General features: G+C 46.3%; 1 long non-coding RNA gene and 1 other non-coding gene across 2 annotated transcripts; one reads left to right on the forward strand and one right to left on the reverse strand.

Moving 5' to 3' along the window:
* Window positions 1–25,243: 25,243 nt before the first annotated feature.
* On the reverse strand, window positions 25,244–27,718 carry LOC119381269 (uncharacterized). Its single transcript, XR_005181348.2, has 3 exons — window positions 27,647–27,718; window positions 26,401–26,489; window positions 25,244–25,316 (listed from the first exon to the last, which is right to left on the reverse strand). It is a non-coding gene; the product is annotated as an uncharacterized LOC119381269 (long non-coding RNA).
* Window positions 27,719–70,973: 43,255 nt separating this feature from the next.
* Trnaa-cgc (transfer RNA alanine (anticodon CGC)) lies at window positions 70,974–71,046 on the forward strand. The gene has a single exon. It is a non-coding gene; the product is annotated as a tRNA-Ala (tRNA).
* Window positions 71,047–72,089: the final 1,043 nt, after the last annotated feature.

Here is a 72,089-nt window from a genome sequence, read left to right on the forward strand (position 1 = left end):
TCAGGTCAACCAATCCATCCTCTGACACAAACACCTCGGACAGTGTTCATTGAACGATGCGCAGATACAGTTATGGACATCACCAAAATTCTTCAGACTGGACAGTTTTGCATATTGTTTTTTGTCTCGCACTTCAATGAGGAGGTCTCCACTTGCCATTTTTGTGGCTTTGTAGCCTGGTCCAAGTGCATCTACCAAGCATTTTGAGACTAGGATGGGGACAGTTTTCTAACTGTCTTTTCAGGTTTGTCACTGTGGATAACATTGTAGCGTGGATGTTCTCTTTGTTTGGTTGAAAAAGTTCGGTGTTTGCTTCGGTGCGCACCCTTTTTGAGGGAGCGATCAGTGGGTAATGGGGGGAAGTGTTTAGCCATAAAAAATGGATTGTGTTCGGCAGCGGTGGCAGCCACCCACCACCGAGCCCACAAGGGGACGCTGCAAGACATAAAGAAAGCACTTGCACACGCCAGCTGTGCACCGCCGCTATAACCAGATGTGACGCATCCCGAGGTGGGGTGGAGCACACGAGGTTAACCCTTGCCGCCAGGAAAATTCGAAGTAAAATAGAAGAGAGGAGAAGACAGGAAAGATGAAAAGTAGGTGAAAAGACGAAGATGTGAGGAGATGGAGACAGGAAAAGGCGACTGCCGATTTCCCCTGGGTGGGTCAGCCCAGGGGTGCCGTCTACGTGAAGCCGGGGCCAAAGGGGTGTGTTGCCTCTGCCGGGGGGCCTTAAAGGTCCAAACACCCGGCGTCGGCTCAACCCCCAGGATCCCCTTTTCCCCGGACACGGCTGAGCCACGCACGACTAGGCGTGGAGGGGGTGTAACCCCCCTGTTAGCTCGGGTCCGTGGTGTCGCTACACACCAAACGCCTGCTTGCGCAAACGCCCCTGCGGGGAGGACGGCGCCGAGTCCTGCGCTGCTTGCGTCGGTGTGGATTTCCGTATCGGCGTGCTCGTCGAAATGCGCAGTATCGGAGGCGTCTGCAGGCGTCGTTTCAATTCTTGAAATGCCTGAACTTGCGACGTTTCCCACCTGAATTCGACGTCGGCCTTCGTGGGTGCGTCAGTGGCTCGGCGATCCGTGAAAATTCCTTGACGAAACGTCTGTAATAGGCGCACAAGCCAAGAAAACGGCGTACGGCCTTCTTGTCGGTGGGCGTCGGGAAGTCAGCGTGGCAGCTGTTTACCGCGGGTCCGGCGAACACCATCCTTGCTGATCGCATGACCCAAGAACAAGAGCTCCTCGTACGCGAAGCGGCACTTTTCAGGCTTCAAAGTGAGTCCGGAGGTCTTGATTGCTTGAAGTACAGCTTCAAGGCGCCGAAGGTGTTCGTCGAAGTTTGAGGAAAACACTACGACGTCGTCCAGTACACGAGGCACGTCTGCCACTTCAAGCCGGCCAGTACTGTATCCATAACCCGTTGAAAAGTCGCAGGTGCCGAGCAAAGACCAAAGGCATGACCTTGAACTCAAACAGGCCGTCTGGCGTTATAAAGGCAGTCTTTTCTCGGTCTCTCTCGTCGACTTCTATTTGCCAGTAACCGGTCTTGAGGTCCATCGACGAAAAGTACTTTGCGTTGTGTAATCGATCCAGGGTGTCGTCTATCCGGGGAAGGGATACACGTCCTTCTTTGTGACTTTGTTCAGGCGACGATAATCGACGCAAAAACGGAGTCCCATCCTTCTTCACTAGCACCACGGGGGATGCCCACGGACTCTTCGACGGCTGGATGATGTCGTCGCATAGCATTTCGTCGACCTGTTTCTTCACGGCCTCCCGTTCCCGCGTCGAAACCCGGTAGGGACTCTGACGGAGTGGTCGAGCATTTTTCTTCTGTTATAATGCGGTGCTTAGCAAAGGGGCGTTTGTCGGACCCGCGATGACGACGAGAAACAGTCCTTGTATGCAGGAGCAGGGTTTTGAGCTTATCTTGCTTGACCTTCGGAAGGCTCGGGTTGACGTCAAAATCCCGTTCGGGACCTCTATTCAGCAGGTTCGACAGCATCGAAGAGGGCGAAAGCATCGCTGGCGGCTACACATTCGTCGATGTAGGCAACCGTCGTACCCATGTTGAGGTGCCTATATTCGTGGCTGAAGTTTGTCAGCAGTACCTTTGCTTTACCGTCATGCAGCTCGGCGATACCTCTTGCGACGCAAATTTGACGATTCAGGAGTAGTTGCTGATCGCCGTCGATTACGCATTCAAGGTTCGCAGGTTTTTCGGAGCCGACGGAAATAATGACGCTGGAGCGTGGCGGAACGGTCACCTGCTCTTGTATCACATTCAGTGCATGGTTCCCTGGCGTCGCGTGGGGCGGGAGCGCTTTGTCTGAGGTTAGTGTTATCGACTCAGACCTCAGGTCGATAATGGCGCCGTGGTCACTTAGGAAGTCCATTCCGAGTATCACATCCCTGGAGCAGTTTTGTAGGATTACAAAGCTCGCAGGATAAGTGCGGTTATTGATGGTGACTCTCGCCGTGCAGACACCAATCGGCGTTATCAGGTGGCCTCCAGCTGTCGGATTTCTGGTCCACTCCAAGCGGTCTTCACTTTCTTCAGCTTGGTGGCGAATGGCCACTGACGACGGAATAGTCGGCTCCGGTGTCGACGAGAGCTGTGATGCTGTGGCCGTCGATAAGAACATCGAGGTCGCTTGTTCGTCGTCTTGCGTTGCGGTTAGGTCGTGGCGTTGGATCACGGCTTCGTCGATTTGTCCCGCTGTTTCGACGTTGCGTCGTCAGGTTTTCTTCGAGCCGCGAAGTTTCGTCGTGAGCGCCCGTCCGGTTTGCGTCGTGTTCTGAAGGTCTCGTCGCGTTGTCGTCGTCGGCGGCCACGGAGGATCTTCGGCAGTTCGTCGTACAGCAACCGCACCTCCATCGGTTGCTGCCCTTAGTTTCCCGGATACGGGCTAGGCGACCGGCCCCGGTTTGGGCCAGTGTACTGCCGGCGGTGCGGTGACATGTAGCGGCCGGGCGACGGCGAGCGGGAAGGTCGTCGTTCTTCGCACTGTGTTCCGGTGAGGTAGTCGTCGATGTCGCGAGGCCGTTCGCCTGGCTGCGGGCGCGGCGCGTTGACGGCGAATCAGCGTAGCCCCATCTGTCGATACTGGCATCGGTGGTATGTGTGGCCGGCTTCCCCGCAGTGATAGCAGAGCGGTCGGTTGTCAGGGGCACGCCAAACGTCGGTCTTTTGGGGGGCGCAGCGTTGTCCTGTCGGCGAGCGGTATGGCGTCGGTGGTGGTGGCGGCGGTGCCTGGCGGCGGAACTGCTGCGGCGGCGCGGCGTCTTGACGTGGGCGAGGAGGGGGGGCGTTGCGTCGGGCTGCAGCAGCATAGCTCATGGCTTCCGGCTGAGCCTGCGGTGCTTCGGGTATTCCAAGCGATTGCCGGACTTCCTCGCGGACAACGTCGGCGATTGAATCACTTGATGCTGCGGCGAAGGTAACAGTTTGCGCAGCTCCTCCCGCACAATCGCTCTGATGGTGTCACGCAGGTCATCAGACTGCAGCGCCTGAACCTCCACGTAGGTCGTCGTAGGAATGCGGCGGTTGTACTGCCTAGTGCGGATTTCTAGTGCCTTTTCGATTGTGGTGGCCTCCGAAAGGAATTCCGAGACCGTCTTCGGCGGGTTGCGCACAAGTCCGGCGAAGAGTTCTTCCTTCACTCCCCGCATCAGGAAGCGAACTTTCTTTTCTTCGGACATGGCTGGATCGGCATGGCGGAATAGGCGAGTCATTTCTTCGGTGTACAGTCCGACGTTCTCATTGGGGAGCTGTACACGGGTCTCGAGAAGGGTTTCAGCCCTTTCTTCCGGATGACGCTCGTGAAGGTGTGGAGAAATCCGGTGCGGAAGAGGTCCCATGATGTTAGCGTGGACTCTCGATTCTCGAACCAGGTCCTTGCGCCATCTTCAAGGGCGAAGTAGACATGGCGTAGCTTCTCGTCGCAGTCCCAGTTGTTGAACGTGGAGACCCGGTCGTATGCCTCCAGCCAGCTTCTGGATCCTCGCATGGTGATCCGCGGAATGTCGGCGGCTCCCTCGGTTGATGCATGACGACCGTTGTAGGTGGCAGGGGTCTGTCATCGTCTCGGCGGTAGATGTGACGGTCTTCGGCTGCCTGGCGTTTCGGGAAGGAGCCCGTACTCAGGTTGTAGTCCCTTCTGCCGGCGGCTGTTCGAGGATCCGGGTTGACCTTAGAGTCGTCTTCTTCGCGGCTTGGGCTTGGGTCAGCGCTCCCGGGTGGCGTCCGGATCATGAAGCAGCACCTCCACCAGATGTCACGTGGTCGTGACGTCGACGAAGACAGCAGTCGGCGTTTGCAGGATGAAACTGTTTATTTGGCCGAACTTGTGGCCGGAAAATGAGAACTAGAACTACAGCAATGCACACTGTACAATGATAGCGGCGAACAGGGGCGCGTCGTCGCGATCAACTGACAAGCGGTCAAGTGCGTCGGTTTTTATACAGGTGCCATGGAACTTTCCAGCGATATCGCTGGCGGCGGCGTTATCTCTCGATAAAGCTGGAACATTCGCGTGCGGCGCGAAATCTTAACAAAACGATCTACTACAATGAGAAGTCTCTCGAACACTGCTTCGCGGACAGCGTCGAGCGTTGATAATCGCCCTTGCTGGTCAAACCCAAAAACATCAAAATAGGACAAGAAGTGGGCGTTGCAATATGCCAAGTTGCTAAACTCAAGACAAAACGGGCGCTTGCATTGCTCTCAACATCAATGCATGCAATAACTTTTATAATAGGCATTATGTCACATAGGATATTAAGACCATGACAAGGACAGGCTTTCTTGACGAAGCACAACTAACAGCTCGTTCATGCCGGCGACTAGCAACGGTCGCGCGACCGTTTGCGACTGGCGGTCAAAAAGCGACTCAGAGCGGCCGATGCTCACACCTGCGTGCGACCTATATACATCGCCTTATAGAATTCACGTCTGCTCGTATACAGCTTGTATTGCCGTTGCCCCGTAAAATAGGCTCATGTCCTGTTCCTGCGCATCTGATTGGTTCAGTCATGAATAGTCATGAATAGAACTCATGACTGCTGCAGGAGAAAAGAAAGTGTTTTTCAAACCAAAACTTCGAAGTTAACGAATGTGAACAATTTATCCTGCGCCTCCTGCAATGCTGGCTTCGTTACTGCTTCAACAAAGAATGTCGCTCAGCAAAGGTGTGCTCTTGATTATTAGTTTGAGCGCATCACTTGTCTAAAATTATTGACATTGTTTAAAATCATCAGTCAAATCCCCTTCATACAGCCGCGGGCTAGACATCAGGACAGCCCAGATGGTCAGTTTAATCCACAAATGCAGTGGCGATGGGTATAGCTTGTAAGATTTAGTGTATCGAAGCAGCTATGAGACAAGCCGTAGTGGAAGGGTTCAGATAATTTCGACGAGCTGGGCTCCTTAACGTCCACTGACATCCCACAGTTCACGAACCTCTAGCATTTCACCTCCGCCAAATTGCGACCAGCACGACCGCAACCGAACCCGCATCTTTCAGGTCAGCAGAAAAGCGCCAAAACCAATTGGCCACCGAGCCGGCTGGTGGTGATGGGGCGTGATTCCCAGACTACGACTAAATTTCTTCAGCTGTTAAGCTGCATGCAATCCTGATAAGCAAACTTCATGTATTCACTGAACTGTAGTATGGTCACACGAGCAAGACGAACAAAATGCATTATTATGCATAACTGGCGGGGGTGACAATTTTTGCATGAGATCCCGAACCGTAATACCGAAGCACTTACAGCCCCAATTAGAACGATACCATAAAAATATCACTGCAATAATGACTGCCTTCTTTGCTTGGAGGGGTAAAAATGGAAAGAAGACGAATGACCACAAAATAAACAGCCCACACAGCTCTTGTGTGGGCATATGCATTTCCTTGTCCTGCTCTTATATGCAGTGCACTTTTCCATGTGAGAAACAGCACGTTAAAAGCAATTTTGGCACATCTTGCACAACGGAATCAGCTGGTGGCAAATCTTTTGCAACAATAACGGCCCTGTAGACCATGGGCACCTGAGCTACAACCTCTTGAAATACTTCGAGTTTCATCTAATCTAGAAGAAACACCAGTCGCAAAACAACAGCACCATAAGCTCAAACAATGACTATAATGTTAGCGGAGTAACAGGACGGAAAGGGTAGAAAAACGTTTAATTTGAGAAGGCTAGGCAGAATACAAAGAACGGTCACATTGCATGAAGCCGAATACCGCGGCTCTCCGCTTTCTCTCGGCGGGAAAACGTCCGTTGGCTCCCAGGATTCCCTGACCTCGTTTCAGGATACGGCTATATTTGGAGCTGGAGCTCACATCCTATCCCACCAAGAAGTCCAAGTCCACTTGGAAAAAAAACACTAATCTTGCATTGACAGGTCATAGTCCTGTAGATGTCGGGGTTGTGTTCGATGACGCAGGGTTCGGCGACTTGGAGGTTGGGACGAGGCTTCATCCACGCGTGATGGTAAGGTAGGTGCATCTACAAGTTCAGCGGAGTCATCAACAGGGACGTGGTCCTCGGGCGGCGACACGGCGAAGTCTGGAGTGGGGGATGCATCTCCCGCTGTCGGCTGGGCCAGGATTGGGTCGACGTATGGTGGACGGTATCTCTTCATCTGGCTTACATGAGCAACTCGAGAGTCTGGTCTAGACATTGCGGAGTTTGTTACCTGTTGAATGTCGCAGGTGACTGGAGTTCACTTGCGTGTGACTTGGTATAAGCCTTTGAACTTGGGAGCAAGCTTTTCAGATCCCTGTAGGATAGGCTCTTGTCGTCGCAACCATACAAAGTCACCAATGTCAAACGATGCCTCGCGGTGGGTCCTGTCATATCGTTTTCTGAGTTTCTTGCGCTTGTTTCGAATTACTGACGGCTTCGCTTCGCCGGTATGGCAGTGTCAAGAGTCTTTCACTGAGGTCAGAGGCTTGATGCGGGCGAACTTTTTCATGTGGCAGTTTTGGTATGAACCCAAACAAAAGTTCGAAGGGCGAAAAGCCAGTGCTTCGATGGCGGGTTGTATTGACAGCAAAAGCGGCTTCTTCCAGTTTAGTGACCCAAAGTGACTGATCACCATTGCACAATTTCCGAAGCACCGTCACAAGTGTTCCATTGGCCCGCTCAACAAGTCCATTGCTAGCGGCCACGGTATGCTACTGAAAAATGCATGTTCACACCATGCATGCGCATGAAATTCTTGAAGTGGTGAGACTCAAATGACTTGGCATGATCGGAGAGGCAGTCGTCTGGGGCTCCAAATCTGTAGAACAGCGAATGCAAGTGCTTTAGCACATCTTTGGTTGAGGTTGTGGGCACCGCTGCTGGGACGATGTATCTGGTTGTGAAGTCAATGACGTTGAGGATGTACTTCTCTTCTGTTCCTGGCATTGTAATGTGGTCAAGGGCTATGGCACTGAATGGAATCTCAGTCGTAGGCATGTAACACATTGTGCCAACTGAACGTGTGGTAGGCCGGTTGTACACCTGGCAAACTTGACAGGCTTCGACATACTCTTTCGTCGTAGCAGCCATCTGCGGCCACCAATAACGCTCTTTGATCTTTGTGAGGGTGCGTGACACATCCATGTGTCCATTGACATCTTGAGCAAGTTCAAGGACTTGCTGTTGCATCTTGGCTGGGACAACAATTGTGTGCAGGTCTGGACTCACAACCCTGCAGAGGATTTCATTGACCACAACAAAGTTCTGGTTCTCCTGTCCTGACAGAAGCTTTGCACGGATAGCCTTGCACATTTCATCTTCAGCTTGCATTGTGATGAGGCTGTGGACTTGAGACACTGTGGCGCATGAATAACGCGAAAGCATGTCAGCCACGTGGTTCCTGACGGCCTGGTCGGTGTTCAACAGAGAAGTCAAACTCTGCTAGATCGAAGTAGCATTCCTGTGAAGCGTCGAGACGGCTTGAAGTTTGTGGTCAAACAGGCGACTGACCAGTTGTCTGTCAGAAGGATGGAACCGTCGTCCAAGTAGGTAATGTCGAAACTTCACTGTAATGGCCCAATGCACAGCCAAAGCTTCCCAAACGTTGCTGTGTAGTTTACGCTCAGATTCTGTCAGCAATCGGCTGGCGTACTCAATCCACAGTCTCTTTGCCGTCTTTCTTTTGGGTGAGCACTGCCCCAAGGGCTGTAGCGGATGCGTCTGTGGCAACTGTCGTAGGTGCATCAGCGTCAAAATGGCCCAGTATTGGCGCTGACGTTAGTGCAGAGCGAATAGTGTCGAAGGCCCGCTGGCACTCAGGTGTAAGCGTGCGCAGGGTTCCTCTCCAGGGGGGGCGAAGGTTCGTCGCAGCGCCCCCTCCCTATTATGTCAATATATGCGGCTGCCTTTGCGCCCCTCTTCTCGCCCTCCTACAATGTATAGGGCTGACTTTGCGCCCCCCCTTCTCGCCCCTTGGCCCCCCCTGCGCACGCCTATGCACTCAGGTGTCCACTCGAATTCGACAGTCCGAATGGCGGCTTGGAGAGGCGCAGCAATCTTCGAAAAGTCACGTATGAAGCGTCTGTAAAAATTGGCTGTTTAGAGCCAAGAGAGCCCCTGTTTTGACGTTTTCGGCACAGGGATTCGCAGGAGTGCTTCAATCTTTGAGGGGTCTGGTTGCTTGCCTTGTTCCGAGAATCAGAAATCCGAGAAACTTCACCGAAGAAACAGCAAACTTGCATTTCTTCAAGGAAACCTTGAAGCCGGCTTCCTGCAGGAGAGTCAAAGTATCCTCCAGAAGATCTAGGAACTCCAAGAAGGTGTCGGCGAAGATGATGATGTCGTCCAGGTACGTGCGTACACCTGATTTGGACTGTCGAGGCTTTAGCTGAGAAAATATTTTATGCATCGCCTTTTGAAAGGTGGATGGTGCATTCTTCAACCCGAAAGGCATTCGCGTCCATTTGAAAGTACCCTGGTGCGTGATGAATGTGGTTTTCTCTTGGTCTTCCTCTTTCACTCTGATTTGCCAGTATGCACAGCACAAACCCAAGACCGCAAACAAGGAGCTTCCGGCAAGGTCATCAAAAATGTCGTCAGCCCGGGGAAGTGGCTGTAAGACATTCACTGTCATTTGGTTCAGGAGTATATAATTCACACACAGTCTCTTTTTGTCGTTTTGTGTCACGACCACTGCTGGGAAGCCCCAAGGGCCGTAGGATTGCCGGATGATGTCACTCTCAAGCAGAATGGCTGTCTGACGCTCGAGAAATTGTCTATCACTGGCTGTGTAGCTGGTACGGCTGTCGACCGTAGGGCTTGGCGTCAGGCACCAGCTTGATCTCGTGTTCGATGCCTTCATAGAGGCCGATGTCCTCTGGGCTGGTGCTGAAAAGACCAGCATGACGTTGTACAATACACTTCACGGCTGCTTGTTCTTCGGGATTGAGCTGAGCCCCAAGGCATATGTCAGTCAGGGGATCATCAAGGACGTTAGCAAGTGGGCCTGAAGGCAACGGGCTGGAGGAGCTCGTCTGGAGTGGGCCTGTGGTGCATGTTTCCAGTTGAACTGGGGCCGCCTTGTTGAGCTGGCTTCCACAAGGGTTCATTCTCGTCCGGCTCAATACTCTAATTGAAGCGGCTCTGCCGTGGGCTGCGAGGGATCAAAACGCGACAATGCAGACGTTGTCAGAATTACTGCATTTGACATCCTTGGCAACAGTTCCTCTTTGCACTGCACGACAACGTTTGGTAGATGGCTGGCAGATCACAGGCACCTTCGGAGGTTTGAAGTGGAGTTCAGCTTGAGCTGCGTAAAACCAATCCTCTCCCAGAATGAGGGGAAGGGCGTTCCGTTCAAGGATGGCTGCTTCGACAACTGCAGAATAGAGGTCCGATGGTGATTCTCAAAAAGACTGATCCTTCAGGTATGACGGAGCTCCCGCCAACGAACAAGCAAAGGTGGCTTGGTCCACGGTTCGATTTTGAGGTTTGATGCTAGGCTTGCTGCAAGAATAGTGACATTCGAGCCGCTGTCAGGGAAAGCACTGATCTCTCCCAGTCCTTTGACTTGAGCGGTAACAACGGCACATCTGAACTTGGATCCATACAGGGTGTCGTTGACACGGCCAACACAGGCTTGTTGGTGCTTTGGGGACTGTCTGCTTGTTGTCACCAGGAGGCTGCTTCGGTGTAGTACATTTACTTGCAAGGTGACCCTCTTTTGACAGTTGTAACACACAGCGTCTCGCAAGTCTTGGCCTCTCCTATATGCCGGGGAACCATACTTAGCGGCAATGGCTTCGTACCTTGACTCTTGGTCAGCTGGTGGTAGGCTGGCAATACGAGGAGGCTGCCTCGTGGGTGTAGCGTGCTGGAACGTAGATGGTCGAGCATTCTGTGGGGAATTCACAGTACTGTCAGATCTGGGAGTAGCACTCTGGAACTGGGGGCGTACCGGCTGTCCTGCGAATTGTTCTGTTGACTGCGGAGATCGGATCAGGCGGGCGTGGTCCAATGCTCTATCCACTTCTGATACAACGTTAAGAAAGTCATCCACGGTACGGGGTCGCTGAACAGCGATGGATGTGGCTACCTGGTCGTCACGAATGCCTTGAACGAGGTATTCGATACGTTTCTTGTCAGTAATGGGAATTGGACAGCGGGACATGCTCTTGAGCTTCGCAAAGGTGTACTGCTGCAGGCTCTCTCCGGCTTTTTGTGTGAGGGCTGTGACCTTCTGTTGCCACTGTATGATCGAAAGTTGCTCGCCGAATTGTTCTTGGAGTCCGGCCTTCCAGATGGCCCAGGTGGTAAGTTGTCGCCCTGTTGAGGCATGCCAGTCGGCTGCGACACCACGTAGCTTTCCTTGCGCGATGGCGAGGAGAGTCGGGTCTTCCCATCGTGCAAGTCGTTGAATGCGCTCGAGCTCTTCTATCCAGTGCTTGAAAGTAGGGGTACCACTGCCGTTGAAGGTAGGCAGCGAAGCTGAGAGATCTGGTAGTGTTGTCACGTGCACTGAGTTCGCGTGGACTGGCTATCGCGTGTCATCATCACGGCCTGTTCTGGGTGATAGAAAACTGCCATGCGCTGCATGTTTCGGCTGGGTCGGACGTGATGGTTGGCATAGCTGGGAATGACATAGTAGGCACTGGCACGGTCGGGAACGACGTTGAAATTGCAGGCACGCATGGCGCGGTTCATGGTTGGCGGTGGCTCTTACCTGCGCTATCAACCAGTAGTCGGTCAATTAGTTCCTCCTTTTGCCGGTTGTGGAGAGGCTCCGGCGTTGCAGCTCAGTTTTTAATCAACTGTACATTCAATGTGGCAAGGTCTTCTGCGGTGGCAACCCCCAGTGATGAACGACATCGTTGTTGACACGCCGTGCGGGATAGCGTAGGATTGATTTGGCGTTCCAACAGCGCTCAGGCGAGGGCAACGGCGACTTACTTGGCGGCGAAGTGGCTGTGGCAGGTTGCGGGTGTCGACTGCGCCATGTGTGAGTGGGTAACAGGACGGAAAGGGTAGAAAAACGTTTAATTTGAGAAGGCTAGGCAGGTATATTATCAACCTTTGCTTTACCACGGGCATTTTCCCAGACAAGCTGAAAATTGCTCGCGTATGTCCTATCTTTAAAGGCGGCAATCCGAAACACATGACCAACTATCGTCCCATATCAGTGCTACCTGTTTTGTCGAAAGTATATGAAAGTGCAATGAACAAGCGGCTTCAGGATTTCTTTGATAAATACAATATTATAAATGATGCACAATTTGGCTTCCAAAAAACAAGTCTGCAGAGCTTGCATTAATTCAAATAAAAGATCACATAATAGATAATTTCGAGAAAAAATTATACACAGTTGGGCTATTCATAGATCTGCGTGAAGCGTTTGATACCGTATGTCATGACGTCCTCTTACATAAATTAAGCTCAAGTGGTATACGAGGAATTGCACATGACCTATTGAAAAGCTATTTAACAAATCGATACCAATTTGTGAGCATAAATAACGAGCCATCAGAATACGTCGTGGTGAAGAAAAAAGTGCCGCCGGGATCCATTCTGGGTACCCTCCTATTTATAATTTACATTAATGATCTCTGCCACATTCCAGATTGCCCCAAACTAGTAATATATGCGGACGATACTAACATCTTTTTTGAGGGTTCTTCACTTGTCGACCTAGAAGGGAACCTGAACCTTTTTTTGAACCAGCTTTCGTCATGGTTGAAACTCACTAAGTTGTGCTTAAACGCAAATAAGACCAAGTACATGCTGTCTGCCCCCGTGAATCAGCCAAGAAATTTTAATATGACTATTAGATACCAGGGCCATATATTAGAACAAGTTAAGAGTCAGAAGTTTCTAGGTGTCTGGTTTCAAGAAGACTTATCTTGGAATGAGCATATAGCGAAGTTAATGTCAGAACTGAGTAAAAGTATGGATGCTTATACAGGTTAAATTCTTTCATACCACTGTGGCTAAAAAATACACTTTATTACACTCTCTTCTACTCACGACTTTCTTATTGCGCGCGTGTGTGGGGGACTACAACACTAACGAACTATTCTAAATTGGTTATTTTGCAAAAGAGGGTCCTGAGAATCTTTGAGAATTTTCGTGGCCCTATACGTGACTTGCGGACAGAACCGCTATTTTCGAAATATCGTATGCTCAAAGCCAGCCAGATTTACTATTTTAAGTTATTTCAGTACACAAAACGCAATAGACTCTAGCATTCGCAGGATCCTCGTGGTTCTTTGTATGATTTTCGTACTTATGATAGAAGGACTCCAAAGACTCGAACGATCTACGGACGGCAACACACATCTTTCCAGGTACCCACCTTTCTAAACAAAATCGACAGCCTTCTAGATATAAACTGCACAGTTTCTAAGCAAATGATCAGGATGGTACTGATTGAAAACAACAGTGAATTTTCTTGACTACTGTTTTTGTTTCCTGTTTGCCCATATTTTATCTCATGTTTTTTTTGTTTTGTTTTTCTGGTACAAATACTACACCGTATGACAATTCCTAATCGTATATTTGTGTACTTTTTCCCCGAGCATCCCTGTGTATTTTTTATTTGTCGTTTCTGTATGCTTTAGGTATTGCGATGAGCACTCGCAACTAAGTCAAATTGGTATGTTGAACATTACGATTGTAGTGTATACATTTCGATACTAGAAATAATGCTTTATTATTGCTGCATTTGCTACATTATTTTGCACATGTACCTTTTTTTATTTTTTCTTTCATTCCTATTTGTATTCTGCAAAGTGCTTATGACGGCCTGCGTGCCTCACTACACCTGGAGCAAAGGCCCTTTGTCAGGCTTTTAAGCCTTTTGCCTTCGCTCCATTTTCTGTACTTGCACAGAAAGAAACAAAGAAAGAAAGAAAGAAGAAGAAAGAAGAAAGAAAGAAAGAAAGAAAGAAAGAAAGAAAGAAAGAAAGAAAGAAAGAAAGAAAGAAAGAATACAAAGGACGGTCACATTGCATGAAGCCGAATACCGCGGCTCTCCGCTCTCTCTCGGCGGGAAAACGTTCGTTGGCTCCCAGGGTTGCCTGACCTTGTTTTAGGATACGGCTATATTTGGAGCTGGAGCTCACACTACGTAGGCCGCCAGGATGTGCTTCTGGATGACGTCTACATCTGGTGCCAGGACCCATGTCTGGATTTCTTGGTCGGTGCTGGAGGGAAGGGCCTGCCATTGTTCCTCGGCTGGCTATAGACAGGGGGGGGGTTGGGGGTTCACCGCCCCCCCCCCCCCGGAAATTTTCAATTTTGCTTGTGTATATATACACGCACACATACAAACGCACGCACGAACATACATAAAGTACGGTTGAACCCCCCCGAAAAAAATTTCTGGCTACTCCTCTGATAGACAGCTCAAGCTGAAGAAACGCTAGATTTTTATACTCCCACAGTCGTTTCATACGATTCCGTGCATCGAGTCTGTTTCACACATCATATACGACCGCAGCTCCATGGATCGACGACGCACATATATGCTATGTAATACCTTTCGTACCACATATGCTCGAAATTCACATAAAGACCCTATTGCGATGGTGATGATTTTCTTTATGCTAGAATGCTGAAAACCATCAGAATGAATCGCTTTTGTTTATTGAGAAAAACGATATTCTCATATTTGATTTTACTTTATTTTCTGTTGGTATGCTTTCATACTTGCCTGCATTCTTTGGGTTTATATTCTTATCCATTTTTGTCTTTCCTTGCAGATCAGGTCGGCTTTTGGTGCTGCAGTTGTTTCCTGTCAGGGAGGATGAAATGTAGAGAGGTGGCTTGACGAAGGTGAGTCGCTAAGAGTGGCCAGGTTGTGTCTGTGATGACGTCACCTTCAACGAGCTGGACGCGCGACTGCGGTAGGTCGACGATTAAGTGCGCCTCTCACTGCCTGTATGCATGCGTTCAATCAGTTCGTCGATCACAGCACGACAGCTACTTCTGCAGCCCCTCCCTCTTCTATAATGCTTCGAAGAGATAGCAAGATCTCACTGTACAGGCTCCTCTCTCTCGACCGCCCCCTTTAGGAAAGCCAAGAACTAGGGGTGTGCGAATATTCGAAAGTTTCGTATATTCGTCGAATATTACATTAGAAATATTCGTATTCGATTCGAAATCGTGTATTCGAAAAGCTTCGAATATTCGATAACTTCGAATATTCGAAAAATTCGAATATGCGATTCGATTATCGTGCATAAAATTACTCGTCTTCCACATCTCTGCTGCATTCGTATAGCTAAAAACGTTGTCGAGAGGAGCGATAAACATCCTAAGTACACGGAGGCACGATATCTGCCTGCGACGAGCGCCTCAGTACGTATGATTTATTGCTGGTGCATCTCCGAAGTGCAGCGCTGTTGGCTATCACGTAACCATACATTTTCAATATTATGCGGCCGTAACGTGCCGCACTACCACTCGTTCACTATGCGGGACCACTTCTGAAGAAAGACAGTGACCCATGTGACTGGTGGCGGACTGTAGGCACCTTCAGATACCCCAGTCTGGCAAAGCTTTGCCCCATGTACTTCCCTATACCAGCCACTACTGTTCCAAGCGAGCGTGCCTTTTCAGTGTCAGGGGGGGGGGGGGTTGTCTCTGTTAGATCTGCTGCCTGATCATGTGGAGCAACTCATATTTCTTCATGATAACACCTAGTCACTACTTTCATTGTGCCGTGATATTTGCTTGTGTTCTGATGTGCATTGTGCTAGCCTGGACATTGTGTTCTGGAGATAGCAGTGTATGTTGTGTTGCCAGTCAGGCTGTTAATGTTTTTTTTTTTCAAATAGCTACATGTTAAATAAAATATCGTTACTGTGGAGGCATTTTTCCTTTGATATTCGATATTCGATTCGATATTCGAAGGTGGATATTCTTATTCGATTCGTATTCGAAAAGTTTGCTATTCGCACACCCCTACCAAGAACCCTTGCTGAATCTTGCTGCACGTAATAACAAAGCGCGATACACATGGTGCTACACCTCGTTGCCACCAGACATTTAGTCTCGTGGCAGTGAGGACCGGTCATAAAAGTCGCAGAACGGCGATAATATTCAATTCTTTGTGCATAGCCATTTCAACCGGGTTACTGACCAGCATTGTCCGCCGCGGGGACCTTCGCAGTGCATAAGCAGCACTCTTTGGGAGCGAAAAAGTAGGCCTTCAAGATTTGTGGTCATCAGAGCAATTAGACTACGTCTGCTGAACGCGTCTAATACATCAACCTGACTGTGCTGCAAGTATCACCAGTGCACTCACGGTCAGTAAGTGCGTGTACAGGCAGCGACTGCCCGCGAGGCTTACGCCGCAATTCTTAGGGGATTCTGGAGACTTATCGAGCTGTGTTCTGCAGACCGACAGTAAAGGTACGTGGGCTGCCACTGTCTGGCCATCGGTAGATCTGCAGAATACAGCGTGACTAAACGAATACTAATGTTTTGCATTGTATGTGTGCGTGCAAGGAACATCAACTGGCACAGATGTGAGGAGCTAGACCACAGTTATACGCCCGAACAGAATGCTCCGCGTAAACCAAAGACAGGCAGCGAGCTGGTCGGCTAAAACTTGTCGCTGATCGTGTAACCGCATTATGCAGAGAGACACATGCGTAAAATCGGTAACGTGCGGGCCACGCTCTGCACATCGGACATTTAGATGCGTAAAACGGCGAGGTGGACTAGACATACTTCGTAGTTAAACAGACACAGATCCTCTTTGCAACGAATTGATGAAAAAGTAGATCTACTTCAGTTACTTAAGATATAAGTGAACACTGTCCTACATAAAGTCACGTTTCCAAAAATAACGAAGTAGTCTCGGACGAAAGACCAAGAAATCCTGTTCTACGGATTATGGGGATTCTCGTCCGTCGATGACCTCACAGTCGACTCCTCCGGTGACGACGGCGACGAAGTCTTCTTAAGCGATGAAGTTCTCGGCGACGTGCGCAAATGCTTCGAAGACTTGGACCTCGTCTTGGACCTTTCGCCCGATCGCGACCGTCCTTTTGAAGCTGCCTTCGACTTCCTGTCCTCCCTCCGCCTCGTCGTTGTGGGGCTGGTCGTCGTCATAGAGGTCTCCTCATGCGACATCACGCCTTCCTTCGCCGCCGCGGACCTGTCGGGCGAATACGAGGGCGTCGAGCCTCTACGACCCTGACGTTGCAGTGCTAAAGTCCGCTCCGGCGCCGCCACGCCTTCGGCTGTCATCAGAACGGCGACGTCTTCCCGAGCTGCCAGAGGCTTAGTTACGTGCTCTTCCTTCCCGGTCTTCTGGTGTTGGTTCTGGTAGAGCCGTGATGGGAGTCCGTCCTGCTGATTTCGCAGAATCGAACGGACCGACGCGGACGCTGGCGACGACTGTACTACCGCCACCGCGGCGTTTCCATCGGGCAACGGTGCCGTTTCTGGAACGGGCTGCAGTACGTTTGCCACATGCATCGCGGTGTGCGTCGGAGACACGATAGACAAGCGACGACCTGGTCTGCGCTGAGGTTTCCCGCTCAGTGAGCTGACGGGACTCGAAGTATCGGAGGCTGCGTTCGTCGGGGACGCCTTTGCCGACCCGGAACTGCCTCCAAACTCGTACGACTGCTTGCGCGAGCCGGCCCTGCCGAGGTCCGCTCCTAAGTGCAAGTCGTTGCCCGGTTTGTACTCGACGTTCTGCCCGAGGCCACCGCCGTCAGTAGTAGCAGCTGCGTCCTGGCCGATGTCGCTAGGATGACTGGAGGTACTGCGGCGGCGGTACGAAAGACCATGCTGCGCCACTAGTGCGGTGCTGCCCTGGACTACGGTTGCGCTATGTCCGTGGAGGCTCGGGTCGTCAGACGCAGCGTCAGTGGCCATTACGCTCTTCGTCGGTACGGGTCCTGCGCCATAAGGCGTGCGCCGTCTAAAGTGTGCCGCCCCGGTCCTCGACTCCTTGGCTTCGGCGGCCGTCGTTCTGGCGCCACCGCCGCTTGCGGTCACCGCCAGGACAGTGGGAGATGCACCTGCCGCGGTTCCTTCGACAACTATGGGTCGCTCTTCTGCCCCCAACCGATTGTAGAGCCGGTAGAAACGGTAAAGCACGTAGAACTGGCAGTCAAGGGAGAGAAAAAAAAAATTTCTTAATGAGGGATGCAGCTATATCGGATGAAAGGATCAATACTAACGGCACGGAAACGGACTGACGAGTTCTCAGGAAACCACAAGGTGAATTCACGGAGCCATGTGAAAGGGGTGTATAGCATAACGCGGTATAACCTAATAATGCCGCCTGAATTTTTCGGTAAGGTCTTCGATAAGCTGCGCTTTCATATGTCATGTATATACTGATGCTCTATTAGGATTTAGGCCGCCGCGGTGGCTCACGGTGCTCGGTTGTTGGGCCGAAAGACGCGGTTTCGATCTCGGCCACAGTGGTCGCATTTCGATGGAGGCGAAATGCTAGAGGCTCGTGCTTTGTGATGTCAGTGTACGTTAAGGCACACTAAAGAGGAAAGCGATTTTTCTCGTATAGGTATATTACTCTTCCACGATACCAATAAAACACCGCGCCTGCCGCTAGAGGACTCTTGATAGGCGAGTGAACGCGCAAAAAGAAAATGCGTGTTGCGACGCCACCTTCCCGCCCCCGTCGCCGTAACGTCATAGATTTTGACGGCGTCCAAGGCCTAGGCAGTTCCTAATCAGTAAAACTAAAGTACGTTGCCTTCGGAGGGAACCAGAGGCTTAACGTACCAAGTTTCAGGAAATTTTGCTGAGCCAATGTGGCCAGAATACAAGAAAAGACACTGAAATCCGGGACGTTACCATCGGAGAGTTCAGTGGGAATGTTAAAAGCGATACTCTTGACATTTATTTCCTCATCTATTAGTTACGCTATGTTGGTGAAATTAACGGCATTACAGTTTTCGGACTATAACTTATCAGTCTAAACTAACCTATTTTTTTTACTTTAAATCCCATAAACCAAGCCACCAACCGTACTAAGATCTATAACAAATGAATTGCAGTGGTACTCCCCCCTTTCAACTTACCTTAGCCGCTTCAATCGAACATCGGATCACAGCGTTCATTATGAACAGGTCCGTCTGCAAACGGAAGAAAAAAGTGCACAAATTATTCAGCTGTACTTGTGCGAATTGCCGTATTGTTTTCGTCTTATTTTGCATTCTTTATCACAAGCAAGGTGTGCATCAGTACGCATCTATGCTTTTTAACGCGGTACAGCGTTAAAGAGCCCGCAGGGGCGTAGCCAGGGGGGGGGGGGCGTTGGGGCTTCAACCCCGCCCCCCCAGAAATTTTTAAGTTTTGCTTGCGTATACGTACACGCACACATACAAACACACTCACGAACATACATAAAGTACGGTTGAACCCCCCCCCCCCCCCCCCCCCCGAAAAAAATTTCTGTCTACACCCCTGAGAGCCCGTATCGGAGAAATTCTTGCATCGGAATATTCGTCGACTCATGGCGTTCTGTCCGACTCAATACTCATGGCGTCTTGTCCTTCCATGAAGAGGAAGACATGATGTCTCGTAAGAGCATTGTTCTCCCACTTGTACTTCCGCTGAGAGAAATTTCTTGTACTTTTCATGGTAAGCAATCGAACTGTGAAAAGCTTTTTGCTTATGGGATCTTGCATGTTCCCTGAGGGGCCGAAAATGAGATGCGGGTTAGACGGTTCGTCATCGTGTCCGTCATCGTTGTCAGCATATCTTACGTCCACTGCACGACGGAGACCACCCACAACGATCTCCACTCACCCTGTCCTGCGCTAGGCGATTCCATTTTAGGCGGCATGCCTACAGTCGACGTCAAAAGTTTAGAGACCACTAGGTCTGAGAAAGCTTTATACTTCTCAGCAATTTGTGACCGTGTTTGGTCGAACTGCGCAGTACATGTTGCTAGCGCGTTTCTAGGTCGGAGCCTTGAATCTAAACTTAAGGCTCCGACCGTGCCGAAACAGCAAGAATATTCGGCTGTTGCTTATGTCTCGTAGTCCTTAAACTTTTGACGCTGATTGTAACATCAAGAACGCTGACGGGTATCTAGTTACACGATGGGGAGTTTTGTATTGGTTACTCTTCCTTTCCTCTCTCTCCCATTTGCCTCCACCTTTCCTGACTTCCTTCTTTTGTCCTATTCTGCAGCACGGAACAGAATTTGCGCTCATGGTCTTTTGCAGTTCTTCAATGATTTTACAGCGGAGACTTATGACTATTGCGTTGACTGGTGCGTTCAGTCATACATGCAGGTACATTAGGTTAATATTCATGTGCATACCCAGAAATTTTTCCCTTGGGGGAGTGGGTCCGATCTCCTTTATGTATGTTAGCGCGTGTGTTTAAAGATTTCAGGAGAAGGAGGTTGGACCTCTTAATCGCCCCCTGGCTACACCACAGCTAATATTATACTGTTCGTCAGAAATATTGCCACGAATTATCTAATAACGCTTTATGATGTTCAATGAGACAAAAACATTTCTTTACAGTGTGTCCGCTGACAGTAGAGAGTGAACGTTTGTGATCGATACTTTCAATTTTTTTTTAATTTGTTACAAGCGAAAGCTGAATGCAACCCTGGGAGAGTACTCACGTTCCCACCGCTGGAGTAGTAATTGTAGACCATGTCGGTGCCAACGCTCGCCGGTGACGTGGTGATTGACCAGACTATAAATAGGAGCAGCGCACGTTTTGGTTCCTGGTGCAGAAAAAACAACAACACGAAACAGCACAAATACTACAAGTCACGTCAGACAATGACAGGCTCGCACATACAATCTTATTTTCAAAGAAACCACACATGGATCCGAATTTTGTTGCCGTCATGTGACATGCGCATGCGTATTCATGCGAACAGCATAGCAGAGTGCACAAAGTGCTGCTTCAACTCATTGCGCAGGACTAGGCTTTATTTTCTGTGTGTTTTTTTTTTGTATCCAGACAAGGAAGTAGCAAATAATTAATTAAGTTCATTAGTCAGTGTGCTTTTCTTCTGGCTATTCGACATGTCAGAGAAGAAGCGATCTAACCGTCGGGTCTTTTCGTTCTTGTATTGACTGCTGTATTTTTTTTCACGAATATTCTGGGACTATAATTATTTTATTAACAGCATTATCCGACCAAATTCATTAACTGAATTTTTCGCTTTTTCTTTGATTGCTAAAGTGTGCGTTATTGCATCTGCATTGTAGTTTCATGCGTTCCTTTTTCGTCTAGATAATATTAGTGGCCGCGGCGGCTGCATTTGCGATTGAGGCGAAAATGTTTGAGGCCCGTGTACCTAGATTTAGGTGCACGTTAAAGAACCCCAGGTGGTCGAAATTTCCGGAGCCCTCCACTACGGCGTCCCTCATAATCATATCGTGGTTTTGGGACGTTAAATCCCAGATATTATTATTAGACAATATTAGTTTCGTATCGATGTGCCTATTTTATCGTGTTCTTCTGCGTGTGCATGATTCTCGCACCCCGTAATGCTGTATTTTTTGTTGCTTCGTACCCCGCCTTTGCCAGATTTCTTTGACATGCCGTCGCCATGCGAGTAATTAAAATAAGTAATTAATGTACAATGTTTCTGTGTTGAGCAGGGGCTTTTGTTCCGTCGCTAACCAAACTCGCGAGTCATTTCGATTACCACCGTAAGGCGCTTAACGCGCACATTTTCAGGTCATAAATGTAATTAGCATTGTTATACGACAGTACTGCCTATGAATGCTGGTGCCGTCATTCACATGCTGTAGTCTGAGGATAAGTGCACACACACACAAAAAGAGGCACTATTGTGGCTTTGATTCTGTGATTGCAAAAAACCTTCCTGAGCACCACAATTCGAGGAATGACACGTTGAATGAACGTTTACGGCCGAAGCGTACCTCGAACAAAATTTGCGAAAACTAACTTCGAAGTCACCGAGTGCTTGTGGCAATATGCGCCTTTGCCAGGCGAATTCTTTTGTCGTCAGCTTCGGCGCATTGAGAGGAGCTTCTTATCGAAGTGTTGGTCAGCCGACACATGCAGATTCACCACGAAGAATAATGTTACATGCGCCGACACTAGCTTTACAAAAAAAAAAAAACGAGCAGATACATTCTTAGTAAATCTCGCTGAAAACTTTATTGCTATGTTAATGTATTCCCACAACCAGGGTGTCGGAACGGAACGAAAACCGAAAACGAAAAACGAAAAAAACGATATTTTGGACCGGAACGAAAACGTAACCGAAACTTTATCTATTATTTCGTTCCGGAGTGAAAACGAAATTTTTTCAATCGTTTTTCGGTTCACGAGAAAACTTCGCAATCCGGAGCAACTGAGCTCGTGAAATGTGAGCATATCTTAGGGTACGGTATTAGCGCGTACCTCAGGCAGGAATTCCAAAGCAAAGATATGTTGAAATTGTGCGAAAAACGAAAACAGTGGCAACCAGAGATGTTTATATTAACGCAAGTGGATTTTTGCGCGCCTGTCACGCAGGCCAGCGTAGAGAGGGCATTGTCGGCGCCGAAGTTTGTTACAGAGAAAGCTGTTATGAGATCACAACAGCTGATTTTGGCGCCATAGTTTTCCACCGCCGCCGGTGTCCATGACCGCTAACGCGTGATATAAAAAAAAAAATAAATGAGAAACAAATTTCTAGGATCGGATGGCATTTCAACCTGCGCCCTCTGCGTGGCAGTCGGGTCTTCCACAACAATGCGACGCTAGTGCTTCTATGCTTGCGAGGAGCGCTTGACAAGCGTGAGTGCTGACGAGCAGTGCGGCCCAGTGTTCCGTATTCAATACAAAGGCACAAGGTGCCCGAGCGCTGCACTGTTCCAACTAATGCCAGCAGATCTTGAGGGTCTTATTCCTCATTAACCAAATCTTATTTTTCTCCATATTCACAACCGCTCCAGACGCGTGGCAAAACTGCTTAGTTTTCTTGAATACTACTTTTGTAAGCATAAAAATAGGCTACGTCATCATTTTAGCATTAACACATTTAAGCATAAACAATATTAAAACACCACCATTCGTTCAAACATGCTGACCATGCAAATACTATAGGTAGCGGGAGAACTGCCCCTATGGGAATTAGTAGGGTGGTTGTACTGCACGAGATATGTAACCAAGCTACTATCCCTCGATCTTGGTAACCTGTTTTGCGTACTCTTGCAGTTCTTAATGCATCCGATGACATTAGCTTTAAGGGGCGTTCATTCTTACCTCGATGCCTTCTTACGTGGAGGAATTACATTGATGGATTTGAACTGCCCGGCCATTCCCAGAGTCCGAATGCGCTAAGTTTTTTTCATTCCGAGGAATTAAAAGGAATGAAATTGCGGCAAGTTCTAATTCCCCGCAATGGAATTGAAATGGAATGGAGGCGCCCATTCCGCCACACTGCTTCCCCCCCACTGCAAAGTGCTCAGCCATAATTCTTTATCATCATCAGTCACAGCGCAAAGTGCACATAATGCCTTACATATGTTTAGCGTGTACCACGAGACTCCGAAGAATGACGAAAAATGGCATAGTGGGAACTTCTCTACTTCAGAAGAATTGGGATGATTTACGGCGTAGTGGGTACCTCGCATGTGTACTTGTATTATTGCCCCAAGAGACTCTACAGCGGGCGCTACAAAGTCCGCTCTTCCAGCTTTCGTTGTGACTGTGCTACGTGTGTCGCGCAGGCCTGGCGATCTCTTTATCAGAACAGCGGTCTCGCACATCAGAGAGTACACTCAATGACGTGCTGTTTCTGAGATCGTGCTCACTCCCTTGACACAAAGCATTGAGCCCACTGAAAAATTCGTATTTGTCTTTTGAGAAAATAAATACTATGACTTTCAAATTAATACTGGTTTGTGCTAGTTGGTAGAAACTCGTGGTACAATTACTTCCGCTCCTCTGAAGAACGTATTTTACCCTTGTCCCACTTTCCTAAGAGCAGGGCAAGTAACTATATCACAAATCCAATGTTCTCTATGATTACCTTAACTTCAAATTTTTCCATAAAAAATACCGTTACGAACCGTTACGGAACATTTTTTTTTCGTTCCGGAACAGAAACGAAACGGAACTTTTTGCGGTGAAACGAAACTAAAACCGAAACGAAAAACATTTCGTTCCGACACCCTGCCCACAACGCAGGCCCAGCAACAATGCCTGACCGCCTCTTTCTTTCGAAGGCAGCGCTAAGTGAGAAACAGCGTGTCTACAATACTACCATTTCTCCATTTCTGTTCTCAGAGACTCAGAGTCGTGCGCCACAATAATCGAGTTCGAGACGCCGTCTGTTCGCGCCATTAGTGCAATAAATTCCAAACTACCCGATTCCAGACTGGTAGCGCCATCTCTCGACTGCCGGCTGCTTTATTTCAACAAGCACTGGAGGCGCGAAGTTTAAATCTACCATGAAAGGTCATCAAATATTCGGCGCGCATACATTGACATCGCCTCACGAGTATGCTACCTCATACTTAACTCCACACTCATTTCACAGACGTTAATAACGAAGGGCATGAGTGAACGTAAGTACGGACGAGGAGTGAGCGCTATCGATAGTAAGTGGGTACAAATGGGAGTATAGGAGTGCGCAGGGTTCCCCTTCAGGGGGGGGAGGGGGCGAAGGTAGGGTGCACTCTAGGCGAAGGTTCGTCGCAGCGCCCCCCTCCCTATTATGTCAATGTGTGGGGCTGACTTTGCGTCCCTCCTCTTAGGTGAATAGGGGCGGGGGGCGCCCCCCCCCCCGTGCGCACGAATATCAATGGGAGTCAGTACCGGAATATCATTACACCGTGGTACTGAAGAAGAGTATAAATGAGCATCTGAAAGTTAGTTTTTGCAAGGACATGACTATGAATGTGAGTTGGTTCTGGGGAAGTGTGAATAGACGAATTCGAATTTGTGAATGGCGAGTGAGAACGTGTGAATGCACGTACGCGATCGAGTGCTGGGGATTTAATTTCAGTTAGCATTGGTAACATTTAATGTCGGTGTGTACATAGGCGTGCGCGGGGGGGGGGGGGGCAAGGGGGCGGCCACCCCGAGGGGGGCGCAAAGTCTGCCCCACACATTGACTTAATAGGGAGGGGGAGGAGGGCTGTAATGAAATTTGGCCCGCCTTCGCCCCCGCCCCCTCCCCTCCCCCCCTGTAGGGGAACACTGCGCACGCCTATGTGTGTGTAGAATGAGGGCTGGCCAGGAACATGAATGAGTGCATATAATCGTGAGTACACGTGAGTGTGGGTGAGCATATAGTCTGCAAAAATATTGCTGAATGAACATGAGTATGCAGGTTATCGGCCGACCTATGTCGCTGTGTCAACCAAAGCGCGAGCATGCGCTGTTGCAACGCGCACGATGTTAACTCTTGCAACAATGACATCACTGGAGCGAGAGTTATCAGAACTAAGCAGCTTTTTTCCCTCATTCACCTAAAAACAAAAAAAAGGAAAAGGTTGAGCATCACGGACCGAATTCAAAAAGCTTTTCCTGCTCGAGTGTTTTTTGCCATTGGCCGGACGCCTTCGTTAACGATATATTCAACGTCGCGAGTGGTTGACGCTTGTTCCTACGAACACTTCTGATATAACTTTCTACAATTCACTAAACAGCGGTAGCGCTCCTGAGTCAGATGCAGTAAACAAATAGCATCAGGAAATGCGCCTTGCACGTCTGCGATGAACGTTCACCAGATCGCCTACTTCGCCAATACGGCGTAGTTCATGTGGAGACAGGCTCAAAAGCACCTACCTTCAGGTGAGCAATCAACTTGTGGCGGTATCCATATGCTTGCTTACGGGACGTAGTAGTACGCTTGTCCATCTGGTAAACCGAAAGAGAAAGATTATCAGTGTTCTTCTCCAATGACCTTCCTTCTCGCCACAAAATTTGTTTTGGGCACTGGATACAACCACGCATCACTTAAAGGAGCAGTGACATTTTGAAATCGTTTGTGCTTGAGTAGGTCACAGAAATACACACCGTAAAAGTAACTTTGCCAAGCATCAAGATGCTACGATTAACTTGTCTTTAATTAGCCACATTGGGCTTCGTTTTCGAGGTGGCTACCGCGTCGTCAAATTAGGAAAAGAATGCTCACATCAGATCAACACATTGCGATATCTTACACGCGCTCCGATTCGCTCGGTAGCCTCTCTAGTAGCATAGTAGGAGACCGAACGAGACGTAGTGAGTGCCGAAACGTCGCGATGTCATGCTCCCACGTGACCACTGCCTGCATCATGACGTCACGAAACACTAGACATCTTCAATAGCCAAGGAAACCGAACGATACTGGCTGAAGACTGACTATTATATTATTTAGTGCACAATAACGCTTTCAAATATTTAAAGCAAAAAAAATGACGAGTTTAAAACACGTCTCGGAGCTTCTTTAACGTCTTCTGAAAACAAGGCACCGCCACAGTGGAGCACATGACATCAAAAAGAAGGTCGCCGTGTCGATAAGCCACCTGTGATGTCGATTTCTTTGCGTGTTTCTTCATTTCATATACCGTAAGTCAAGCGAAATCAACTTCGCTGTACAACCATCCTGTCGCCACTGCCCTATATACCAGACGTATAAGTGAAAACTTATTCACTTTGGCAGTTTCCACGCATACACATCTCCACAACAACCAGGGGCGTAGCCAGAATTTTTTTTTTGGGGGGGGGGGGGGGGGCGGTGTTTCAACCATACTTTATGTATGTTCGTGCGTGATTTTGTATGTGCATGTATATATACGCAAGCAAAATTGAAAATTTCCGAGAGGAAAGTTAACACCCCCCCCCCCTGGCTACGCCCCTGACCACGACATTCAGTAAGCGTCACTGCATAAGTGCGCCAGCAGCCGCGAATTCAACAGTAATCACGCAGGCTGCATGCACGCGTACACAGCCTACTTACGTCCCACACTCCTATGATGGTCATGATATCCACAATCACGCTGACTGCGCTCTCGAAGGTCTTCACGCCGGTGATGTAGATCATGTGACCTAATGAGAAAGAGTATACCAAAAGCAACGAGATCACTACATTGAAAAGCAAGAAGACACACAAGGTAAAGATGAGGGCGTTTCGTAATGGTGCAGCCGTTCAGGCGTTCTTCAACTTCAACCAAGATGGCTCTCACAGGCCATAGGGAGGGCATTTGTTTTACGAACGATTTCGGCAATACATACGAGTAATGAGCCATTCTGCCAATGTCGCAGCAGCATTGGCGTAAACATGGGTTGGTTTAGGGGGTTCAGACCCTCATTTTACGATTTTTTTACGTTTTGTATGTGTATATGTATGCTCGTATGTAAAAACACATGCGCAAGCATACATGATAACGGTGTCACACGGTGCACTGCTGATCGAGGTTAAACCCGATCGGGATCAAACTTCTCAAACAGTGATTGGACTTTCTGCAGTTTGCTTAAATGAGTCAATCACGATTAAGATATCTGCTTCGGATCAGCTCCGATCGGTATCAGAAGTCACCGTGTGATACTGATAGAAAAAGGGGTGAGGCCTCCCCCTCTCCACCTCCCCCCCCCCCCCGAACAAAATTTCTAGCTACGCACTTGCACAGAAGTGAGGATTGGGACAATCTGGCGTGACCAGAGAGTAAGTGAATAAATAAATAAATAAATAAAACGAAAGAAATTTCCATGACGAGGCAGGGTTTGAACCTGGGCCCGTGTTGTCGCAACTGCCATAACTACTAGGCTATGCACCCGCAAGTCCAGTCAGCTGTAAGCGCGCATTTCAAATCTATAGCGGCGGATCCCCGACACCACGTGATTTTGCCAGCCAATCACAAACTCGCCCGCTTACAGCTTCGCCGTCCGACGGTTTTCACGGCGATGAATTGGCTGAAATTTTCCCCCTTTATTATATGCGTGTTATTGACTCGAGCCGTCCACGAATCACGTGTAGCCTAGCTGCTTTGAAGCACCGTGCTTCGTAAGTTGTTAAAAAATGCGGAGTAACTGAACATATTTCTTATGTTTTAGCGCAAGGAAACGCGAGCATGCGGAAGAAGACAGGAGGACGCAGCGCCGAGTCCTCGTGTCTTCTTTTTCGTGCTCGCGTTTCCTTGCGCTAAAACATAAGATACGGAGTACCAACTCGCCCACCAGCCGGTGTTATTGATGAACATATTTACCTGGTTCCTTGTGGTTGAACCTGCCTTCGGGTGGGAACACGTGCACCAGGAATATCACGAAATTGTTGACCTACGAGAGTGAAGCGATTCCATTAGCGCCCAGCGATGACGAAAGAACACGTAGTGCGCAGTTATAGCGCATGCGCGCAAGTATTCCACGTATATGCAGTGGCGTAGCCAGAATGGAGGTCTTGCGCTTCAAATCCGCCAGCCCTACCACTTGAAATTTTTACATTTTGTACGTGTTGTGGCCTGTGGCGTCGCTGCGCGCGTCACCGACCTCGCGAAGGCGAAGAAACTTCTCAACAAGACTGCCTACGGGACAGCAGGGTTCTACAACGCCCTACTAGAATGGAGGAACACTCCAAGGGACAAGTTGCTGCAATCCCCAGTTCAGCGCCTGATGGGAAGAAGAACAAGGACACAGCTGCCTGTGCACACCAAGCTTCTAGAGCCTAAGACAGTGCCTCCCAAGCAGGTGACGGCAAGACTGAAGGAGATCCGCCAGCGACAGAAGACGCACTACAACAGAGGTACAAGAGACCTAGTACGTCTACATCCTGGGTCAGAGGTCACAGTCTCGAAAAGCCGCAATTTCGAGTGGCACCCAGCGATTGTAGTCTCCGAAGACCCAACACCGAGATCGTACATTGTGGACAACGAAGATGGGGAAGAGTTTCGCCGCAACCGTGAGCATATCCGAGCCCACAGCTCAACAGCAAAGACATCGCCACAGCCCCCGGGACCACAACGCCAACCACTAAGGCGGAGTACAAGAAAGCGCCAAAAGCCATGACGATTTGTTGAAGAGTACTGAAGCAAGTCATTTTCTTTCAGGAAAGAAAAGGAGATGTGGCCTCTGGCATCGCTGCTTGCGTCACCAACCTCACTAGCGCCACTAGCGCCATTCCCCTTCCTCGGCCATATACTGACCGAAAATAAACGTTCTTTTGTTGTCAGCCATCAACGCGTCCTGTTTGTCTGCGCGCTGGCTCGCTCAGCGTCCCACATGCGTATACAGTATACGCGCACACATACGAACACACGCATCGACATACGCTAAAAGGGGTCGGAACCCCCGGAACCCCCTCGAAAAAGAATTCTAATTACGGGCCTGCATACACGCCAGCGGTTATACGGTTATTGTGATGTATGTCAACGACCACACAGTATATACAATCAAATTTGAGGACTGCTGCAGCGAAGAAGCATCATATATCATGCAAAATCGTGAAAACAGTGGACTTTTCGTATATTAATGTACAAGAACTGAAATTATTCCAGGCATTAGAAAGAACAGGGCGGCACGCTCGTCAACACAAGCTTCTTATAATGACAAAGTTAGCCCGCGCATGCGTAAACGGCACATCAATCCATCTGTAAAACTCCTTGCCTAGATTTGGTCATTTCAATGCTCGTCGTTCCTCAAATGTGATTGACATCTTCTGCGCATCCGACCAATTGTACACCATCTGGTGTATGGATCCAAAATAAATCGACTGGATGAGCCATCTGTCTCCGTGATGTTCTGTCATGCCTGTGTTTTTTAACATCTTCTTAATGGCGATTGCGTCTCGCAAATGATCGCACGTTCATCGACGAATCGCCGCTGGAGACGCGTACATCTGCTTAGGTGCCATGTAAAAAAACAGCAGAACGCGCTAATTAGGGCTGTGCGAGATGCATCGGTGCGACCCATAAGTGGCCCGCTTGGATTAGCTTATAAGTACAACAATGCCCATGCACTACGGTTCTTCACGTGAATCGGCGTGTCTAATACGTCTCACGCATAGAGAATTTAAACTCGTTGAAGAACGGTAAACAGTCCTTAGTTCTCGTAAAACTCACACAGCAGAAGGTGGCGACAATAATCACGCTGTCCCTGCTGCTAATGTCCATTCTTGTAAACCACCGCATGGGAGGTCGCGGTTGGTCTTGGAGGAACCGTACACGATTGGTTGGTTGGTTGGTTGGTCCTCAGTTACTTGGCGCAACCCACCACGGGGGATCGGCCATGAAACAGGCGGTACCTTATTTTAAAAATTAAATTGTTTTACAATACGAATAAGTTTAGGAATGAATGTTTTAAAAAAAAATCAGATTCACTGGTACAATCCAGATGTTAAAAAGGAAAAAAAAAAGAAAAAAAAAGACATTTGAATAGGTTGAAACAGTGAAATGGTGCATAAACTTAACATTCTATTCTTTTTGTTTCCCGTAAAAACTCGCACACGGCTGCGCAAACGTTCCTGTGGCTAAAGCCCATTTCAGCTGCACCAAAGGAAAGAATCACCGGAAGGGATAAATTTAAGCCCATCCTTCGGAGAGGTTGATCTAGCAATCGTTTTCTTTGATTTGTGAACAATCTGCATGTTAAAAAGAAATGATGCAGAGATTCACTCTCGTTGCAGTGGAGGCATAAGGGTGACTGTACCAGACCCGACCTGTGTAGGTAGAAGTTCAGTGGGGGAACTCGGCATCTTATCCTGGTAATTGATACTTCTTCCCTTCTAGTGCAGCACCAACGATTTCTCCATGGATACTTAAGGTGTGGAAACTCAGATGTTGTCAAAGCCGATTTGGCAAAGGTAATCCGTCGTTGCAAACTTTTCAATCGTGCTGCTGACACGAACGCCACCGTCGGCAATATCGAGATTATGGGACCATTATGTGATGCCACCGCAAGTGCATCTGCATATTCATTGAGGGTTAGACCCTTGTGCCCTGGTACCCACACTAAGCGAATAAGGCGATAATGTCTTGGGACAAGGGAATAAAATACTTCTAAGGCATTCGAGAAATTAGGTGCAGTTAATGCAGAGCAGATAGATAAACAATCTGTCAGAATGACAGCTTCTGTTATTGATAGGGGCAATTTACGTAAGGCTAGGACAATGGCAAGCAATTCCGCTTGATAAATAGGCGTAAAGTCGGGTAATCGAATTGAAAAAGACCAATCCAAAGCTGAGGATGCAATTCCCACTCCTGCCTTTTCTTCACAAACTGAAGCGTCAGTCGCTATAACGATCCGCCGAACACGACGGCCACCACTTCTTCTTCATTCGAAGATAGCGCTCGCGCGTGATGGCGTTGGTTGGTTGGTTGGTCCCTGGAAGAATGGCTCAACCCACCACGGGGGATCGGCCACGAAAGGTGGGGCAGTAGAATTTGTGACAAAAAAAAGACAGAAAAAAAGGGAAATTTGAGAAATATAATTTATAGGGAAGCAAATATATCTGTGGTAATTTTGGTTTCTTTATGAAATGTTCATTAAACAAATGGTAAATAATAAAAATAATTAAATAAATTCAGATAAAATAAATAAATAAATGATAATATATAGCTGTATTTATAATATTAGCATGGCAGTCTCTTTGTTTCTCTTATATGATTAAATATGGCATCATATATGTCCCTGTTGCATTGCCCTAGTGCCGACGCTCCCAGGGAGAATAATGCCGATGAGGAAAGCTCAAGGCCAAGTTTTTGAAAAGGTGGCTTCAGAAATTTTTGCCTTATGTTTTATATCGACGACGTTCTGTGAAGAAATGCTGTATCGTTTCTGATTGATTACAATAGTTACTTTGAGGGGAAGGAACTAAACCAGGTCTTTACAAATAAAAATTTAGTGACGGTATTCTGCATCGCAGTTTAGTTAACGTAACTTCCACTTGCCTTATGCTACACCACGTGCTATTCCACGGAAACCTGAGGTGCCGAAATTTTGTATCGTTTAGGACAGATGATTTAGTATGTTCCTCTTGCATACAATAATTTCAGAATAGTGCGATCGTGTTATTAAGGTAGGGTCTTAGAACATTTAGGACACGTCCTTTAACGGATGCTGCTGCCAGGGTACCCGCAGCTTCATTTAATGTCAATACAGTGTGGCCTGGTACCCAAACCAGACGGACGTGCCGTACATGATTGGTCATAGATGAGTGAAGTTCTGTTAGGCAGCTCGACGACTGTGGTACAGTTAAAGAAGCGCACACAGATAAGGAATCTGTTAATATAACTACTGAAGAAATATATGCGAGGCGTTTGCGCAAGGCAAGAATAATTGCCATTATTTCTGCCTGGAATATTGTCGTGAAGTTGAGCAAGCGAAGGGAAAATGACCAATTAGGTGCTGCTGAATAAATGCCCACTGCTGCATTCTCATCAGTAATGGAAACATCTGTGGCTCTGTATTTATCCGCGCGCTTTTAAGGTGGTCTTCCAACAAACCGTTTAAATATCTAATCGGCAATAGCTTAGTATTCTTTGAAAATATGTCATCAAATTCTATTACTGCTGTGTGATAAAGTACGCTTGGGTAAATTATATCACGAAATGTTGCTTGTAATGGTTCCAATAGCTATTGCACGAAAATTATTTGAGGGCGAGGTAGTCGAGGCACTCACATCAAAAAATGTTTACGGCTCACTAAGGAATACATGTTGGGATCCTTTGTGTGGGAGGCATGTATGTTTAGAAATGTGTGAACTGTTAGAGCGTGATCACCGTCAACCGCCCCCTTCATTTTTTTTTTCGGTTTTTGTTCTTCATTTCATGTCCTCTATTATACGACATTAGCTACTTCTTTCCAATTATACTAATTTTCGAGTTTTTAAATGCGAAGCATTTCTTAGCGAACCAAAGGCACTTTGGTTCGCTATCTATCTATCTATCTATCTATCTATCTATCTATCTATCTATCTATCTATCTATCTATCTATCTATCTATCTATCTATCTATCTATCTATCTATCTATCCACTATCTATCTATCTATCTATCTATCTATCTATCTATCTATCTATCTATCTATCTATCATTATCTATCTAATCTATCTATTATCTATATCTCTATCTATCTATCTATCTATCTATCTATCTATCTATCTATCCTATTATCTATGTAGGGTGCTCTTGTGGTCGCTTCCTGAACTTGGTATGTGCCAAAACTGGCACAGGAGGGCCAATAGAATTGACTGAGTAGGAAGAGGAGAGTGCAGAAGAGAACAACAAAATGGCGACTTACGAAACGTAGGCGAATGTGTAAGGGACCCTGCCAGTTTTTCGTCAACGATGTCAGTTTTAGAGTAGTGTATAGAAAAGTAGTACTATAAAAACTCGTATTGGCGACCTGCAAGCTATCTTTGTGAAATCCATTTATTATCGGCCGATTCGTCGGTGCCGCAGTTTCTCAAAAGATCGTCCTCATCAACATCACGCCCATTTTCGTTAGAATGAACGCGCAGGTACGTGATTAACGTTAGCATGTTCAAGGGCTTCTCCCAAACATTCCATAGAAAAAGATTGCACCAATTTCACGTACGGGACAATTTTCGGCGATAGCGACAGCTGCGGAGCACTTGCACGACGCGAATTCCGCTTGACTCGCTATGTTCGAGTTGGGCATGCTACCGACCTCGCGTCAGTGACCACACGGCCATCTATTTCTTGTTTCTTTCTTCGAGCAATGTAGTAAGGGTATTCCATGCGATTAGACGCGGTCGACAGGCGCGCTAATGAGGGCGGCAGCGTACAGATTAGTCGAGTGTAAATTAAGGAGGGGACGCGCATGCCCTAAGGTGCTCTCGCGGCGTCCACATGCGAATTAAAGTTAACTGAAGCATGTCTAGCCACTGATCTCCACTAGTGAATTGAGCTGGATGGCGCATTCAGGAAGTACGCGGGCGTGAATTAACATTGCATCACCGGAAGCCGCCGTGTTTGTCCCGGAATAAAGCTGAATGAAATGTTAAGTGAATTAAAGTGAATAAAATCTAAATGAATAGTGAATCAAATGTTAAACTGTACGAATCGACCGGAGAAGTGAAGTCAGGGAAGACATTTCACACGTAAGTACCTCAAATGTTGCATGACTTTTACCAGGGCGAATTTGTACCGGGTTTCAGCACTCCGCCTATAGAACCACTGGTGACGTCTCAGAGCGTCAAGGTAATTTAATGAGCGTCTCGCGAGAGCGTCTTCTTCGTGTTACCTAAATGGAGTGTAAACTTTCACAGAGAAGTTGTGTATAGAAAAAATTATTATCACAGATGGTTAACATCAATAACAATTCAACGTAACATTTGCTTGCTAGACATACGTTTACGAGAGAATGACAAAACAGGGGAACCTTCAGTGGCTACATACAAGCGCCCGCCTCGACAAAAGGTCAGTGGTCTAAGCTGCGTTTCATGAGTAAGATTGGAGAGGGAGAGGGGAAGGGGAAAGTGTGGCGGTCCGAGGGGAGTGGAGAGGCGCAGATGAGGACTGGACAATGGAAAGTGGGAAGCAATGCCACCTCGAAGGGTCTCCACGCTTGGGGGAGGGGGGAATTGTGGAGGCGGAGTGGAGAGGAGGTGTGTGGAGAGGGTATGCGCATGCGCAGTAAGGGTGGTCACGCCGCACACCACCACCACCACCGGATTGAACTCCGCTATAAGATGCTTCACATCTAATAACTCCAAATCACGTGGGAAAATTTTCCCCGATAGACAGCTTCGGACAGGGCGAATTCCGCTGACTCGCCATGTCGAGTTGATGAACCTGATCAGTGACCACACGGCCAGCTATTTCTTGTTTCTTTCTTCGAGCAAAGAAAGAAAGAAGGAAGAAAGAAGAAAGAAAGAAAGAAAGAAAGAAAGAAAGAAAGAAAGAAAGAAAGAAAGAAAGAAAGAAAGAAAGAAAGAAAGAAAGAAAGAAAGAAAGAAAGAAAGAAAGAAAGAAAGAAAGAAAGAAAGAAAGAAAGTTGTAGGTCAGGCACGCACACGTCAAGCTTCGCTTGTCCCCATTTTCCCGATCGGGCAAGGGCTCTGGAATTTTTTGTGTCCAACACGAAAGACGAACCGCCGTCATGATGCGCTCTTCGGAGACGATAAGTGCCCCACATCTTTTTAATTACCTGTTCTCACTGTAATGCACTTTGTTCCATCACTTATATTATGTAATAAAAAATTCGGCAGATCCCACGCGTTGTGGGATTCGGCTTGATGCGAAGCAGTCAGCGAGTACTTCTGTGCTGTATTTTATGGCTTTGAGCCAAGCGTTACGAGGTGGATCGACGTGTTTTTGTAAGTATAGTAGCTGTGTGCACATCGTGGGCTTACCAGGCACGTCGACAACACTCACGTTTAAAGTGTAACTTATGGTGCGACGTAACGCCAGCCCTCACGTTAGAGTGCATACGTCGGTATTATCGAAACTATGTGAATATCTTACGTAACTTTCGTTTATGTATTCCTCCGGGGTCGAGCAATGCTTCAATATAGCTTGCTGAATCATAGGAATACAATTGTAATGCTTATTAGACTGCTATAAAAGCGGAGCCAACACTGGAAACACAGACGATCTGATATGACGCCTGTGTCGTAGGAATGCATACGTATTCTTTATTGCTTTCTTGTAAAATTATATAGTTAGCACCACAACCACAACCGACGTTTCACCGACACTACGGCTGCATAGGCTGTTTTTCCAAAACAGCTTATAGACCTCGCGTGCCTCTGTGGTCGAATATCTGATTGCCACGCAGAATATTTGGGTTCGATTCCTGCTGGGATCCTAATTTTGTAGCGTTAGCTACACTTGCCTAGCCGGAGCCGATTTCGCGTGGATGGTCATGAGCCGTGCTGCGTGTGCGCGACGATCAGTGATGTCACACAGCTGGGTCACCGGAGCTGGCATCTCACGCGCTCTCCGCCACCGCCGCGCGCGGCTCGCCGCTGCTGGTCTGCGCCGCATTCGAGAGGAGTGACGTCGTAGCCATAGACACAGTGGCGCCGGCGTGCGCGCAGCTATACGCCTTCGCTGTGCAGTCGCCGTCTGACACTGCGCTGGGGCCGCTTGATAGCGCCTCTGACTGGCGTTTGCAGGTGGGTAACGCCATGGAAAAGGAGAACGCAAATGCTGCTCGACGGCGCAGAAGAGCCGAGAAGCTTACCTCATCAGATCCCGAAATAGTTGCCTGGCAATTGGCGGTTCAGCGTACGAAGAATGAACAGAAGAAGGCTAATAATCCTAGACAATCTGGAAAGCTAACAATATTCAGCTGAACCTTTGTTAACACTACGTATATCCTGGCATAGCCGAGCTAATCCACTGCAAATTTTTTTATTCTTTCCATTCGTCGGGTCAACGCTGCCAATGTTGCATAAACAATCTCGCATTTAAATCACCAATGTATGTTCTCGCAGTACCTGGGTACATATAAACTGTCAACCACCTGTGGCACATACCCGTACACCGTGGCCCGTGGTAAACGGGTATGTGCCACACGTGTCTGGAGGAAAGGGTTTGACGACGTACGCGACAGGCTTTCCACGTTATTCATGTCATGACCCGACCGTCATATTCGTCAAATCCTCTTACCCTCCCATGCCAATCTCGGTCTATACCAAGTTAAGGAGGCGATCATGAGAGCACCCAGACGTAGATAGATAGATAGATAGATAGATAGATAAATAGATAGATAGATAGATAGATAGATAGATAGATAGATAGATAGATAGATAGATAGATAGATAGATAGATAGATAGATAGATAGATAGATAGATAGATAGATAGATAGATAGATAGATAGATAGATAGATAGATAGATAGATAGATAGATAGATAGATAGATAGATACGCTCAAAGTGCCAGAGGTTCGCTAAGAAATGCTTCGCATTTAGTATCGTTATTTTGGCTTATATAATGCTGTTTCCAACATGAACCATGTGAGCGCTCTTTAGTGTCGGCGTCTTGTGAAGAACAAACTTCCAGCGTAAATTTTTTATGTCCTTTTCCGTCACGTTTCGTTATCAATCAATCAATTAATCAATCAATCAATCAATCAATCAATCAATCAATCAATCAATCAATCAATCAATCAATGACTATTCGAATTTTTTTATTGTCTGGAGCTTTGCAAGTTTGTCCCAGCCGTACTGCAATTTGCAGTGCACTCCATAGGGGTTCTTAGGTGGGCTAGCTTGTTCACGAACATTAATGCAGAACAGCGCAAAAACGGCGCAGTGAACACGCAGGACAGAGAGCTGACTATCAACTCTCCATAAGTTTATAGGACGGACTTCTCGGGGGTGCCATCCTGTTGTTCAAATTTTGTCAGATAGACTTTTGAACACGATTGTTAACAGCCTAAAATATATATTTTACAATTTATTATTGTCTTGCCGTTCCCACGTTTTATTACCTAAATATTCGCGAAAAAAAAAATTTCTTTCATTTCCACGGCCAGCACCGTTAGCGTGTATGTGCCATGTTGGAAAGCACTCAACCATCAACAATGAAAGGCGAAGTCGAAGAAGAAGAGAAAAATGGGTAAGCTGTCCGTCAAAGTCCACCGTTGAAACAACAACAATAACTTTGTGCTAATTTTACTAAAATAATTAGTACGGCTAGCTCTTTTGCTCGAGGTCGTAGAGAGGCCCTTGTTAGAGCTTGACAGTATTTACGGCCTATAATTGTTACTGTAGTCTAACACAGCCTTCGAGGCGGTTACTCCGTGGCCACAGCATTCGTTTCGGCGCACTGTGTATGCTTCGCTAGCTCAGTGACTTCGTGCAGGCTGACGTCTGAAAGCCCTAACAAACAGACATTCTCATTCATTTTGAGAATGTCCTAGCTACGTGACGTCAGGTGACGTGAAAACGTCACGTTAGAAGATAAACGAGAATGTAGAGCACTGACACGCGTATGCACACAGGCGTGCGCGCACGAAAGGGGCAAGGCGCACGCCCCGCCCCACCCACCCCCTAATCACTGAAGGCTGGCGCCATGTGTGCCCCGCACCATTATTCAGTTGGGCCTGTTCTTACGTTGTTTACAGTGCAGGATTACATCCACGAAGGTTTTTGACTATAGTGACAATCGAGGACCCATGATGTTGCCTTCCAAGAACTGTTTACCTCACACTTTTATGCTCAGAAAGCCGGCGACCAAAGGCAGGTCATTGGAAGAAGCAGGTCATCGTTTCATTTTCGCTTTAGCATTCATTGTGAAGCTTCTTTTCTTCGGACTTACCGATAAAATAGGGGGGGGGTGCGCTGGAACATTGCACCCCCCCCCCCTAATGGAGAGCCTTGCTCACGCCTATGCTTATGCACAAGGAAAAAAGCCACGCTGAATCTGGGAGTTGCATAAGTGATGTGCAACTGCATTTTGCACTAGGGAAGTGTATAGACATAGCCGCTGCGTTCCCTGGAACTTCGCTTTCGGGTGGCATCGGCATCGCGTCTTTCAAATTCCTTGTAGCGTTCGTGATTGTCCGGAACGTCCCAACCAAAGACCCATCCCGCGATCACCGAATCGCGTGTTTGACGCTAATTTTTTCTCGAAGTCGAAATTTTCCTTTAGCAAAGCTTCAATTTGGGCTAGTTGGTATGGCATTGTAATATAGATGCGCTGAGCGAAATGCACGGTCGAGTAACGTAACAAGAGGACAGGACATGTGGTGCGCAAACTTTCTCAAGTGTTTAATGAAGGGAATTCTAGACGCCTAAAACACCGCAAGAAGAACGAGGAAGCACAGGGAAAGAGTATCTTCTTGCGGAAAGAGCGTTCTTCTTGCGGTGTTTTAGGCGTCTAGAATTCCCCTCATTACGATGAACCAACTAGCCCAGCAACAAGTACTTCTAAGTTTCAACCGTGTATTTTCGCAAAAGTACGTCAAAAGTACGTCGCAACGATATACACAAAAACATTGAAGAATAACAAGGACTACGTTACAACGTGTTGTTCGTGGAAGCAAGTCATTTTGGAGCGATCATGCTCCTCGTGTGTATTCTTAACTAATCTGGCTGTTGTCAATAAATTTAAAGGCTGCTGCCTCACTGAAGGCAATAGATGCAGAGCTCGCGTGATTGTGTGATTTAAACATGAATGTTTTTGTTCATATCTTTGACGTGCTTTTGCGAAAATAAACAGCTGAAAGTTTGCGCACCACTAGTCCTGTCCTCTTGTTACGTTACTCGTTTGTGCATTTCGCTCAACGCATCTACATTACAAAGAAATTTTCCCAATATGCGCGATGCTCGAGGCCGACTTTACGCGGTGTCCTATAGAGGAATTTTATTCCACCGTCCCGACATATTTCAACAATGTCTTCAACGAAAGTGTTTTCCTTCTACATATTTTTTTTAATCGCTCGTACAACGTATTCGTAAGGCATGTAGACCACTGGTTAGACACTGACCTTCGAATAGCAGGGTCCTGGGTTCACACTCCAGCACCACTAATAAAGCTTACTTTTATAAATTTATTTCTTTATAGTGACGATCGTCTTACGTGGCAGAGGGACAGGCAGTTTTGTCGTCGAGTCGGCATAGCAAGCCGAATCGACGTGAAAAAGCGGTTGAAGTGCCATGCGTCAAACGCACCGATATTGGAGCCACTATATGATCGCTATTTATAAAATAATGTACCTAAGGAAATGCAAGACATAGCGGTAGGAGAACATAATTATAATAATATCTGGGCCTTTACGTGCCGAAACCACGTGGTTATTAGAATAACAGAGAGCTGAGCTAGTTGGTAAGTATTCATTCTAAAAAGACAGGGCGTGCAAACACGGGCACAAAAAAGAAGTCAGGACACCACAAACGGGGTTTGTGGTGTCCTGACTTCTTTCTTGTGTCCGCGTTTGCACGCCCTGTCTCTTTAGAATGAACACATGATTATGGTTCTGAAAAGTTCGACAATCTGGTGCTCTTTGACGTGCACTGATATTGCAAAGTATGCGGGCTTCTTGCACAGTGGTTCCCAAGTGGGGGTCCGCGGACCCCTGGTCGTCCACGAAACCGATCCTCGAACAAAAAACAAAAAAATCGGCAGATCCCACGCACTGTGGGAATCCTTGTAATGCGAAGCAGCCAGCAAGGAGCTGCATACATCGCCTTGTTTGTCTTTGAGCCAAATGAAATCATTCATGCCATGGCATCTAGTCCACCATATATCGCAGGTTTGCCATGCACGCATGCATGCACAATCTAGTGTACACCATGTCAATGAAACGCATATTCTGGTATATAAATGCATGACCTGTCGTTTATGTTCATCACGCACTCGTGTCATGCCATACCGATTTTGGTATATATCACGTTAACAAAGCGGCCGGAAGCGCACCAATACAGTGGCATGTAAATCATACCGTACATGACATGCATAACATGATTCGCATGTTAAGACATCTAATTTATGTTCGTCATACAGTCACATCGCGCAATACCAATTTTGGTGTATATCAAAGGAGCAAAACGGCCGCGAGTGTACCATGAGTAGAGCATGTAAATCATGCCATACATGACATGAATATTATGGTTTTTCATGTTACCACCTGTCACTAATGTTCATCATACAGTCACATCGCGCAATACCAGTTTTGGTGTATATCAAGCTATCGAAACTGCCGCGAATGCACCATGAGCGTGGCATGTGAGTCATGACATACATGGCATGCATGTCATAGTTTTCATGTTACCACCTGGTATTCATGTTCTCCATACAGTCACATCGCGCAATACCAATTTTGGTGCATATCAATATAGCGAAATGGCCACGAGTGCGCCATGAGCATGGTATGTAAATCATGACGTACATTTCATGCATGTCATGATTATCATGTTACCACCTTTCATTTACGTTCGTCATACAGTGGCGTCGCGCAATACCAATTTTGGTGTATACCAAGCTAGCGAAACGGCCGGGAATGCACAATGAGCGCGGCATGTAAATCATGACATACATAACCTGCATGTCATGATTTCCATGTTACCACCTCTCATTTACGTTCGTCATGCAGTCGCGTCGCGCAATACCAATTTTGGAGTGTCAAGCAAGCGAAACGGCACGAGTGCGTCATGAGCATGACATGTAAATCATGTCGTGCATGTCATGCATGTCATGATTTTCATGTTACCACGTCTCATTCACCGTCGTCGTACAGTCGCTTCGCGCAATAGCAATTTTGGTGTACATCGAGCTAGCGAAGCGGCCGCGAATGCATCATGAGCGTGGCAATTAAATCATGACATACATGACATGCATGTCATGGTTTTCATCTTACCAACTGTCATTCATGTTCTTCATACAGTCACATCGCGCAATACCAATTTTGGTGTATATCAATCTACTGAAACTGCCGCTAGCGCATCATGAGCGTGGCATGTAAATCAGGTCGTACATGACTTGCATGTCATGATTTTTATGTTACCACGTCTCACTTACGTTCGTCATACAGTCGTGTTGCGTAACACCAATTTTGGTGTATATCACGCAAGCGAAACGGACGCGAATGCACCATGAGCGTGGCATGTAAATCATGACATACATGTCATGGATGTCATGGTTTTCGTGCTACCATCTGTTATTCATGTTCTTCATAAAGTCAAATTTTGGTGTATATCAATCTAGCGAAACGGCCGCGAGTGCGCCATGAGCGTGGCATGTATATCATGTCATACATGACATGCATATCATGATTTTCATGTTACCACGTGTCAGTTATGTTCGTCATACAGAAATGTCTCGTCATACCAGTTTTCGTATGTATCCCTTCGTTTAAACGGCCGCGAGCGCCCCGAGACCATGTCATGTAAATCATGCTGCACATGACATGCGCGTCATGATTTGCATGTTAGGACCTGTCATTATGTTCGTCATGAACTCTTGTCACGCCGTACCATTTTTGGTATATATGAAATTAACGGAACGGCCGCAAGAGCCCAAAGGCCGTGGAATGTAAATCATGCTGTTCATGACATGCGTGTCATGATTTTCATGATATGACCTGTCATTTATGTTCGTGATAAGGCCATGTTATGACACACCAATTTTGGTATACATCCGATTAACGAAACGGCCAGGAGAGCACAAAGTCGTAGGCGGCTAGATAGATAGATAGATAGATAGATAGATAGATAGATAGATAGATAGATAGATAGATAGATAGATAGATAGATAGATAGATAGATAGATAGATAGATAGATAGATAGATAGATAGATAGATAGATAGATAGATAGATAGATAGATAGATAGATAGATAGATAGATAGATAGATAGATACGCTCAAAGTCGCAGAAGTTCGCTAAGAAATGCTTCGCATTTAAAAACGCCTTTTTTGAAGGCACATTATGCCCAGTGACAACGGCCCCTTCTGATTTTTGGTATGCTTCGCCGCATAACGGTTTTTCATTGCGGCGGAGCTGACTTACGTTTTCCTTTCTTCGTGAGATGGCTGTGAAGCTTTTGTTGCAATTTTCTACGACGTGTGCTTCTTCCAGGCTTGCATATTTGAAGCGCAAGCATAGCTAGAAACAGGTGGAATGTGGCTGCAGTCCGCACAACCTATTGACAAGCTGTTGAGATCGAAATTGGCGTGACACTTTAGTTTGACCATTCTTTGCCACGGAGAAACAAAAGCACCTATTTCAAGCTGCATGTCGTGATATTTCACGACACCTGGCGAGCAGTGGAGCAAGTTCACCCTACGCGAGCCCTGTCCTGTGATGTACGTTAGGCGAACAATGCGTAACTTGGCTCACAGTTGGCGCAACAGGAGGGAGGACCAGTAGAGAGCATGTGGCGAGGAGGACGTGTTAACATGCCAGATCCGAATACTCTGCTCAGCGATGTGGGGAGAACGAAGGGAAGGAGGAGAAGAAAAGTGAAGATGATGACCGACACAGTCAGCGCTCACAATATATATATATATATATATATAGATATATATATATATATATATATAATATATATATATATATATATATATATATATATATATATATATATATATATATATATATATATATATATATATATATATATATATATATATATATAATATATAATATATATATTATATATATATATATATATATTATATATATTCTCCGTGAGATGGCTGTGAAGCACACACACACACACACACAACAGGGCGTCCCAGCTATCTTTAGCCAGGGATTAAAAAATACAATATTAATGGCAGGCGAGTGAAATCGGTTGCAAATTGCCGACAGCCACCTTGAGCACTACAGACAATTTTTGTTTTGTAATTAACTAATTTGTTAATTAGGCTGATTTAACTAAATTGCTAAGTATTGACTTTAGGCAAGAAATGCGACTTGCAAAGTTCGAGAGCGTCTTCAGAAATCCCAACTCCATTATTTGCGATAAAGAAACTCTCACGTATACCATTTTTTCCAAGCTGCAAAGAAAGCCCGCGAAATACAAAAAGAGCCACGTGACTAGCGCATTCGCGCGCAGCGAAAATGCTGCCCTCAGCCGTGGTTTGAGCGACAGAAATCAGCTGCGGCCGCGACTCGCCGGCCCCGTTGCAGCGGTAGGCCGATAAGTTAAAGGTGGTTTCTTGGCCCGCGCTTGCTACAAACTTGCACCGTCACGAGCGACACGCGGGCCAAGAAACCACCGCCCACTTCTCGGCCTACCGCTGCAACGGGGCCGGCGAGTCCCGGTCGCAGCTGATTTCGTTCGCTCAAACTATGGCTAAGGGCAGCATTTTCGCTGCGCGCGAATGCGCTAGTCACGTGGCTCTTTTTGTATTTCGCGTATATATATATATACGTATATATATATATATATATATATATATATATATATATATATATATATATATATATATATGTGTATATATATATATATCTATATTGTGAGCGCTGACTGTGTCGGTCATCATCTTCACTTTTCTTCTCCTCCTTCCCTTCGTTCTCCCCACATCGCTGAGCAGAGTATTCGGATCTGGCATGTTAACACGTCCTCCTCGCCGCATGCTCTCTACTGGTCCTCCCTCCTGTTGCGCCAACTGTGAGCCAAGTTACGCAGTGTTCGCCTAACGTACATCACAGGACAGGGCTCGCGTAGGGTGAACTTGCTCCACTGCTCGCCAGGTGTCGTGAAATATCACGACATGCTTCTCCGTGGCCAGTGCTGGGCAGTATCGAAGATACATGTATCTTAGATACTATCTTAGATACACTTTGGGTATCTTGTATCTGTATCGCGATACGTCTGGCAGGATGAGTATCTGTATCTGTATTTCCGATACATTCAATAATGTATCGTGTATCTTAAGATACAAGATACTCCTATAGGAACACCACCGTACGAAACAATAATCGTTGGCTCAATTCCGCTTCTCAAGTTGGTACTGGTCCCACTAAACCGCCTGAATAAAACTAAGGGCTGTGACATAATTCTATCTTTCTGGCAGAGTCCACCAGTGAGGGCAGGCGATGAGGCGTGCGTGTCCGTTTTCGTTGAGCAGAGTAACATGACAGCACTCGCGCAGTCTCGACAGAACAAGCGCGCGAACGTCTATGCTTAGGTCACGCCCTCGATTTTTCCAGAATTTTTTTTTTTTTTTACCTGTGCCAGTGCCACGACACTTACCCTGATCCACTGTACAGCGCCGCGGACCACAACGCATGCGGTGATTATCGCGCATATTCTGATGCCGCTGTCCTGCGTGGTGCTTCATTACGAAATCTGAAGCATAGGGTCGCTTTGCGTCTTGTGGCGTTTACACATCAGTGATTTGAAGGATTTTATCGATGTAAGTTAGACTTACATGCGATTGACTTATGTGCAAATAGGATCCTAACTACAGCACCAGTAGTACCGATGCTAGATCTAATAGAGCAAGCGTTTACCTAACAGAAGATATCTTCGTGCACCACAACTTTTTCTTCCTGCTGTCGATCGAGTCCCGGCCGCGGCGGTCGCATTTTCGATGGAGGCGAAAATACTTGAGGCCCACGTACTTCGATTTAGGTGCACGTTAAAGAACCCCAGGTGGCCGAAATTTCCGGAGCACTCCACTACGGCGTCCCTCATAATCGCATCGTGGTTTTGGGAAGTTAAACCCTAAAATTTATTATTATTATTAGCTTCCTGCTATCTTTCTTGAAAGATTTCTTGAAATCATAATTTGATTGTTAGCACAAGTGCTTTCTTACTTCTCCTTCTCTTGCATCCCGTATATTACCTAGGGCTCTTATCTGTGTTTTTTTTTTCGGTCTGGTCACAGGTCTCTTGTAACGTGCTGCCAAAATAACCTCTTTGCTTTATTCTTACTTTGAACAGTCTGCTTTATTTCTGCTACTGTTTACACATTTATATTTCACTTGAGTTTGCTGTCTGCCAAGGTGATTTTGAAAATAAATATGTAATTATGTGGGCGCGCACTCAGTATACAGTACCTGCTTAGTAAAACGGCGAAATTGAGTTTACACTATAGTAATAGAAATATTAGGACCCACCTTAAAGTTGTTAGGAAGGGGATTGCTATACTAAATGATCCGTTTTTCTCGTGAGCCTCCCAGCGAGCCGTTTCACTGAATTTTGCATAGGCACTAAGTCTTTTTATTGTCTTACATTAAGAGGCAAGTTGACGATACTTCATGCTTAATTGTCATAGCTATTAGGGGTGCCGCGTGTATCGTGTTTCAATACTTATTCACGATGAATGTTTGATACAGAACGGCTTTTCTATTTTATTTACATATATTTGTTTTTCTTTTTGAGGCCTCTCTAATTATTTTTTTTTACTATTACTAATCGCCAGGTAATCGGGGCTGTAGGTGACAATAGCGTGAATAACAGCGGTGTCCTGCGACGATTTGTGCAAGTACACTGCCACGCACTCTTATTTCTTTATTTTGGTGTCATCAAGTTTAAACCACAAAAGAAATATTAGCAGCGCTCGGCTCAAGCCGCGCCGCGATGTTTCGAAATCTTCGCGATTGTTTGAGATTGTTCCGTTAAGATTACGCGCGAATCCCAGCCGCGGCGACCATATTTCGACGGAGGCGAAATGCTCGAGGCCCGTTTACTTAGATTTAGGTGCACGTTAAAGAACCCCGGGTGGTCGAAATTTCCGGAGCCCTCCACTACGGCGTCCATCATAACGAAATCGTGATTTTGTGATGCAGAACCGCAACAATTATTGTTACAATTATGCGCTGGGCGCGAGCACTCTAGTTCATTGATGAGCTTACGGGAGCACCAACGGTAACGCTGGAACGTTCGGTCGCTGATATATAAAAGACCACGCTTTCCGCCGATAATCAGAATACCGAAGGCCCACGAATTTTATTGCCGCGAGTTAGTTTCTGGGCACATGCTTGCCCAGTACGCAGTCTCGTCTCTAACAGAGTGGCTGCCGCCTTCTTCATCGTCACCACCGTGTGACAATACAATAGGTATTAGGCATTTCTGGGGTGCACATGTTCTCTAGTTGAAGAAAAATTGTTAAAAGATTGCACGTTAGTGAGTATATTGATAACGAACGTTTTACGCCAACAGATAAGTAGAATATGAAAATTAACTGCAGTTTTATGAGCTTTAAGTATACACAATGCGTCACAAAATATGTCGCTAGCAGCGTCGTTGCTGCTGTACACCGGTGATTCGGTATTGCGTAAACGGTGTTTAATAGACAAGGTAAAACTCTACACCGGTATTTGCGCCATCGTGCGAAGATTTCTTATTGAAGTTCTTGTGATTAGATGGCGACCCGCTAGCTGGTCGGCAAGCTGAGCAGCGTCTCCCCATCAATTACAAAACTTACAAGCAAGAGCTGCTGTCAGTGAAGAGCTGTCCTGTTAAGCAGCCAAAACAAACCCAATAAGTTCTGTCGGAAGTAAACTGATGCACTTTGAGCAAGAAGGACGAAACTTTTGAGATACTAACAGACATTTCATTAAAATAAAACCAAATTGGTCACATTAAAGGCATTTTCAAGCAAACCTTTTCATGCATAGGCGGTCGCTACTACGTTATGGGGGTCTACAATGACAAATTTGCGAATGTATCGAAGTATCTTAAGATACAATTGGCAAGTATCGTATCGGATACAATTATTACGGTAGTATCTTGTATCTGTATCTCCAATACTTCTTGCCTGAGTATCTTGTATCGTATCGCGATACAATTTCAAAGTATCTTTGCCCAGCCCTGTCCGTGGCAAAGAATGGTAAAACTAAAGTGTCACGCCCATTTCGATCTCAACAGCTTGTCAATAGGTTGTGCGGACTGCAGCCACATTCCACCTGTTTCTAGCTATGCTTGCGCTTCAAATATGCAAGCCTGGAAGAAGCACACGTCGTAGAAAATTGCAACAAAAGCTTCACAGCCATCTCACGAAGAAAGGAAAACGTAAGTCAGCTCCGCCGCAATGAAAAACCGATATGCGGCGAAGCATACCAAAAATCAGAAGGGGCCGTTGTCACTGGGCATAATGTGCCTTCAAAAAAGGCGTTTTTTTTTTTTGTTCTTTGTTCGAGGATGGGTTTCGTGGACGACCAGGGGTCCGCGGACCCCCACTTGGGAACCACTGTGCAAGAAGCCCGCGTACTGTGCAATGTCAGTGCACGTCAAAGAGCACCAGATTTTCGAACTTTTCAGAACCATAATCGTGTGTTCATTCTAATTCATTCTAAAGAGACAGGGCGTGCAAACACGGACACAAGAAAGAAGTCACGACACCACAAACGCCGTTTGTGGTGTCCTGACTTCTTTTTTGTGCCCGTGTTTGCACGCCCTGTCTTTTTAGAATGAATACTTACCTACTAGCTCAGCTCTCTGTTATTCTAATAATCATGTGGTTTCGGCACGTAAAGGCCCAGATATTATTATAATTATGTTCTCCTACCGCTATGTCTTGCATTTTCTTAGGTACATTATTTTATAAATAGCGATAATATAGTGGCTGCAATATCGGCGCGTTTGACGCATGGCACTTCGACCGCTTTTTCACGTCGATTCGGCTTGCTATGCCGACTCGACGACAAAACTGCCTGTCCCTCTGCCACGTAAGACGATCGCCACTATAAAGAAATAAATTTATAAAAGTAAGCTTTATTGGTGGTGCTGGAGTGTGAACCCGCAGGACCCTGCTATTCGAGGGTCAGTGTCTAACCACTGGTCTACATGCCTTATGAATACGTTGTACGGACGATTAAAAAAAATATGTAGAAGGAAAACACAATGTATATATATATCTCTCTCTCTCTCTCTCTATATATATATATATATATATATATATATATATATATATATATATATATATATATATATATATATATATATTCCTCATCGGCGCTCCACCGACTGGCACTTTCGTCTGATAATGGCACCGTCTTTGCACGATTTTTTTAAACCTCCTTTGTCATCAAGCACTTGGCATGCAGACCATGCTTGGAATCTCTGAAAGACGCCAAGACATAGCATACAACACCGTACATGAAAACTCAAGGTCCCTTGTGCATTCACCTAAGACGACACGAAGGAGAAAGCAATCTTCTTCCTTTGCTTCTCAGTCAATGTACCGATCCAATAACGTGATTCCCCGTCCAGCATGGAGCCTGTATAGGCTATCCTTGAGAAGGTTCAATCACTGGCGTGGCTCTGTGGTAGAATACTCGACTGCAACGCAGAGTGCGAGGGTTGGATTACCGCTCAAACCCAGTTTCTTTTCCCCGATTCTGTGCGACAGCTGGGACGGACAACTACGCCACCAAAATCTGATGTTGCTGCGTGTTCTTAACAGCTTCCACTGAAATAAAACTCTTCTTGATATTGCTGGGCTCCAAGCAAGGAGCCCACGCAGCGAAGGAGAGTGTTTTACAGCTAAGTTAGTCACCTCTAAGCCCATCAATTCCCGGGCGGGATGGGAGAGAGTGTTTTACAGCTAAGTTAGTCACCTCTAAGCCCATCAATTCCCGGGCGGGATGGGAGGGCGGAGGGTATTCTTTCCGGCTTGCGTCCGTATGTAGACAAATATACAGACAAAAATATTATTTTATATTGTTCACTGGAAATTTCGTGGGGCTTCAACATTCATATGTGGATGGATTACCAGCGAAGCTGCATTCGCGTTACCATTGTACACACCTGTCCGCTCGTTTCTACAGCGTGAGCGACTGCAGACGGAGACATTATCCCTCAGACTGACGGTATTTCGACACATTCTCCGCTATCGTGCGATCCTGCTTTCGCTGTCCGTGTTCGCGTTGCTGACGTCGACGATGCAGTGACACTTGCGGCTTTTAAAGGACAAGAAAACTTCATAGGGTCCCTTACGCATTCATCTAAGGCGACTCGAAGGCGAAAGCCATCTTCTTTTTCTTCTCCTCCTCCCTCGAAAAGCTTTCTGCACCTCACATGGTTTTGCACCGCCTCCGAAATAGGAGGCGGTGATACTGTCACTTTTTACCAAGTGACAGTATCATGCAGGGGCGTAGCCAGAAATTTTTTTCGGGGGGGGGTTCAACCATACTTTATGTATATTCGTGCGTGCGTTTGTATGTGTGTGTGCCTATATACGCAAGCAAAACTGAAAAATTTCGGGGGGGGGTTTGAACCCCCCCAACCCCCCCCTTGGCTACGCCCCTGTTATCATGTGATCACATCATCACGTGAAGTCACGTTGTGTGATTGTGTGATGACGTCATAGTTATGTAATGATTACGCAATCACGTTGTGTGATTGCGTGATGACGTCATAGTTATGTCACGATCACGCCAAAATTTTGGCGATCTGGGACATCGTGATGACGTCATATATCACATGATGATGATTTTTTTGCATCCCTCGTGTTGACGCCGCCAACGCCGCCGGTTAATTTTCGCGTTTGATGAGGCGTGTAAGCTTTTCGCCTTAATAAAAAGCAAACTTCACTTTACTAAATGTGGCGTAAAATATTGCTGATGCCGCGCTCAGAGGTCTCGTTGGAATTAAATTTTAGGTAACCTAACTCGAGATGTAGAAGGAGAGTCCGCCGAGAAGCTGGACAAATATTTTTTTAACTGATGGGTCTCTTTAGATAAAGAAAGGCAAAAAAAAAACTTTTTTGCGCGTAAATTAAATGATCTTCAGTATATATACATAAGGAACATTTCGGCGCTACTGCAAATGAACATGACCGAAATAATATGGAACTTCAAGAAAACAGGCGCGAAAAGAAGACAAAGTCGTGAACAAACATTTAAAATGCTTTGCCTTCGTCTTAGGTCTGTTTTTGCACCGTTTTCTTCAAGTCGACAAACGGCAAAGACTCAAACCACTTACTCAGTTGATTCCTAACTTTCTTGTATGTAGTGCTCACGGAATAAAACCAGGCGTCAAAACTTTGAAGCTTGACCTGCCGCGCTGGTCTAGTGTTTACGGTGCTCGACTGCTATCATGAAGGTCGCGGGATCGAATCCAGGCGGCGGCGGCTGCATTTTGATGGAGGCGAAATGTTAGATGCCCGTGTGCTTAGAGCTAGGTGCACAATAAAGAGCCCAGATGATCGAAATTTACGAAGCCCTCCGCTACGGCGTCTCTCGTAATCATATCGTGGTTTTGGGACGTAAAACCCCAACAATTACTACATTAAAACTTTTCGGTTTCCCAACTGGCATGTGCAATAGCTCGGGATGACCTCATCCTGTCGCTACGAATCTGGGCCCCTATTCACAAAAATGTCTTACGGTGAAAAATTTTCGAAAGAGAATATTTCAGTCGATCACGATGCAGAACATATCATTAGTAAAGCCGGTTGACTAGTCGGATAGAGCTCTCACTAAAGAGAAGTTTTGTGAATTCGGCCCCTGTTCACCTAAGGTTGCATTGCATGACTATTGCATGGCTATTGTACGGCACTCTTCAGAGAGTAACTGAATGACGTCAGCGAACTTTGCTTGCTGCTTTTAGGTCCGGGCACGACCTCTGTTCGCCTTGCCATGGCAGCGTTCATGGTAAGGATTAATTCCTCTCAGGTCCATCGACACGTGAAGCACTTTGGTGCGGGGGATGTACCGTTATGTAGCACAAAGCATTCAATCATCGTCCGCGCGTTATGGAAGTCTACAGTGAGGAATTGCATCGATCAAATAAGACCGTCCTGTGACACTGTGTGCGCTAAAAATAGACAAACGAAATGATCGTTTCCGCCATTTTGTATCTCAGTTCACGCCACGCAATTTTTTTTAAATCTCCAACATTCAGTCGTCGTCATGAGAATTAGCTGTCATTGGAAACATTTCATCGACAATGACCACACGCTACTTGAAGCGGACAAGAAAGGGGGGTTCGTAGTTCTCCCCACTGGCCACTTTGGTAAAAAAAGCCTCGGATGCTGTAGCCAAGAATTTCCTGCCTTCGCAACGGAAACCTTCAAAATTGAAATCCACAGCGGTCAGATTCTTAAAGGAGCACAACCTGGTTACTTTGTCTCAAAAAGTGAAGAATTGTAAAGGTAAACTTCTTCAGGTCTTTTTCACCACAAAAACTCATAAGCTACAGTGCCCGTTGAGGGCTACTGTGAAGAGGGCGGACACCTGGCAGAAGCTTGTGGGCCAGTACTAGCAGCGACACTTGCGGTCTTCGAACTTGCAGGATCCTTACAGTGTTGTGAACCAGTTTGGTGTAATTGAATTCCAGACGCTGTGTATGGCAGTCCTCTCCTTTGACCGTCGTCTTCTTGACTGGTTTATTCTTTCAGCGTTTTATATCGAATTATCCGACATATCGAACTAATTCCCGTTTTCAGTCAGTTCGATGTACGCGGGTTCGACTGCATTTAGTTTGGTTATGTTTATTACTTTTGCTGTCAAAGAAACAGTGTAAGAATTTCTCGCGATGAAGTGATCAGCATGGTAAGTGGGCACTTTAAAAGGTCATTTTTTTTAAAGAAGGTCGTTGACCTAGGAACCTTAGAAAAAATACTCACAAACACTAGGGCTCATTAAATAATTTCATTTACATGAAAACAGGTTCAGTATCGCATTGCAGCGACCCGTTTCTTCTTCATGACGTCATAACATCTTCAGGAAGATGATATCGAAACTATGGTTCTCTGAAAAGGAACTGTAGTTAACTTAGGGCGCTCTTTGGCTAGTCAATGTTCTTTCTAAATGATCTAGAGGACCTTTATTCAAAGCAAAAAAATTAGACGTTTAATACGTCATATCAGTATTATCACTTGAACTCGAAAGTAGTTTCACAAGGCCGGAATTTTTTTTTTTTGTTGCGGGAGCAATCTCAATTCTTTTCTTTCGTAATTACTCACAGCCATTGACCAGTCGCCCTCCCTAATAACGTATTCAGTATACGGACTGGCTGGAAGGTTCCCTTGCCAACCATTCCCACCAATAGGAGCTTTTCGCGAATACGGACCCTAGAAGTCCAACTCCATATCTCTTTGCTTTTTCGTCATGCAGTGTCCATTCGAGTGTGCGATTGATCCGACAAGCCCTTGCGCTTCCTTTAAAGCCTGCATTTTTCTTTGACTACATCTCCTTCTTCCCTTCTTGTCGCAGTGCATAGGCACGATAGAAATCGTGGAGGCCATACTACTTGGTTCCATGCCTTCACCCTCTGGAAACCCAGACTCTTCATCCTGTACGGAGCGTGAGTGTTTATTTATTTATTTATTTATTTATTTATTTATTTATTTATTTATTTATTTATTTATTTATTTATTTATTTATTTATTTATTTATTTATTTATTTATTTATTTACAGGATACCTGCGTTGCCTCAAAGGCGTTATCGCAGGGGAGACATCTGTAGGATCATATGCTACATGTTTTAGAGTGAAAATAAGCAACAAAAATATATGAAACAAGGTTAACATCAAGATAAACAAGTGAAAGGACAATAGGTTAGCATGTTCAAAGGTAACATAAAGTTGAAACAAAAACTAGCACAATTATACATTATTGTAAACACAATCTGGAATAAAAATTATGATTATCAGGTACAGAAACGTAGTCTTCCGGTAACAGGTTCCAATCTCGTGCAGTTTGTGGAAAAAAAGATGAACCATTTCGCTTCCATTTGCGACAGTGGTCAGTCTGCAAAAAAAAAAAAAAAAAGAGATCGTGCTAACAGCCAATAAGCTGTTATTATAATTATTATTATTATTATTATTATTATTAGTAGTAGTGGTAGTAGTAGTAGTAGTAGTAATAGTACATTAATATTATTATGAATAGGTCTACGCAAGCACATCTCAACTCGCTAAGAATATTTATCATTTGTTGACCCATTGCGCTGTACATAGAGACTATTCATCGCTGCAATAATTCTCTCTAACAAGTTTTACAGTTTCGCAATCATCACGAAGGGCTTTTTTTTAATAAAAAGTAAACGGAATTTTCTTTGCGCCTACACTGTTTCAGTAAGCATCTAAGAGCACCATTTTTACGGGCTAAAATTGTGCAGAAAGTGCGAGCGTCGAAACGCAGGAAGTAAAAGCTCTCCTATAAAACCATATTCAAGCAGAAGTATACCTTCTAAAAGGTTAAACGTGTGTGCGTTTATACGATGCCTGTTGTGTTAGGCGTGCGGTAATCACTAGTTCATTGCCTAAGGCTCGCTAACTGTTCGCTAATCGTTACTAGTGCTAGTTAACGCTGGTTACTGTAAGCTAACCACTGCTCCACGTTTCCTGTGACTCCTTTATTATTCACTACTCAATGGAGACCAGGCTTTGATTGACGACATGCTTCGCATACAGGAATGTTCAACTTAGAAATAATCGCCGCAATTTTTCAACGCAAGATGCGCATTTAAACTACTGGCACATCTTGTAGTGTTCCACTGCCCTATTTGTAGGTCTGAATTAATGTGCAGTCCGTTTCACTGATTCGTCAGCAACATTTTTTTTTGTGCACTTGTCTACACTATTAATAATATTGTGCCCCCTCGCTAAGTTCTCCGTAACAGTGCGGCTTGGTGTGCAATTATAAATACGCATATACTGTGATAGTGGCACACGTTGGTACATTCACACGGTATTTTCTCTCTCTCTCTCTCTCTCCGTGCGTATCTTTCAGTGTTGACGATCCTCCTCCTGTTCCTAAAGGCCACCCACGCCTGTTTCAAATGCTTCTCGGCCATCGCCGCTTTTTTTACCCTGAGCACGGTACGTTGGCTACACCCAACCCCGAACAAGCCACACATTGTTAAAAAATTTGCTCCTGGTGGTATCACTAAAGCCCTGCTTTGTGCCGCAGCAGCGAGAACAACCACGTATAAATACAGCAAGACTGTCGAAAACCAAGGAAAGAAAAACTTTAGACAGACCACGAGCAATTTATAAATGTTTCGTTAGGACGACTAGACGACACACATGTTATATGCTGCAGCCAATGACGCATGAATATCGTGTGCTTTGGGATAAGTAGATGCTGAGCACTATGGCGCATGGTAATCAATCAATCAATCAATCAATCAATCAATCAATCAATCAATCAATCAATCAATCAATCAATCAATCAATCAATCAATCAATCAATCAATCAATCAATCAATCAATCAATCAATCAACTAATAAATTATTCAACGTGCCCAGGGACAACCGTGGGGTCCTTGTACCGGCGCACGCAAAAAAAAACAATAATAATTAATACAATAGAGACAGTCTGTAGGAGAAAATACAAAGAAGAGCAAAAATGTACAAAAAATTAAGGACAACAGGGAAAAAACGCAAAAACATAACACGAGGTATACAGAATGTCAATGATAAATGAAATCGCATACAGCAATTTTCAAGGTACGCTGAAAGACAAAGTAGAAAAGGATGTATTCATCAATGCCGAGAAAGTAAAAAATTTAAAGACTTTGTATCCTGTCGTTGGCTGTGTGTTGGCAGAGGCAGGCGGGTACATGAAGTGGTATATGCTGCTTGGTTACGTTATGCATAATTTTGAAAATTAATACAATTGAGCAGTTCAGGGCAGGATGCGATACCGTGAACTAGCTTGAAAAGAAATAGCATATCAGCGCGATTTCGTCGGCAGTGCGGTGACGACAATGATAACAATGCAGCCTTAGAATGAGACCCAGAATCATTTCTGGCGAAGCGATGGTTATATATGCCTTAGAATTTTTTTTTCTAGACCCGGTCAACGGTGTCACTAGTGGATATACAAATGCCAATCCGGGTCATCGAGGCGTATTAAAGTTGCGGAAAACGTGGAAAGCTAGAAAGTGCACTAAGAAGCGAACTTCTGTGCGCAAGAACGAGTTTACCTGAACTACGATTTTAAACTTAGGAAAAAATACATACAAAAAATATGCTAATTGCAAACCATAGTCTATATCGGTAGTTTATCTGCAGTTAATCAGGGATATACCCCACTACGACGTTCCTCATAATCGCTTTTTTTTGTGTGTATATGTTGCCACGTAAAATCTTGAAAATTTAAAGGGGCCCTGCAACACTTTTTGAGCATTGTCAGAAAACGCTGCAGATCGGTAGTCGAGGCTCCTGAGAACATGTGAGCCAAACATTATAGCACAGCACGCGGTCTGGAATTTACAATTAATTTTCAATGTCAGATAGAAATCGCTCGCTCTTCTCTCGGCAAAATGATGCCAGAGTCCAAAATCACCGCGTCGTAAACACAATGCCCACGGCCATTGGCTGATCGTGAGCTGCACAGTTGCCGCGGCCGCCGCGAGATGCCGCAGCGTGCCCGTGCTTCTAGAACTACACACAGTATAGAATTATACCAGCGCGCTCGAAATCACGCTGCAAGTAAGCCGCGCGTTCAAAGAAAAACAAAAGAAAAGAGAATGCTCAAGGTCATGACGTCCGCTGATAAACGGATGTCGCTTCTTGCTCACGTGGTGTTCCACTCGCTCGCAGGACCTTTTGCTGCCCACAGAGACGTTCCTGCTTTGGAACAGCGCTGCAGTGCTTCTCGGCGGGCCGGTCGACGTGTTCATATACTTGGTTCGATTGCAGGAACATAGACTGCCGGTTAGCAAGTACGGCTGCATCCCGAACACCGCCAAAGCAGTGGTGAGGCCTTTTCACCTGTATTCGCATCAGAGTTCCCAGATGCCGCCAAGCTGACAATCGAATAATCATCGGAAAAGAAACCCAAAAGAAGCGGTGCGAATTTTGCGAAGGAGCACGAATGAAGGAGAACTTCAATAAATTTTCTCATTCTTGCAAATATTTTTAATTATCATAAAAAAAAAGTTGCTCGAATACGATGAGAAGGAGAAAAATAACCTTTTGCACAGCGAAAATATGCGCAACTATGAAAGAAAGCACATATCTAATTTTTAACATAGCCTCGAAGGTCGTCTCCACTTTGTTCGTTGCACGTTTGCCAGTGCATGAATGAAGCTACCTGTTGACTCCCCCAACGTATGATTAATTTCAAAGTTCAAATGCACAAAGTCATCAACAAACGCGCTGTCAGATAATGCGACGAGCACTAAAATCAGCATATTTCGAGGAAGAACGCGAATAAGCCCAAAATACGCGACAGGCGACTGGAAAATTCGACCAGCGGCTTGATGATAGAAGAAGCCGAAATCCAGTCACTATAAGCGGAACTGGCAATTCTGATTCGCATCTTTCTATAACCGTCTGCTGTCTTCTTACTTTGCCGAGAGGCGAGCCGGTCGCCTCGGCACTGATCGTGACATCACAAACTTGTCGACGTGTGTTTGCCGGGAATCCTGAATACAAAGACTGACCCGTACGTGCACCGCATATAGTATGCGCGTCTAGGTGCAGCGTTGGTGCAGTGGACTATACAAACGACGTCATATCCTCGCGTTACCGAACACCTCAAAAAGCGTGAATCAATTAGTCATTCTTTATTATTCGGTCAGCCAATCAATCTATCACATGTGTGTTGCCTATATTTACCGCTTGAGTGATCATTGTTCCGAGCCCCTTCTGCAGTACCCCAACCAATTAAGAGCGAGCCCTGTTATTCAGGACCTGAAATCACAAAGAGTGTTTTAAGCAACATTTCTTCTTAAAGTGGTCCTGCAACACTTTTCCGAGTAATCACCGAATGACATTATTAAAGGAGTTTATTACCGCATGCGTGGACTGCCGCAAACATTTCTTAGAAGCCGTCAAGTGCGAGCGGAGTGACATGAATTTGTCGCATGCTTTAAGCGGTTTTTCTCTCCTTTCGTACCAGCGAGCGTGCTGAAAGCTACGCGCGTCGTGACATTGAGCACTTTCCTTCCTTTTAGGGGCGAAGCTCCTTAAAGCGGCCCCCGTTCGTCCCTCGTAGTTGTCGTAGTCGTAGTGCGTAACCAGTCTTAACGCTAGTACCAGATCTTGTCCTCCAAGGTGGTGCCGGTGGGAGATTTCTCCTGTGCGTTGTTGAACAATAAAAAATTCGCAGCGTGCGCGTTAACTAAAAGCCGAATTCTTCTGTCTCTCATTCCCCATTAGCCGCCATTGGCATGTTCCAGTAGGAAACGTTAGTAGAAGTAGAAGTGTAAGTGTTAGCTAAAAGCCGACTTCTTCTGTCTCTCATTCCCATTAGCAGTCATTGTTTACCTCCAAGGTAGTGCCTGGTGAGATTTCTCCTGTGCGTGATTAAACAATAAAAATTTTGTTCAAAACGCCGTTGATTGATGAAATAAACCAACGAAAGACGCCAGATGTTTTCTAAAAGCAAAACGAAAAGACGCCAGATGTTTCTAAAGCAAAACGAAAAGACGCCACCTGCTTAACGAAAGGCGCCAGATGTTTTCTAAAGCAATGGTTTTCTAAACAATGAAAATTCACAGCGTACATGTAAAATTAAAGTGAGCTGCAAGTCGTCATAACTCTCATCGAACCTTGAGTATAAACGCGCCCGATTTCACGTCGGTGATGATGTACTGGGCAGAATTCACGGAAGATTCACGGTTTACCGATGAACCTCCGCAGCTTCGCCCACTCATCATCATTCACTCCGTGGATATGTTGTGATTTTTTTTTCTTAGAATGCGCGGCTTGATGTGTGATCGCGGGCGCGCGCGCTAGCACGTCATGGCATCCCGCGGTGGCCGCGGCAACTATGCAGCTCACGATGCCCAAATCAGCCAATCGCCATGGACTTTGGGTTTATAACATGGTCATTTTGGGCATATGGCATCATTTGTCGAGAGAAGAGGGAGCGATTTCTAGTTGACCATGCCCAAAAAGTGTTGCTGGGCCCCTTAAAGAGACGATTCCAGCCAATCTTCATACTGGATATATATTATCAGCGAAGTCAAAGAGCCACTAGGAAAGCGCACTAATTAAAATGAAAATACTAGCGAATTTGGCCTCAGGCTTATTGTCGTTCGTTACATGCACTGTTTCCGAAAACACAGTCCTACAAACTGCGGACTGGTGTCTTGCCAAATACGGGTTCATATTTCAAGTCCAGCAGCACGCGCGAGAACGAATCACGTGCTCCACGACAGCTTCAATTATAAGCAGTGGAGGCAGGAATGAAACGTCAAAAATATCAGTCAGTAACCCCCCGCCCCCTTGAGTACTTTCCGGCGATGCCTTTTACGATGATGACGACTCTTAATTGCATTCCGCGTTTGGCCGGTGGTCTTAGCGACGGTCTTTCTGCAGCGTCGACGGGATCAGGCGCCCGTGAGTGGTGGCTGAGAACAGCGCACAATCGGACATAACGCATCGCCACAAAATACGCGCGTTGCTTAGGTGTATTTATATATTTCTGTTATTTCGTTCTATCCATAAACAGGCGGTGGTCACCCTGGCTAGACAAGCATCGCTTATGATGATGGTAAGCAGTGCTAAGTGCGCAAGGAAAAGACGCAAGCGAAATGCAGAGTGTTGCACGAATACATAACGCCAATGACGGAAACGCAGTACATTGCTTAACTCTAGCTTAATCTAACATCTCGCGACCATGCAACTAAAGCATACTGACGTAACAATCAGCGGACCCTTTCAGCAAATTTTGCAATGCAAGCGCATCGAAACAATTGGCGAAGTGCACGCACGGTGACGCATGTTAATTTACGCATCGTCACATATATACGCCAGTGTTCGTATTTCTCAATGCGATTTGAAAAAAGCGTCCTTTCGCGCGTTTGCGCGGGCGTCGAATCGTATGATTACAGGAAGCTCTACCGTTGAAATTTAACCCAGTTCCTATATGACTGAACAAAGGGAAGGGAAAATTAAACCTGTTTAAGCCGCATAATTTGACTGTACTTATATACAGGTATACAGCCCTGCCATCTATTGTAAAGCCAGCTGTAGACGAGAAGGCGTTACAGAACGCAGCATAGAGGCGTAAATTTATCAGTGAAAATGATACCATACGTTTTCCTAGTGCACGATACTTCTTACATGCATGGTTACGGTGTGTTTTACGGCGCGCACTATCACCCGGCTTCGTCCCGCTTTCAGACGGAGTTCTACGTCCTCAGGATCTTCTTTGCCTTCATCTTCAGCGTTGTGCAGGTGAGCGCAGGCACGCTCCCCACACCTTCCGCCCACGTAGGTAATGGAGTGCGATAATGATTCCCGATAACTACTGACCAAATTTAACTACCGCATTCACTCGCTTACTACGAGCACTAGATGATGATCGCTACAGTTGGCTAACGATATATGCGACGTTATTAAAGGGACACTAAAGAGAAACAGTGAATCGGTTTAGATCGATAAATTGTGCTCTGAGAACTCTAACATCGTTAATTTCGCCATCATAGGTTTTAATAGAGGGGAAAACCAAGTTCAAAGTTTCATTTTTAAATTTCGCGCCGATATCTCCCTGCGTGACGTCACGGTTTTCAAAGTGTATTTATGGTATATTGGCGCCATTGGCTCAACAAAATTAACCCAAACTTGGTATGTTAAGTCTATGGCTAGCTCAGAGGACAATGTACTTCATTTGTACCGATTGGGAACTACGTAGTCCCTAGTAGGCACCGCCAAAACATGTTACGTCACGGCGGATGGTGCGGAAACTTCTAGGTGGCGTCGCCACCCACGTTTTCTTTTTGCGCGTTTTCTCGCTTACAAAGCGTCTTCTCGCCGAAAGCGCGGTGTTTTTGGCATCGTGAAATAGTACTTTACTAATGTGAGAAAAATCGTTTTGCTCTTTAGTGTCCCTTTAAAGCAATACTGTCTTCTATTGTAAGAGCAGCATTCGATTGGCTAGGTTTTCAGTCAAATTATTTATCTGTCTACCGCAGACCTGCCAAGTATCTGTCTAAGCGCAGTCCTGTCAAGTTCTTAAATAATCGGTCCTCGTTTTATGTGCGCTTATAAGCTTTGTGCTTTAACATGAATGTTCACCAACTAGCCCATCTCGCCCTCTTGTTACCCACGGTTTTTTAGTGGCACAAGCACCGGGTGACATTCTCGTTTATCTCCCAAGAACTTCCGGTCAAGCTCTTACTTCCGGTTTTCCGAATATTCAGAAAAAACGGTTCTAAAAAATAAAACTGGTACGAAATTGGTGGTTCCGGCTCAAGGTAAGAGTTTATATGGGATGCATATAATATCCCGAGCATAAGTTTACTACCGACAACAGCCGGTTAACTTACAGGGTAATTAATGAAAATCAATCGAATGAGGTCCCTTAACGGTTTTCTTGTGATCAGCTGTGACCGTTGCGTCATCTGGCGGAGCAGACCTAAACCACGCGCTTCTCTCTACGTGGCCTCTGAGATCTGCTTCGGCAGCGCGACGAAACACAAAGTCAACCCAAGGAACACATCAGTGCGCACAAACGCCGACGTACCTGTGCCACACCACACACATAAATCAGTGATTAGAGTCGCCTGCAATGTTTTTTATACGCAACAACATAGGGCAGCTTACGCTCCCCCTGTCCTTCCTCTCTCACCCGCGATTTGTGAACTGCGGCGAGTATGGCTAAAGTATGGCTAATGTCAACCAATACGCGCTACGTATGGCTAGATCGTTCTTAATGTCGGCTAATGTACGCTATGTAAGGCTATAAGAGGAACGTTCTTTTGATTCATTCGCAATCTAATGATGGTCTCTCATATACGATACGTAGTAACACTTCTTGGTTATAGCACAACAAATTAGGAAGGAAATACCTATCTCTGTGCTTTCCTTCCTAACTTTTTACCGCTGTATACCTACGATGTTTAGTATGAACCAACTCGGCCAAATGAAGCTGCTGTTACGATACGTAAAAAACAACCCGAGTTCACGATAAAAGACGGCAGCTAGACGTGCAAACACGGACGCAAGAAAGAAGTCGGGACAACACAAACGCCGACTAACAACAACTGAAGAGGCGCACAGCGGCGGAAAAGAAAGAAGACACATAGTATACTCGTCTGCGCATGCCCAGGCAAGAGGCGACACCTGCCTGGGCTTGCGCAGATGAGTATTTTGTGTCTGCTTTCTGTTCCGCGGCTGTGCGCCTTGCTCAGCTTTCTTGAACACGGGGTGGTGTTGCTGGAGTCGACGTTTCGACAAGCGGACTTGTCTTCTTCGAGGCTGCAACTTGAAGTTGCAGCCTTGAAGAAAAGCGTGAAAAATTGCGCGCGTTCGCGAATTTTTCATCTCTACAAGCTTCCATCTTTCCCTGAACTCCAGTCTTTTCTAGCTCAGCTTGCTGTCATTCTAAAGCTGAGTTCGTTTTGCTTTTTTTGTGTGGCAGCTGCTGATCATCAAGCGTGTCAACGATTATTACGAAGCATTCGTGTTGGAACCGGAAGACCGGCTGTCACCGACAAAGTCCGTCGGCGACATATTCTCTCCGGGCAGTCCGGTAGGCGTTGTGCCAGTCCACCTTGAAAAGAAAGCGCCTGCACACTCCAAGTTGACGCCGCGCGCATGCGCCGTGCCAGCAGTGGATCCCAAGGACCGCCCCGCAGGCGTTAGGCCATTCCGTTCTAAGAAGAGATACGCAAGAGTCTGCCCCGTGAACACGCCGGAGCCCGAACACCACAAGGCCGTCGACCCAGAGCTGAGGCACCGTCGCAAAAAGTGGCCTTAAAGTTAGGGAGCGGGGTTGCAAGAAGATTAACTCCCCCACTGTTCACTGGGGAGGTAGGTACGCGTTGTTTCGTCAACGCCCTTAGAGATACCCGCTGCCCGCAATACTCGATAATTAAAATCGGTGATTCGATGAATTCGCTTCGCTTCATTCCTGACGGAAATGTCTTACAAGGACGCTTCAACACCCCCCCCCCCTCTTTTTTTCTCTTTTTTTGTAACGGGGTAGGATATGTTGTGGGATGTCAGATTTCCTATCGAAATAAACAAAGAAAACAGAACAGAAAAAAAAGTGAAGAAACGCATTAAAAAGATAAAACCACCAGTGGAAGCCTGGAAGAGGGACTCCACCCGCAGTAACAAATGAACGGGTTTTTTTTTTTCTCTCTCTCTCTTTCAGAAAATAAGAAATAAATAGATAAAGCGTAACGAAAGCAAGATAAAATCAATTTAACAGAAGAGAAATGCGACGCGAAAGCCATCACATCGAAATGAATATATATAAAAAATGTTGGATGACGCTTGAGCTTCGCCTCAAGATTTGAATGCAATAGGGTACTCGGGCCCCGTTCGCATCGCCTTCTCAATTGGTAGCCTCACTTCGCTCCTTCGTGTACACCTCAGCCATGCCGCAAGGAAAAGAACGTCTGCGCCTGTAACAACGTCCGTTTAAAACTATCCTAAAATGCCTACTGCAAGTACTGTTGCGAAGTGCCCTCTATGCCATAATTCTACCTTTTGCGAGCTGGCGAGGTACCAACCGTAAACGCTCCTTTTGGGCAGAGTGCACTACTCGGAACAAGCTTCGAAAAGTGAAGCCCGAACAGGGTCAACCCGCTCGCGGCGCTGCGATCGGTAGTCTGCAATGTGCCGTCGTTTAAGAGTTGCGCGCGGCTCCGCCGAAGTGGTGCAGGGGTAGAATGCCCACTTCCCACTCAAAAGGCCCAGATTCGAATCGCAGCTGTAGATGGTGGGTTTTTATTCTTATAGCGTCACCTTTTATAGCTGCATTGATTTTCTTTGTTTCTTAAAACTGGCTTCAGTTGCTACGCGTTGCTTTAAATAGTGACTCTGTAGCTCTGTTAAAGCATAGCTCTGTTACACTCCGACTTCCGACGCGAGCGCGCGCGAGGACGTTGCGTTTCGTCACGTCGAGCCGGCGATGCTACGCCAGGCGCAAATCGGTCTCCGCTACAGTCGAGCCGGCTCCAATGGCTCCAACGCGCCGGTGCGATCGCATCTCGAGGAGCGCATGCGCAGTAAAGCGAAGAACGCACCGCGCCACCTGTCGGGAACCGACGAAACAGCCCGCAAAGCAGGTTCCTTTACATGCGCGGCTGCGCGCGTCCGGCGCGAAATGCAGCAGGATCTTTTCGGAGCCGAGCGACGCCCGCGCGCCAGCAGCCGTCGGCCGCGTCGGCGGACAGCCGACGCCGGACTATAGAGGGCTGTTTTAGGGGCGAAGCTCCTTATAGCATCACCTGGTCGGTCGTCGCTCCAGCGGCGTGTCCCCGCCGTCGCGTCTCCCGTATCATTCACTAGATGGCGCTGTCCCATAGAGATGCCGTCGGCCGTACGCTGCTCTTTGAGGCTCGGGCGGGAGCGCTTCGCACACTGTCCTACCGGCGACACTTTGACACCTATCCAGACGTACAGATGGCACTTTGCAGGGTCTGCGGGAGCGAGGAGGAGACGACAGAACACATAATTCTCAAGTGTACGCAACTGACGCCACGACCAACAGAGGGCACCACGCTCCTACTGGCACTGGGATTTGAGTCATCTGAGGACCGACGCTACAATGCAGTATCGGTTGCGAAGGCCCGTCTGCGAATGTGGTGGACATTAGTGAGACGATGACTGCAATCTCCGCCCCGTTCTGTTTTAGCTTTCCTGCCTTTTCTTCTTTTTTCCTTTTTTTCTCTTTTTCTTCTCCGGCTAGGACGCGATCATGCGTCCACCCGATCTAAAGCAACGTTTATAGAACCAGGTCAGTTGCAAAACTAAGCGATGTTGCGCGGCGCCGCCGCCATCAGCGACAGATGTGGCGCTGCTGTCGCATCAGGATTCACTCGCTCCACTCTCTTCAGCCGGCGTTGCGGCGCGTCAGTATCCGTGGAGGCAGTTTTGCGCTTTCTATTGTGCTTCGGATGTGCTGCGTGTCTTCACCATGCCGACATGTGTTCCCGGCTGTACGAGCGGTTACAGGAATTCTGTGGGAAAATTGTAGCGCAAAACAACACAAGGACCGACAAAAACGGGACGTATTCTTTGTCGGTCCTTGTGTTGTACTGCGCAACAATTTTCCCACAGAAGTCATGAACCAACTAGCCCAAGAAAACGTTTTGCTAGGTTACAGGAAATCCGAGACACCACGACATTCGTTTTGGGCGTAGGGTTCTTCAATGAAGGGAGTCGGGAAGGGAGTGGGGGGGATTGTTTCTTCATTGTTTCGGCCTCTTCAGCTGGCTACGTGCTGCTCGCAACACTTCCTCCTGCTGGAGAATGTACCCGTAAAAGTTGTCGCGCTGCGCACAGAAGTATAGTCAAAGTAACCAAAGCCCTTCGCAGCCACCGCTGTACCACCGCAACATATACTTCGTGCGTGGTATTCGTGAGATCTTCGTGTTCTGGAGCGTGACGCGCGGTGTCGGGTGTACGTTGGATCACAAAAATCTCTAACTGGACGGTCCGGAATAAATCCTGGACATATAGCTGTCCCGACAGGGACGGCTCGGGACGCTGTATGAAAAGTCGCGACAGTCCCACGAAATTCGAGAAAGTTCGTAACCTGTTTGTGCCCCGCGTGACCCTGACCAGCGAGCGGAGTGTAATCGCGCCATTTCTCGATCGTGAGGACAAGAAAGTCTCCGACATATCACGTGTATGTGATATGCACTTTCATGAGGAAGATATCCTGAAGACTTTCGCTCACATGGTCAATGGTAAGGATTAAGGCTGCAATCGCCAGCGGAAAAGAGCCTCGTCGAAGGATGCGCCCCCAAAGATATTCTCGAAATTGCCTTGATTTGAGTGATCCTAAAAATTGTGCGGTAAATAATTTTTTACAATTAATTAGAGCTGTTTTGATAAGGTTTAATGCCTGATCGAGACTGTAAATAAGTTGTGCTGTTCGTGTGCATCACACCATACATGCAATATCTGAAAAATTGTTTCTCTGCATTGCGTGCGTAAAATAAATACAATTTTTCTTTATGTAGAAGGACTGAAATTGTGGCGTGCAGTACACACACGGCGATTTTACCACTCAATAACTGCAAGTAACGACAGCCGCGATACATAGTGAAAACTCCTCACTTCAAAAAAGTTAGAGTGAAGAATTATCGGAAAGAAAACAGCGCAAAAAAAAAAGACGGAGCACCAGAAAAATGGATTACACAAACAACCGCGCTGACTTGCAACAAAGATTTATTCTTCAACACCGCGCAATACTTGCACAGTCCAAAACGAAAAGAAAGAAGTACCAACACGCCGAAGCATCCACTATAGCTAAATAATTTACGCTACGGGAATGCGGCATATAGTTAATTCCTTATAGGGTAATAGACCGATTCATATGTTACGCTATCAAGCATCAGTTATCGTGGGCAGTCTAGAAAGCCATAGCTTAACTGACTTTACCTTTCCGCTGCTAAATATTACTCCGTTTTACGTTGCAGCGGCAACGCAACGGAAAATCTCGATAATTACAGTTGGTGAGTAAACAACGGAGCCCTTTCTGAACGGCTGCCGCGGCGTCTTGCCACGCAGACTACGTGTTTTCGTCTGCTAGCGGAAGCTTGTTGCGCCGCCAGCGCCACCAAACCGGAAGCTACCTCGGCGCCGCGCGACGGGTTGGCTGACGCGGGGAGTTTTGCAACTTACCTGGTTCTATAAACGTTGATCTAAAGGGCACGGCCACAACTCATCATCATCATCATCATCATCATCAGCATGCAAACTGCAGTTGGGGGACGATATACTAGATGGCGCTGTCCCATAGAGATGTGTGCAATATGTGTGCAAAAAAAAGAAAAAAAAGCAGCGGCACCCTGCACGCTAGATGGCGTGCAGTAATCAAAACGGCGTATCGCTTCGATTACTGCGGGGCGAAACGACTGAACATTTCACGATGTAACCATGATTGCTTCAGGAACTTCGCCCAAGCTCTTCATCATTCACCCGTGGACATGCTATAATTTTTTTTTTTTTGCTGACGTAACGTCGCCGTGACGCGTGTGCGCGCGCGTCGACGTTACGCTGGAGTATATCAGCCCCTTTATCTACATCGCGAAACGGACAAACGGCGGACATATCTCTGCTGTAAAATCCTAGAACGACAAGTGTCGCTGGAGCTAACGCTTTGAAAAGTGGTCTTGTCTTCTTCAAGGCAGCAACCTTGCTGCTGCCTTGAAGAAGACAAGACCACTTTTCAAAGCGTTAGCTCCAGCGACACTTGTCGTTCTAGGATTTTACAGCAGAGATATGTCCGCCGTTTGTCCGTTTCGCGATGTAGATAAAGGGGCTGCCTTGAAGGCAAGACCGCTTGTCACAACGTTAGCTCCAGCGACAAACCGTGTTCTTCCGTCATAGAAATGCAGCTGCCGTGGCCGGGAACCAAACCCGGAGTCCTTGTGTTTTGCAGCGCGACACCTTTCCTGTTAAGCTACCATGCACGGCGGGTAAGACCAAGAGAGGGACCACGCCACGAGCGCTCGTGGCGCGCTCCCCTTTCTTCGTCTTCGTCCGTCCTCGCGCTAAAAACCTTCCATTGGAGAAGTTGGCTGAAGTCCTCACAGTCCTTGAAGTGTGCGCAGCCATGGAATAGACAACGTCGGCTTAAACAAGGTGACTAAATGAGGCACACGTTATTACAGCGAGAATTTCAGTATTCCTTCTAGCAGAAAAAAAAAGAATCTAAGAACAACACACTGTGATTTATTTTTATTTTTTACTCATTGGTATGTTTACCTGCTTCACCGTGCGCTTCTTCGCCAATACCCGTAGTGGGCAGTGGCCATGTTTGGGAGGAAGAACAAGAAGATGTCCGGTAAGCACGCTTATTGAATCACGTCTTTCATTTACGGGGCAACTGCGCGTTTTACTTGAGTGAAACGACCCGTTTGTTATTAGCGCGAGCATCCCTGAATAGACGCATGCTTCTTATTCTCTACGTATCTGCCTATATCGCGGCTAGTAGGTATCGCATCATACGCAGAGAGCACGTTGAAGCAGCAATAACGTTCTCGAAAGTACATCTCGGGTTTTCCTGAAATCATTTGCGATGCACATTAAAGCAATTAAGGGTTATCATTACTATACTGGTGCGTCTGATATATTTAAGAGCCAAATTTATAATTCCACAGGTCTGGTCTGATGATGAGACCTTGATAAAGACACAATGATCAGCCTATTGATTACCGTCTGTTAGTAAACCTAATGGGCATTGAGGGCTGGCGAACACCTCAGCACTTTATAATAACAACTGGCAAAATCGACTCAACATGCACATGTCGCAACTAACAACAATTAAAACAAACACCCTGTTGTCGGTTATGTTAACTATATCTTCAGAAAAGTAACGATGAGACTATTGGCGTACGCAGGGTTCTCCGTTAGGGGTCCAGGTTCGACTTGGACCCCCAACAAATAATCTATTTCATAGATTACTTGGTAGGGCAGTTCCGTAATCTTCCTGTACTGCTCTATAATACGCTGGGCATCCATGTCAGCCTGCATCTCATGCAGTTCCTGGGTATACAAACCAGTGCGACTGGCATCCACAGAGAGGGAGATCATTTTCGAAGTTTTAAGAAAGCCTCAACACTGTACCGACCTCTGCATCCAGAAAATATTCAGTTTGTACCTCTGCAAGATTTGATTTTCTCCGAAAAGAATGTTATATTCACATGTTTCCTTTCGCCTTGATTTAAATCGGTCACTCTGACCGGGAATCGAACCCGCGCCCTCGTGCTTAGCATTGCAACATCTCGGTCGCTAAGCTGCTACGGAGGGTACAGGTAAACTAGCCGCACACACATTTATCCTTCTATTTTTTTGTTTTTATTTTTTACATTCTTCTAAACAGGTCAGAGTGTGACATCCACTCGCGTTGCGGCAGGAGTGTTCGTAGTGAGTGTTTTACTTTATTACATTTCTTACTTTATCGCCACAAGCGCTTCATCACTTCAAAGTTTACACATTGCGTGCTTCATTAATTGACTTTATGAACTCGATTATGCCGCGTGCGCAAATGGTTTGCGCCGTTACACACGTTGCCTATCACATTAACGCATTCGATTGCGATTAACGCATTCGTTAGCACATTTTACAACACAAATGCGATTAACGATAACGAATGCGATTAACTCACTCGTTAATGTTGTTGTAATATGTGCCTGTAGACTTCCTGAAGCCATTTCACGGAAGCACACCATATGATGTTCTTGTAGGCGTCGCCAATGCAATTCTTCATTAAAAAAAATTTTTTTTTTTTTGCAACGCCATCTGTCGGAGCCACCGAAGCGATCCATCGGCAGAGTTCGTGCCACGGTGTCATAATCGTAATACACCTCTGTTCCCGAGCAATAAAAGGGCTCAACCATGGTCCCAGAACAGGGGAGCTGAATCGCCTAAACCACATCACAACTCTGAAAGCTTGCCGTGACGCTTATTAGACATACCAGTGCTCGTTCTTTCACTGGAAGCAACGCATTAGAGCGTGTATAATTGAGCAACGTGTTCTGCAATCTTCATGACGTTAATCTATTGTCACGCGCGCTTAATTTTCATGTGTAATTGGTCTTCAGCCACACAAAGTGTTATCACTGCTCGGTGCGTGCCGCGCCGCAATGTTCGGTAAATTTCGCGATTGTTTCAGATTGCTGTGTTCAGGTTTCGCGCAGGGCACGAATAGTCATGTTTATTCGGGAGTTAACGCGAGCACCAGCGATAACGCTGGGAGGTTCGGTCACTGATTTATAAAAGACCACGCATATTGCCGACGATCAGATCAGTCGACAAGCGCCGATTGTTCTAGCCGCTATCGTTCTGTAGTCGGCGTTGGTCGCTTGTAACTTCTAGTGTACTTGATTTTCTGGGCACAATTTCACCCAATAAAGAGCTTAGTCTCTAACTGTTTTACTGCCACCTTCTTCCCAGTCAAAACCACGTGACGGTGAATAAGGTGGCAGTAAGACAGCTATACATGCAGGGCGTACAAATGCAGGACGTATAAAGTGGCGGAAACAAGAGCTCAAATCCCCACGGTATGCACGTCAAAAAAAAAAATAAAAATAAAAAATAAAAATAAAACAGCTCTGATGGTTTTTAAGTGCACTCACTAAAAATATTGGTGGTCGTTTTGGGACTAGGGATGATTCGCGCAGGGTCCTGTATTGGCGTAGCCAGGGGTGTGGGGGGTTTGGGCGGTTTCAACACCCCCCTCAATTTTGCGTATGTATATACACACGCACACATACTAGCGTACACACAAACATACATAAAGTTAGGTTGACCCCTCAACCGCCTCCCCTCCACCCACCCACCCACCCACCCACAAAAAGATTTCTGGCAACGCTCCGGGCCCTCCATGACTGTGAGCCCTTTCCGCCTAACAAAACACGTTTCGGGGCTAGTTGGTGATACATTCTTACTTAAAATTTTGTAGCGCTACATTTGACGAGGACAAGACAGAGAAGTGCATGACAGGCGCTGTCCTGTCATGTGCTTCTCTGTCTTGTCCTCGTCAAATGTAGCGCTACAATATTTTAAGTAAGAACTCTTCCCACTATAAATACGCTTCACCCGAACACATTCTGTACGCCTTACTGCATTGCGTGGTAGTATAGCGGCGAAGCTAACTTTAGAAAATCGACAGTTAAGTTTCGCGTATGAGAAACTTGCCCCTTTGTTTAGAAATCTTCCAACCATTTAATAAACGTGAGCCACCCGCTGGCGACATCCTCCAGGATGAGTCGGGATGTCAGGAGAAACTAAGCTACCTATGGTTGAACTAACGGCCGATTTCGACGATAAATTTACATCAGGCGAAACCCCGAAGGCAATAGTACTAGCTGTGTTGTCTTTTTGTTGAATATTCCTCCAAATACAAGTGGACGTTGTCGCAACTCCTTTCAGTGCCTAGGCACAATCGACATCGTGGAGTCCTTGCTGGTGGCTTCCTGTCCTACCTTATGGCCCGACAGCTGCGTGAGCCGTGAGTTTATCTTCTATCGAGACAGCGAGGACAGTCTAGGCGCTTTCGCGTCCGCCTCGGTGCTACAGTGGTTACGGTGCTCGGCTGCTCACTCGAAAGTAGCGGGCTCGATCCAGGCCGCTGCAGTCGCATTTCGATGGAAGCAAATTGGTAGAGACCCGTGTACTGTGAGATGTCAGTGCGCGTTATGCAATACCAGATGGTCGAAATCTCCGGAGCCCTCCACTACGGCATCCCTCATAATCATAGCGTGGCCTTGGCACGTAAAACCTCCTGCATTATTATTAAGGCGCGTGCGCGCCCTCGGTACTGCTTCTGTCACAAGTGTCAAAAACCGCGTTATACACTAGGCCACGCGAGACGTGTGGTCAAGTGCATGCATGGCTTTGATGGGGCTCCCTTTCGGTTTCTTTTTTAAGTGTGTAGCACCTAGTCGTCCATTCACTGTCTCATGTCACATGGTCACGCAATACAGGCCTAAAACAATGCTAACAACGCTCAAAACCAGTGCAAAATAAACTAACAATGTCTAAAATAATATAAAGTGCAGAAATAACCAAGAATTAATCGCAATAATGCACCTAGAATCGCGAAAAACGCTTCTGAAACATCCGGCTGATATCCGCGCCGTGCAAGAGCCATCGCCTCGGCAAGCGCGCGATTGCGTTCAACTCTTAAAGGCGAAGCTTAAGCGTCCCCCAATATTTTTTATTTATTCATTTATTTATTTATTTATTTATTTATTTATTTATTTTTGAAACTAGCGAAATTTTAAGGAAAATTCGCTGCACCATGTTTATACTCTAATTTTCCAAACGCTAAAAAATCGTGACAACTTTGTAAGTGTGCCTGATATTATACCAAAAGTAGAAAAAACATGTTCTTTACACCCCTGAAGTCTTGGAAAGCTTTAATAATTAGTTTTCGCGCAAAGCTGCAGGTTTACCGTCTTTCTTTTTTATAAGACTTGCCCATATTCATCAATACTTGTTTAAATGAAAAACAAAATTGAAAACGTTGCAACAGTTGCTAGAGGTTCGTCTTGCCTCTCAACTCTGACAATATGTCATTCAAATAAGTAATATGGTTTCTAATAAGTCCATATTGCTTCTACATTTTGTATGTATCAGAGTATAGAAGTTACAATTAGCCAATAGTATTGTTAATTGTTGATAGTATAGTTAATAATAGTTAATAGTCTAGTTAATTCTCTATTGTATAGTTACGCAGCTTCTATCTCATCATATCAGCCGTGGCGGCGAGCGTTCCGCCACGGCTGCGATCGGCGCCAACACTCCTACGTTTAGATACACATATATACCCCATAAAGTGGACGGGGGGATGGCCGCCGTGGTAGCTCAGTTGGTAGAGCATCGGACGCGCTATTCGAAGGTCGCAGGTTCGGTCCCTGCCCGTGGCAAGCTATCATTTCGTCCACTTTTCTTTCTTCACATTTACATTACATTTACTACTAATAACGTCCCCTATACTTTCCTTGGCATTATTGTCTGTTAGTGCTCATTAATGTTATGTACCTTGCCGTGGCATATAACGGAGGTGCTTTTTTTTTGCTGATATTTTGGACGCATAAATTACACATGCCGCCTAATTTAACAGTCCTATTCAGTGTCACCTTCTTGTATAGCAAAACAGTTGCACGAATTAGCGAGCGAGCAGGTGCATCTGTCGCTGACAGGGCTGGGCAAAGATACTTTGAAATTGTATCGCGATGCGATACAAGATACTCAGGCTAGAAGTATTTGAGATACAGATACAAGATGTCTCAACACTGATTGTATCCGATACGATACATTCCAGTTGTATCTTAAGATACTTCGATACATTTGCAAATTTCTTGTTATATATCTATATAATGAAGCACTAACTGCCTATTCACGAAAATGTTCGCTTGAAAATGTATTAGCTGCGACCAATTTTGTTCCATTTGAATTAAATGTGCGTTAGTATCTCAAAAGTTTTCTACTTCTACAATACATTGATACATTAGTTTGATTCCGTAACAACTTATTGGCGTTGCTTTAGCTGCCTAATATGACAGCACTTCATACACTTCGATGGTAGAGGCTTTTGCTTGTCGCTTTTGTAATTGATAGGAGTCGCTGCTCTGCTTGCCGACCAGCTAGCAGGTTGCCATCTAATCATAAGAACTTCAATAAGAAACCTCCGCACGATGGTGCAAATACTACTGTGTAGTTCTACCTTGCCCGTAAACGTATTACGGTTTTCGAAATAACGGATCACCGGACAGATGTACGTCACCAAGAACATGTGCCGCCCAGAAACGTTTCAGACGTATTGTACACATGACACAAAGCGCCACAGGACACCACCGCTATTCAGACTAATGCCAGCTATAGCTCCTCTTACCTGATGATTAGTAGCAGTAAAATAATTCAGGGAAGCCTAAACAAGGAACACGAATATATCTAAGTAAAATAGAAA

The sequence above is a fragment of the Rhipicephalus sanguineus genome, chromosome 2 (genome assembly GCF_013339695.2).
Source record: "Rhipicephalus sanguineus isolate Rsan-2018 chromosome 2, BIME_Rsan_1.4, whole genome shotgun sequence".
NCBI lineage: Eukaryota > Metazoa > Arthropoda > Arachnida > Ixodida > Ixodidae > Rhipicephalus > Rhipicephalus sanguineus.